At 46.6% G+C, this 72,089-nt stretch overlaps 1 protein-coding gene across 1 annotated transcript; it reads left to right on the top strand.

Moving 5' to 3' along the window:
* The first annotated feature begins 18,171 nt into the window (after nucleotides 1-18,171).
* CCDC71L (coiled-coil domain containing 71 like) lies at nucleotides 18,172-20,914 on the top strand. Its single transcript, XM_084625692.1, has one exon. It carries the CDS (start codon nucleotides 18,385-18,387, stop codon nucleotides 19,081-19,083), a length of 699 nt encoding a protein of 232 aa, XP_084481818.1. The 5' UTR covers nucleotides 18,172-18,384; the 3' UTR covers nucleotides 19,084-20,914.
* The last annotated feature ends 51,175 nt before the right edge of the window (nucleotides 20,915-72,089 follow it).

Genomic DNA, 72,089 nt, shown 5'->3' on the forward strand with positions numbered 1-72,089 from the left:
CTTATACACCCCAAAATGCCATTGGCCTTCTTGGCAACAAGGGTACACTGTTGACTCATATCCAGCTTCTCATCCACTGTCACCCCTAGGTCCTTCTCTGCAGAACTGCTGCCTAGCCATTCGGTCCCTAATCTGAAGCGGTGCATTGGATTCTTCTGTCCTAAGTGGAGGACTCTGCACTTGTCTTTGTTGAACCTCATCAGATTTCTTTTGGCCCAATCCTCCAATTTGTCTAGGTCCCTCTGTATCCTATCCCTACCCTCCAGCATATCTACCTCTCCTCCCAGTTTAGTGTCATCCGCAAACTTGCTGGGGGTGCAATCCACACCATCCTCCAGATCATTAATGAAGATATTGAACAAAACCGGCCCCAGGACCGACCCTTGGGGCACTCCGCTAGATACCGGCTGCCAACTAGACATGGAGCCATTGATCACTACCCTTTGAGCCCAACAATCTAGCCAAGTTTCTACCCACCTTGTAGTGCATCCATCCAGTCCATACTTCTTTAACTTGGTGACGTTAATTAATATTTTATTAATAAATTAATAGGCTGCAGATTTAAAACAAACAAAAGGAAGTATTTTTCACACAACGCACAGTCAATCTGTGGAACTCCTTGCCAGAGGATGTTGTGAAGGCCAAGACTAGAACAGGGTTCTAAAAAGAACTAGATAAGTTCATGTAGGATAGGTCCATCAATGGCTATTAACCAGGATTGACAGGGATGGTGTCCGTAGGCTCTGTTTGGCAGAAGCTGGGAATGGGCGAAAAGGGATAGATCACTTGATGATTACCTGTTCTGTTCATTCCCTCTGGGGCATCTGGCATTGGCCACTGTTTTGGAGACAGGATACTGGGCTAAATGGACCTTTGGTCTGACCCAGTATGGCCGTTCTTATGTTCATTAATTCATAAAGTGAATATAAATGATAAGAGTCACATGATGTGGACTTGAAACACATTTAATTTCATACACTGTGTGCAGTGTTTCAGAATATACAGGACTCCTGATGGTCGAAATGACAGACTGGACTTCTACATAGGGTGCTTCCGCAGACATGCACAGGCTGAAATTGTGAACAAACAGCATCACTTGCTCCATAGCTTCAGCTGTACAGAATGCAATGCCATCCACAGCCTCAGAAACAACTCTGACATTATAATCAGAGGAGCTGACAAAGGAGGTGATGTAGTCCTCATGAACAGGTTGGATTATGAACAGGAGGTTGCCAGGCAACTCTCCAACACCACATTCTACAGGCCACTATCCTCTGATCTCACTGAGGAGTACTAAAAGAAACTACACCAGCTGCTCAAGAAACTCCCTGCTACAGCACGGGAACAAATCCACATGGACACACCCCCAGAGCCCCGATCAGGGGTATTCTATCTGCTACCCAAGATCCATAAACCTGGGAACCCTGGAAGCCCCATTATCTCAGGCATCGGCACTTTTACAGCAGGATTATCTGTTTATTTGGACTCTCTCCTCAGACCCTACACTACCAGCACTCCTAGCTATCTTCGAGACACCACCAACTTCCAGAGGAAACTACAATGTATTGGTGATCTTCCTGAAAACAACATCCTGGCCACCATGGATGTAGAAGCTCTTTACACCAATATTCCACATGAGGATGGACTACAAGCTGTCAGGAACAGTATCCCTGATGAGGCCATGGCACACCTGGTGGCTGAGCTTTGTGACTTTGTCGTCACCCACAACCATTTCAGATTTGGGGACAACTTATACCTTCAAGTCAGTGGCACTGCTATGGCCCCACAGTATACCAACATTTTTATGGCTGACTTAGAACAATGCATCCTCAGCTCTCGTCCCTTAGCGCCCCTCCTCTACTTGTGCTACATTGATGACATCTTCATCATATGGACCCACGGGAAGGAGGCCCTTGAAGAATTCCACCTGGATTTCAACAATTTCCATCCCACTATCAACCTCAGCCTGGACCAGTCCACACAAGAAATCCACTTCCTGGACATTACAGTGCAAATAAGTGCTGGTCACATAAACACCACCCTATACCGGAAACCAACTGACCGCTATACTTACCTACATGCCTCCAGCTTCCATCCAGGACACATCACATGATCCATTGTCTACAGCCAAGCCCTAAGATGCAACCGAGTTTGCTCCAATCCCTCAGAGAGAGACAAAGACCTACAAGATCTCTATCAAGCGTTCTTACAACTACAATACCCACCTGGGGAAGTGAGGAAACAGACTGACTGAGTGAGATGGGTACCCAGAAATCACCTACTACAGGACAGGCCCAACAAGGAAAATAACAGAACACCACTGGCCATCATGTACAGCCCCCAGCTAAAACCTCTTCAGCACGTTATCAGCACGATTTACAACCTATCCTGGAAAATGATCCCTCACTCTCACAGACCTTGGGAGGCAGGCCAGTCCTTGCTTACAGAGAGCCCCCCAACCTGAAGCAAATACTGACCAGCTACTACACACCACACCACAGAAACGCTAACCCAGGAACCAATCCCTGTAGCAAACCTCGTTGCCTGCTCTGTCCCCATATCTACTCTAGTGACACCATCAGAGGACCCAACCACATCAGCCACACCATCATATGCCATCATGTGCCAGCAATGCCCCTCTGCCGTGTGCATTGGCCAAACCGGACAGTCCCTACGTAAAAGAATAAATGGACACAAATCAGACATCAGGAATAGTAACATAGAAAAGCCAGGAGGAGAACGCTTCAATCTTTCTGGACATTCTATAACAGATTTAAAAGTAGCTATACTTGAACAAAAAAACTTCAGAAACAGACTTCAAAGAGAAACAGCAGAACTAAAAATTCATTTGCAAATTTAACACCGTTAATTTGGGCCTGAATAGGGACTGGGAGTGGCTGGCTCATTACAAAAGCAGCTTTGCCTCTCCTGGAATTGACATCTCCTTATCTATTATTGAGCGTGGACTACATCCACACTGATTGAACTGGCCCTGTCAACACTGGTTCTCCACTTGTGAGGTAACTCCCTTCTCTTCATGTGTCAGTATAATAATGCCTGCATCTATAATTTTCACTCCATGCAAATGATGAAGTGGGTTCTAGCCCACAAAAGCTTATGCCCAAATAAATCTGTTAGTCTTTAAGGTGCCACTGGACTCCTTGTAGTATATAAATGTAAACTCAAACACCGATGGATAGAAAATTGTGTCACAGTTCAGGGCAATTGCACAGGTATTTCCCCTCAGTGGTCCAACAAGGGCACCCACACCCACTTTCAGGTTATCAGCTCCCCAGCTATTGCCTTTCTTGGGTGGACACCTGGGTCTCACTCCCTTCTAACTGACATATTTCCAGGCTGCACAGTTTGCTCTCTTCACTGTGTTATTCCCAGCAGAGATAGGCTGCCCAGCACACCTGCTTGCTTTCTCTTCAAAGACTGATAACAGAGTAATTTCCAACTGTTATAACTTACCAGACAGTTGTATTTTATTCCTAAGGTAAAGCACTACAGAAAAAACATTAAAGACAGTAAAAGAACATATACACATGCTAATAAGGCCAGGTCTACGCTGTAAACGTACATCAGTATAACTACGTCGCTCAGGGGTGTGAGAAATCCACACTCCTGAACGACGCAAGTTATACTGACCTAACCACCAGTGCAGCTGTGCCGCTGCAGTGTTTTAAGTGTAGACCTGCCTAAGCTTACCAGGCATCACCCCAACTCTAACATGGGCTCTGGCAGGATCAGTCCTTTGACGCTTCACCCAGGAGATTTCCTTTGTGGTCACAAGTTCATCACAGCTTCAAATCAGAACAAGCATACTCAGATCATATTTAGTCCACCCTTTATACAGTTCAGGGGTCTTTGATCAGAAGTTTCCAAAAGCAAGGAATTAGTATACAATGGGTCTCTTGCTTCAGGGCATAGCTTAAAAATATTGACTTCAGAGAAGAATTCACATTCTCCTCACCCCCACATACTTCCTAGGAAATCCACTTCACAGGTATTGTTCCAAAAAGCCCTTTGAAGTTCCTAATACCTTCCAGAGATTACATTAATCTTGTCTACCTGCTAAAGAAGTTCCATACAACCACACAGAAGTACATAAACCTTTGCATTTTTAATACAAAGATGCTTAATGTAACAACTCCAAAGAAGTTAAACTTAATTAAATAAAGTTTAACTTAATTCAATGAGGTTTGTCCAGGATGTCACAAATATCACAACTAAAAATTGTGCAGTATGAAGTCTGAGAAAGACCTAGGAAGAGTGTTAGTAGACAAGTAACCCCCCAAATCATGCACTGTGTAGTACTCTGGTGGACTGCTGCGCCCATGTAGAGCCGCATTGAAGTTGATACAGCTTCATGGCAGCACAAGTCTTTCCACATAGGTCACAATGCAGGCTCAAGACCAAATACACCTTCATACTTGAATAAAGAGGTCATGATTATCTACTGCAGATTTTCATAAACAGACTAAATCAGGAGAGAGTGGAAACAATCTAATGCCTGATTATGCAGTAGAAAAGGGCCAAGTTCTACAGTCCTTATTCAGACTTGACTCACTCAAATCTCCCGTAGACTTCAACATTTAAGTGAGTAAGGACTCAAGCTATACAGGCACATAAAGAGCAGTCCTGCAAAATTCAGGTTGTTAGACTGGTTGACCTAAATAAAAGGGTTTTTGAACCATTCTCAACAACCTCTGTTCTATACTATCTTTAGAAGTGGAGGTTTCCACAGAGAATGAAATGTGTGGAAAATGTTGACTAAATCTGCTGGGATTTCCTTCCCAAATCTTTAGTATTTTGTTCTGTGTTTATGGAATTCAAGGTGATAATTAGTAGTCTATTTGGTCTTACATTTATATTTTAGTATCATTTGTCATTGCAGGCTATAGTAATTTAGGAATATTTATTAGCTTATTAAAATGAATAGCTTTTTCTGCCCTAGGACTACAGGTTATAGTAAATCCCAAAATGAGAACATAGAAAACTCATAAAAGCTGTACCACATGAACACAATCCTTTTTAGTTTAACGTTGCTTTTTACCCTAATTATCTGAATAACGGAAGGAATATTTCATAGATATTTGCACCTTCAAAACTTGCATCTGTGTTCTTACAAAATGTACTGTCAAGTGAAAGAACACTACATTGGCACATTCATCAGCAATGGAGATCGAGAACATAACAATGATGCTAAGTGTGATGGTTCTCGGGGTACCTAGGACTGTGAATCTCCTTCTTACCACCTGCTTCCACCAGGGAGTCTTGTCGGCAGTGGCTGGGTGTTAGCTCCATAATGACACCAGCCTTTCAGCCACTCAAGCATTCTCCTCTGGGTTATACCAGTTCTGTCTTTGCATTGCAGGTTAACAATAGGTCCACCCCAGTCCTGGAGTCCCTTTGAAGCATTCCCCTGTGATACCCAGTCCCCTTTCCTTCCCCCCCCCCCGACTACTCTCAGAAATCCCAGGTCCTCTGCCACCAAAGGAGCAGTGTAACCCAGTTTCACCTTGAACCACTTCTCCTGTATAACACAGTTTGTAATGAAACAAAAGAAGGTTTATTTAAGAAAGAATAGAGATTCCACTAGAAACAAGAGAGAGTGATGGAAACAAATGGTTACACTACAAATTGTGAACTGGGGCTTGCACTTCTTCATAGTTACTTTTCTTATTAAACAAGTAGGTGTCCCCGCAAAGTGCAGTCTGCTGCAGAGTGGGCTGGCTTCCCAGGAACCAGGGGCAATGGATTCTTCCTAAAAGTGGGGGGTGGGGGGGCATGAGGCCCCACCGTCTCTGTGGCCCCGCCCCATCTCGCCTTTTTCCTCCTAGGTCCCGCCCCCCTGGCCAAGACAGAAGCCAGAGCCTGGCTGTGGGGCCCAGGTCCATCCACCTGCTTGGAGTGCGGGGGCCTGAGAGCAGCCCCCGGCCTGTGTTCCCATCCTGCAAGCCTCCGCCCAGGGCAGGTGGAGGGTCTGCAGCCCTCCACAGCTGCCTGTGCAGCTCTTACCCTGACCTGGCTCCAGCTTCCAGCCTGGCCTGGGGGTGGGGCTACAGAAGCCAAAAAGCCGCAGACGGGCAGCTGTGGGGAACCATGAACCCTCCATCTATCCTGGGTAGGATGCCCGGGGAGTGGGGACATGGGCCTGGGGCTGCTCTAGTCCCCCACGCCCACCCCGACAGCTGGAGGGTCTGTGGCTCCCCACAGCTGCCCGGGCTCCCTGGACTGCTCTTATCTGGGCTGACCTCCAGCATCCTGCCTGGACAGGGGATGGGGCTTTGCAGGGGAGAAGATAGGCAGGGGCTGGGCCCGTGGCAAAAAGTGGGAGGCCATGGCCCCTTGGCTCTCTTTGTTCCGGTGCCCCTCCCAGGAACCATGATCCAAACTTACATGAAAAATACCCTTGCTCAGCAAAATGTTGGAGTCATTGTGGATAGTTCTCTGAAAACATCCACTCCATAGGCACCAACTCCATGGGTACTCTGGGGCTGGAGCACACACAGAAAAAAAAAATAGTGGGTGCTCAGCACTGATCAGCTAATCTGGGGCGCTGCCAAACAGCTGATAGGTGGCTCTGCTGCCGAACAGCTGTTTGGTGGCTCGGGGAAGGAGTTGGGGGAGGGCGGAGAGCAGCGAGTGGCAGACAGACGGGGCCCTTGGGGAGGGGATGGAGTGAGGGTGTAGCTTCAGGGAGGTGGCATAGTGGGGTTGGGGGCTCAGGGCCGAGTAAAAAAGAAAAGTAAAAGTCGGAGCCTGACTCTGTCACAACACACTTATTCCAGAATACGAGTGCCTTTTGCCGGTTTAGTTTAATCCACTTCCAAAGTCTATACCTACACTAAACTTTTTCTGTGAGGTTTCCCACCATAACTACCAGTGAGGCAATTCCAACAGTGAAGACAATTGGGGAACAGTAGTGTAGACTGGCTCCTGGTGTCTTAACCACCATGTCATCTATCACTGTACAGACCTGGTCTAGATGAAATAGTGGTTAAAGTACTGGCACCTTGTCTGTTCTAGAGCTCCTACCAGTGGAACCATCCCAGCGCTAGCAATGGTGGGAAATGCAGGGACAGTCTAGTGTAGGCAAAGCCAAGATAAGTGGTTTAGCAGAAAGTTTAGATGGAGTGAAGGGAGAAAGAGGAGGAACAAGGAAAAATAAAACCAGACTTAGTAAAGAGAAAATTGATTTACAGCCAACATGAGATATTTTTAAATGTGTATCCAATGTGTAAAATGTGTATCCAATACTTTGTCAAGAGATTTTTTTTCCCCCCTTACCAAGAATTCTGTAGCGAAAAGAATGTTCTAATAACTTATTCAAATGATTGAGAGCCAGGAATTCCTGATTTCTAATCCCAGTTCCAATACAGACAATCACTGTAGTTTTAGAATCAAAACAGAAATTAAAAAGACTTACAGAATTAGATCACCAAACCCATCCTTTTTAGGCAAGTCATTAAAATCCAGTGCTTCACTTTACTTCTCTGTAAAATAGTAATATTTACTTACCTAACTCAAAGATGCTGTGAATGATAATTTAATTGAAGTTTGTAAGCAAGTTGGAAGATGAAAAGGAAGAGCTATGTACTTGCTAAGGATTATTACTGTTATGGTACTGAGCTATTGTAAACTACTGAAAGATACTTGGAGTAACATGTATTTCCTTGAGATGGCTATTTTTTTTTTCAGAGGAGATTGGTATGTTGTATGATACTTGCACTAAAGATGCAAAAATTAAGTCTGCATTATGTGCTTTTGTCTACTCTGGAAGCAAAGAAGTAGAGGTACTTAATAAATGTGGATTAACATAAAAGGAGCATAATAATATGTTTTAACCTATACTTATAAAAACTCACTCTACTGCTTTTGCTGAAAATTCCACAGTATTCTACACCAGTAATTTTCTAGGTCATTTGCCAGGTGCATTCCTATTTCAGGTTATGTTTATAGAACCATGGTATAGACAGAATTGACTTATTTCCATTGGCAGTAAGGGGTAATTTCTTACCTGTAACTCTGTGTGACAAAGTCAGGCCAGATGGCTGCAAGAGGGTCTTCATATTGGGTTTTGGGAGGTGAAAGGACTCTCCACCAGCCTATCGGGAAGATCTACTGAGCCTGGGACTCAAATAATTACAGTGGGCAACTGAAAAAACAAGGACGGGCGTGTGGGTCAAAGGGTCAGAAGTAGGGAACCTGAAGGGGACACTGAGCAGAGAACCCCGGACAGCGCCCACTGCTCCTCTAAGGTGTCAAGGGAGCCAGCGGATGCTGCCCAGAGGAACTCTGCCCGGATACATGAGCGGAGAGAGGAACTGAAGTAGGGCCCACAGTCACAAAGAATCCCCTCAGCCAACATCCTCTTCCTGGTGTTACAGATGGCCACTTTGGCCATCGCTAAGAGGAAGTTGACGAAGAGGTCCCGCAACTTTGTGGGGCCACAGACGGGGTGTGCATATATAAGAAGGCGTGGGGAGAAGTGCAGCCAAAAATGTAAAAGGAGGTCCAGGAGGAGCCGGAACAGGGGCTTCAGCCTGGCGCACTCAAGAGAGGTGTGCACCAGGGTCTCCCTCATGCCACAAAAGGGACAGGTATCAGGAACGGAGGTGAACTGTGCCAGGTACACACCCGTGCTCACGGCTCCATGAAAGAGCCGCCAACCGATATCCCCGGCGGGCCATGGAGCCAAGGTGGAGTATAGGCTGGCCCACCAGGATTCCTCACCCTCAACAAATGACATTAGGTCCTGCCATTTAGTGTCAGGGCAGGACAAAAGGGTGAGGAAATGGAGAGTATAGAGCATGAGCATGTACAGATGTGCCCGTGGCACAGTTCTAAAGTGAACCTGCTGCAGGTCATGCAGCCAGCTCGAGGTATATGGATGGGGCAGCCAGGGAGGTTCATGGGACAGGGATCCAGGTCCTCCAGGGCTCAAGGGGGGCATACATGCCCTCCACCACCAGGCCCTTCTCCACTGCCTTCTGGGCGGCAGCCTCCCAAGCCAGGAAGAAAACCACCTTCCCGTACATCTTGGAGGCCACCACCATGGCTGTGGGCCCCACCCACCCTCGTCAATGCCCGCATTAGGTGTCTACATGGGGCGAGGTGGGCACCAGGAGGCAATGGACGCCGTGCTTCCTGTTCAGGGTGGGAAAGGGTCCCCAGCCACCAGGGATGAAACCGGAGGCCGTGGCCAGGATGGATGACGAGGTGGTGGGTGGAGGGACTGCGGCCACCTGGATGTATGCGCTGGGGGTTGAGGGAGGGATGCCTCCAGAGCTGGTGGAAGGGATGGTAAAGGAAGGGGCAGGGGAAGCCATGGCCGATGGCAGGGCTGCATTTCCTGGCCCTTTCTACCAGCTGCGGGGGCTCCCCCAGAATTGGAGGAGACAGAAGGCATGGCAGCAACAGGGTCTGCACTTGTGCCCGCTGCCACCGGTGCCCCAGCAGGGGTGATGGTAGGCGGTTCAGTAGTGGCGGTCGAGAGAGTAGCGGCAGGGATGGATGGGGGAGCAGGCGGGGGTGGAGGGTGGGCAGCAGGGTCAACCCACCCACCATTTCCCCCACCATGCTCAGAGGGGATGGGGATGAGCACCGAAGGGGGGAGAGGAAGGCCAACCACCTCTCCCCGCTAGGCTGCAGGCAGGGGAGGATGATGCCTAGAGAGAGGGTGGTACAGGAGCACCAATCAAGGCAGGGAAGGGATGGCGCAATCACCGACGCGAGATGGGAATGCCGGCTCCTCTGGTTGCACTGGGGAGGGGAAGGACTACAATATATGAGGGGGTGCAGTGAACAGTGTGGCTCAACATAGGAGGGGAAGGGGCACCAGTACGTTGGGAGGGGACATGGGTGCACAGAGCAAGGGGGTTGCTGGATGAGGGTGGGGCTACGGAAGGCAAAGGGGAAAAGGAACGACTGGGAGGAGATGGGCAGGACAGGAAAAACACAGAGGATAACTGCAAGGGCTTGGGTGGGGCAGGCAAACAAAATCTACTAGGGGACCAGGGCAGAACAGGTGCCAAAAAAAGGGGCAGCAAGGAGTGGGAGGGGCAGGGAGCACAGGAAAAGGCGGCAAACTGCTGCAGTGAGGCTGCTGGGCAAAGCAGATGGTGGGAAAGTCCACCAGCCAAAAGCAGCAGAGGAGGGGAGGGGAAAGGCACGGGCACTTGCGCAAAGCTGTTTTTGCTTGCTGCTGCTGCTGCAATCCCAAATGGTGGAGAAAAGGGGTGAGGCAAGTGGCTGAGTCTCGGGGTGAGGAGCAAGTTCAGATGGTAAGTGGGGCTGGTGGAGCGATAGTGGGGGGGATGGACAGACAGGGGAGTGCTCCACACCTCTCCCCCTTCTCCCCACAACAGAAGCAGCTACCACCACCACAGGAGCAAGGATGAAAAAAAGTCTCAGTCCAGCCACAAATCCCCACCACAATGTCCTGCAGAGTTCCTGTGTGCTTCGCCAGCAGCAAAAGTCCTCCTCTTCCTTAAGGCAGCAGAAACAGCAGCAACCAACAGTCAGTCAGGCAGCCAAGAGGCACCCCACAGGTGGTAGCAAAGGCAGGGTCTCTCACTCCCCCTCTGGGGAGCAAGCCAGCAGGACCCCAAGGAGCAGCAGCAACCAGGAAAACCACCAGCCAGCAAGGTAGCAGACAGGGTCTGGCCCAGACAAAAATTGAGACAAGTGCTCTGGGCCTAGCAGCAGCAGCTCCACACCAGCATAAGGGTCTAGGAAGGCTGATATAGTAGCCCTAGAACGTTAAAGGCCCTTTTCCCCGACAAGCTGAGAAGGGGTTACCTCAGGTCAGTTAGGGACACCTGAGACACCTGATCCTAATTAAGGGTTGCCTGAGGCCTTTTTTATGAGACTGTTTCCTTTTTGTTTGGTGGAGGATCATCCTGTAGGCTGATCCTCAGGCCTACCCTGAAAGTATGACCAAGGGAATACAGAAGGGGAAGGCAAACCCTGCCCTGTGTGGGGCTGATTACCTCAGGCCTGCCATCACCAGAGAGGGAAGCGCTAAGTCTAGTGAGATGAAGGAGGTGCCTTTCCACATCTGCTTCTAGTAACATATCATTTGATTGTATTTCTACCTATGGGTTAGACAGGTTAGAACTCCTCTAGCTCAAAGATTTTTTTAGCTTTTGAGGCACAGGCAGATCAAACTGGTTGTTATGTCAATTTGCGTCAGTGCCCTCCAGCACATTCCATTTCACATCTTTTGATGAGCGGGAAGCAAAAAATCCCCAAATTCTTAGTGTAGTCAATGCCCAAAGATTATTTATGAGAGAATGGGACCATCAAAAAAAAGTAGGGCTGTTGATTAATCACAGTTAACTCACGTGATTAACTCAAAAAAATTAATTGTGATTAAAAAATTAATTGCAATTTATTGTACTGTTAAACAATAGAATACCAATTGAAATTTATTAAATTTTTTGGATAATTTTCTACATTTTCAAATATATTGATTTCAATTAGATCACAGAATACAAAGTGTACAGTGCTCACTGTATATTATTGTTCCTGATTACAAGTATTTGCACTGTAAAAATGATAAACAAAAGATGTAGTATTTTTCAATTCACCTCATACAAGTATTGTAGTGCAATCTCTTTATCGTGAAAGTGTAACTTACAAATGTAGATTTATTTATTTTTTTGTTACATAACTACACTCAAAAACAAAACAATGTAAAACTTTAGAGCCTACAAGTCCACTCAGTCCTACTCCTTGTTCAGCCAATCGGTAAGACAAACAAGTTGTTTACATTTACGGGAGATACTGCTGCCTGGTTCTTATTTACACCTGAAATTGAGAACAGGCATTTGCATGGCACTTTTGTAGCCAAAAAGAAAAGGAGTGCTAGTGGCACCTTAGAGACTAACAAATTTATTTGAGCATAAGCTTTCGTGAGGTACAGCTCACTTCATCGGATGCATTCAGTGGAAAATACTTTTGTAGCCGGTATTGCAAGGTATTTATGTGCCAGATATACTAAACATTCATACACCCCTTCATGTTTCGGTGACTATTACAGAGGACATGCTTCCATGCTGATGATGCTCGTTTAAAAAGAAAACACATTAATTAAATTTGTGACTGAACTCCTTGGGGGAGAATTATATGTCTCCTCTTCTGTTTTACTGCATTCTGCCATATATTTCATGTTATAACAGTCTCGGATGATGATCCAGCACATGTTCGTTTTAAGAACACTTTCATAGAGGTTTTGACAAAACGCAAAGAAAGTACCAATGTGAGATTTCTAAAGATAGCTACAGCACTTAACCCAAGGTTTAAGAATCTGAAATGCCGTCCAAAATCTGAGAGGGACGAGGTGTGGAGCATGCTTTCAAAAGTCGTAAAAGAGCAACACTCAGATGCGGAAACTACAGAACCCGAACCACGAAAAAAAATCAACCTTCTGCTGGTGGCATCTGACTCAGAGGATGAAAATGAACATGCATTGTCGGTCCGTTCTGCTTTGGATTGTTATCGAGCAGAACCCATCATCAGCATGGACGCATGTTCTCTGGAATGGTTGTTGAAGTATAAAGAGACATATGAATCTTTACCGCATCTGGCATCTGGCGACACCAGCTACAACAGTGCCACAAGAACACCTGTTCTCCCTTTCAGGTGACCTTGTAAACAAGAAGCCGGCAGCATTATCTCCTGCAAATGTAAATAAATTTGTTTGTCTTAGCAATTGGCTGAACAAGAAGTAGGACTGAGTGGACTTGTAGGCGCTAAAGTTATACATTGTTTTATTTTTGAATGCAGGTTTTTTTGTACATAATTCTACATTTGTAAATTCAACTTTCATGGTAAAGAGATTACAGTAGCTGTATTAGGTGAATTGAAAAGTACTATTTCTTTTGTTTTTTTGACATTATATTTATTTTTATTACAAATATTTGCAAAGTGAGCACTGTACACTTTGTATTCTGTGTTTGTAATTGAAATCAATATATTTGAAAATATAGAAAATATCCCAAAATATTTAAATTAATGGTATGCTATTATTGTTTAACAGCGCAATTAATTGTGATTAATTTTTTTAATCACTTGAGAGCCCTAGAAAAAAGTCATTGAAAATTTTATCTCCTTAATGAATGGTGGAAGGAGGCGGAGAGTAGGAATACACGCAAATACAATGGGCACAACTTGCAGCTTCGAGGAAGGGTTAACCACCTTTGTGCCCATGACAGATAATCCAGCAAGGTTTATCCAGAATATTGTCATAAATATTGTCATAAACCTTATTAAACTAAGTCTAATACTTTTAGGGTCCATTGTATTAAAATGCAATAGTTTGTGTTATTGTAAGATTGTATGTAACTGCTTTTAGGAGGCGGGTGTATGCTAATGTAATTCCTCCTGTTATCAGTTCTTTGAAGCTTCCCTGCGGGGAAGGGACTCATTGTCTGTCTGATTACCTATTCATGCTGTCTTCAAAGGTTCTAATTGGATTCTCTAGAGACCAGCAGACAAAGAAAGGACACTCCATAAATAACCTGGTGGTGAACTGACTCAGGGCTTTGGTTCAGTTCCAACAAAGGAACAGGACCTCCTGTCCATGGAAGGCCCCAATCCTTAGGGAAGGGTTGGAAGAACTACACTAACCAGAGCCCTGGTGGAGATGGCAAGGGAGGGTAAGCTTCTTAGTATGCACGTAGGTTCTTTATTGTTTTTAATATGTTTTCTCTGTAGTGCTTAAGAATAAAATATGCTTGCTTATAAAGAACTGTGTGATAACTTATAAATAAATAATTACATTATTATCAGTCTCTGAAGACGAAACAAGTTGGCCTGTTTAGGCTGACCGTTGTTTGCTGGGGATAACACAGTGAAGACAGGGAAATACTCTGGTCAGGAAGGAGAGAGATAATGGGTCTCCACCCAAGAAAGGCAATGGCTAGGAAGTCAGAAGCCTGAGGATCAGTACCCTTGCTGAACCATTAAGGGAAAATAAGGTTCAATTGCCCTGATCTGTGACAGCACCCTCCTGATACTGGGCTGTTGTGGTTACTGGAGAGATCTCTGTTCTAATTTAGACAACCATGGGGCCTGTCAAATTTCAGGCAGGCTGCCCTATGGGTTGCAGCATTCCCTGAAATTTCGGCAGTGCTATGGTCCCATCCCCAGTACACCCCTTGCATCCTCAGCTTTGGCCATATGCCAGGGCTTGCAAAGGGGTCCTCAGGAGACTGGTTTACAGCAGTCTCTGCAGTTCCTGAGCTGAGGGGACTCATGGTAGATTATGAGGTTTTTAGGGCCCCTTTACAGTGCTCCAGCCCTTTCATGCAATGTAAAAGGAAGAGTATAGTAGGCAAGGATCTCATCCGATATCTTCAGAGAAGCAAATAAAGAGGTAGAACCGTCAAAGATATTCCAAATCTCACTTAGCTGTAGGGAGACTTGTTCATTTTCGGATTAGTTTTTAAGGTAGTTTTTCCAAGGTCAGGTCTACACTTAAAACTTTTAACAGTATAGTAACATCAGTTAGGGGTGTAACTTTTTTTTTAAAAAACATTTATGTCAGCAAAAGCCCTAGTGTAGACACAGTTATATCTGCAAAAATGTGCTTTCTGGTATAGCTTATTTTGTTTGGGGAACTAGTGTAAAATATGCTGCCAAAACACTTTTACACCAGTAAAAAGTTCAGCTACACAAGGAGACTATAGCTAAACTGGCACACAATTTCTAGTGTGTGGACTAAGCCAAAATGTCTCCTTATGAAGAATTTTTTCCTTGTGTATTTCAGTGAGTCATTTAAGCCTCAGATTTTTAAAAAATCTCAAAAATGTAAATAGTCCCCACACAGATTAAGGATTCCTGGAGACATTGGACACAGAGGGGGACTCCTTGCTTTTATTCAAAGACTCTTCAGTTTATATCTAGTCTATTTTATTAGGATCGATCTCTAAGTTATTGAAAGTCACAGGCTGAGAAAGACGTAATTTGTTGATATCTGAGAAAATTGTATTGCAGTGCTGGAAAGCATTATGAGTACCACACAGTGAGGAATGGTGCTGTGAACCAGGTTAAAATGGTGGCTCACAAAAAAAATCAACAAACTGGAGGACACGGTCATTATTTTTGGACTTCATAACCAATGTGCTATCCTAGGATACAAAATTAATTATGTAAATATTGTGAATACATCAATATCTTCCAACACATCAGTGAACTAAATAAATGATTTACAGCATTGCAATAACTTTTTCTTGGTAATCAAAAAGCCTATAGGATCTAGGGATTTCAGTAGATAGTATTATATAAACACGAGCATAATTTTAATCTAGTATTATGTGAATTTTGTCCACTTCTTTGTTCTTTTCACCTGGGTTCTCCTTTTGAGTCTTTTGTTCTTTCTCTGGGGATCCTGTCCCCCTTATAGTTGCTACACAAATCCTTCTTTTTAAATACACAGAAGAAAATTTATTTTGCTGCATCTTGAAAACCCTGTAAAGGGACTCTGAATGCAACCTGAAAAGTGAGGGAAGCATGAACATTTGACATACAGGTTGGAAATTCTGATTATGTTATTATTTTGGAGTGAGCTGAAGCCAGGTGGTATTGTGAGGCGTTCAGTGAAGGAAGTATCTTGTGAGATAGGAGTTGCAAATGGGGGGTGCAGTTACTTTTTAGGGCTTTGGCTGAGGGGTGGGGTGGGATGGAAGGGCTACCGTGATAACCAGGTAATTTTTTGTTGTTGGTCGTGCTAGATGATTATTGGGTGAGACCTTTCCTTCTGCCTCTATAACACCAAATGTAATTGGGAAGAATTGCTGTGAACCAGGAAAAGCCCCATCGCTGCCCTTTTGCTCCCTCTAGCTCATCTTCCAAGTAGAAATCCAGAAGAGTGCATGGTGCAAACTGCAAATTACAAAATCAAAATAAAAACTTGGGCCATTTTGACAGAATGCTGGGAAGCAACACCTATTGAAGTCCTGGGAAATGGGTGCTGGGAACCAACAACTGAGCCAGCACTCTGGTCACTTAAATACCTTTAATTCCCACAAAGTGGAAATGTTGGGGCCAAATTAATAGATTAGAATGGGCTTGGGGAAGGGGGTACTAATGAGCAAACTGGCCCAGTAACACAGGAGGTATAAGAAGACACAGGAAGGAGGTGCAGGAGAGAGGGGGAAACTGGCAGAGCCAGAACCAGGATGGATCTCTGGGTAGAGAGATCTCTTCCCTCTCTTTTGCACAGAACTGAGGAGAAAATGAAACTGTAACTAAATACAGTCTACGCATTAGTAAGGTGGTGGGAAGAGAGAGTGTAAAGAAAACTGCACTGTGGTGTTTAACAACGGAAAGTCTCTGAGTCTAAGTGTGTAGACAGAGCAGAAGATGGTAGTGGGATGTCCCGCTGTCACAGAAGTGCTATAGTGTGAACATAAGACTGGCCATACTGGGTCAGACCAAAGGTCCATCTAGCCCAATATCCTGTCTTCCCACAGTGACCAATGGCAGGTGCCCCAGAGGGAATGAATAGAACAGGTATCATCAAGTGATCCATTCCCTGTCACCCATTCCAAGCTTCTGGCAAACAGAGGCTAGGGACACCACCCCTGCCCATCCTGGCTAATAGCCATTGATGGGCTTATCCTCCATGAATTTATCTAGTTAGTTTTTGAACCCTATTGTAGTCTTGGCCTTCACAACATCTTCTGGCAAGGAGTTCCACAGGTTGACTGTGAGTTGTGTGAAGAAATACTTCCTTTTGGTTTGTGTTAAATCTGCTGCCTATTAATGAGATGTGATTGCTGAAGTTACAAGCAATTATTATTTCCAATAATTATTTGCCATTAAAAATATCAAGAGCACAGTGACATCCAGCTGTATAATGTTAACAAGGTAAATGATGAAGTACTAAGAATAATAAAAATATTTTAAAATAAATAATTAAAAGGAGTGAAACTATATTTATAGGGGTTTACAAGCAAGGGAGTCCAATTTAGGAAATCAGAATAGCACATAAGACAAATCTGTGAATTACTGTATGAGGCTTTATGCAGACATATAAACAGATAAGGGATTCTTTTAAACACTAAAAATGTATGAATATATATATATATTAGGAGTTATGTGAATAAAATATTTAACTGAATCCTGTCTCCTTTAGCAGTTCAACCATCATTTCCGATAGGGAAAAGCAGCTTTGGCTAGGTACTGTGTGTAAGGTTCCCACTAACTGTTCCTAGAATACTGGACATTCTGGCACTTCCCAAAACAGCATAGGCCTGACCCTGCTTGTGTGACTCCACCCCTGTCTGCATGACCCTGCCCCTGCCATCATGACGAAGTTATGCTGCAAAGGAGACACTATTTTCAAGAGTGAGCTTCTTTTGCCCCCACTGGTGTGATCTCACATGTATGGTGTGTGCCAGTCACGCTGCACAGGGGACACCATTTTCAACAGCAAGTTGCCCCTCCCTCACTGGCATGCACAATGTGTGCGAGGTCATATCACCAGGGTCACCATTTTCAAGAGCCAGCTGCCCTGACCCCACGGACATGAGCTCACATATGTGGTGTGTGCAAAGTCATGCCGCTGAGGGACAACATTTTCAAAAGGGCCCTGCCCTGCCCAGGCATGCAGCGTGTGAGGTTGTGCAGGCGGGAGCAGAGCAGCGTGTGCTTCAAAATGGTGTCCCCTGTTTGATACCACACAGAACTGGATGTGGTTTTGTCCCAGTACAGGACAGGGGACAAACCAGCCAAAAAGCCAGACCCTCCAGTACAAAACTGGATGAGTGGCCTCCCTGAGTGTGCCTGTAGGCCGGGTGTGGAGATTTCCTTTCTGTGCAGAAGGAGCAGGGAGCCCCTCTGTCCCCCACCTTTCCAAACAGCTGCTCACCTCTGCTGTGCTAACATTTACCCCTTCCAAATCTCGGCTCCCACCCTCTCTTTCCCATGCCTCCAGTGCACTCAGTTTGCCCCTGCACACATTCTGCCCACCCCTCCCCCCTCGGCTTTCACAGCCGGCACACTCTCTCGCCTCCTCCCCAAGTAAGGGCAGAGTGAGGGCAGCGAACGGCTTCAGTGGCTGTTACTGAGCACGCGCAGCTTATCCGCGCACGCTCAGTAATAGCCACGCTGGCCCTTGTGCCTGAGGGGAGCGAATGGGGAGGGGCACTCCAGCCGGGCGGTAGGATATTGATCGCTGCTCTCCGCCCTGGGAGGAGGAGAGACAGGCAAAGGAGCGCGTACGGCTGTGGCTGGCTCAGCAGCGGCGGCAGGAGACAGGCGAGCGAGCGGCGTGGTGGGGCCGGCGCTGAGGCCAGCAGCCCTCACTCTGCGGCCGTTGCGCCCTGCAGTCGGAGGCAGGCGGCGCTGGAGCGAGGAGCCGGGAGGATGAAGCAGGAGGGAGCCGGCCGGGGAGCTGCTGCCGGGCTTGGCGCGGCGGCGTGGGGCGAGGAGGGCGAGGCGGAGAAAGTTGTCTACTCCCGGTCGCAGGTGTCCTTCGCCGGCACCAAGGCGCTGGGCGACGCCTTCAAGCTCTTCATGCCCCGCTCCACCGAGTTCATGAGCTCGGACTCGGAGCTGTGGAACTTCCTCTGCAGCCTCAAGCACCAGTTCTCCCCGGTCATCCTGCGCAGCAAGGACGTGTACGGCTACGCCTCCTGCCGGGCCGTGGTGCCCGACCGGCTCCCGGCGCCGGGACGCCGGACCCGCCGCGGAGCGGCCAGGAGGCGCCCCCTGGCCGCCGGCGCCAAGCGCGGAGCGCCGGGCCGCGCAAAGAAGGGGAGGAAACGCGCCCCAGCGCTCGCCGGTCCCCCCGGCAGGGAAGCGCAGCGGCCGCGGGAGGAGGACGAGGAGGAGCAGGTCGGCTCGGCCGAGGTGCCCTCGTGTGCTCCCTTTGCGGGCCGGTCCTTAGAGGAGATCTGGAAAGCGGCCACCCCCAGTCTCACCACCTTCCCCACCATCAAGGTGCGGGGCAGCGTCTGGAAGCCGCGGAGCCTGGAGGCGGCGCGGCGCCAGGCGCAGCGGATCCTCCAAGTGGACCTGGCGCCCGTGGTGAGGATCCGCCGCTTCCCCGTAGCCAGATCGTGAGCTGCTGCCCCGCCTGGGAACGGGGACATCTGGGGCGGGGGGGAGGCTTTTCCCCTGGAAGAAGCGAACAGAGACAAGTGTCAGTCACCTGTTTACATTGCATTTGTCTGGACCGTGTTCTTCTACTGCACTTTATGGCTCAGACTGATGGGAACATTTCCTCCACAGAGCCAGGTTCCTGCCCACCCAAACCCAGATTGAGAACCTGCCTGGCCCCTGTCACCAGCTGCGACTACCACCCTCACCTGGACTGAGAGGCTGTTTCGCTATGTTCCCTAGTAGGGGCCACGGTCCTCACCCATCGTATTTATGCTCCAAACTGAGAAACTATTTGGCAGGCATCTCAAGTAGGGACTAAGGTCTCCTCCCTTCCATTCTCTCCCATGGGACTACCTCACTGATCTGGAAGTCCACCCAAGAAGTTATTTTCCAAAGGAACTTGCTGTCATGCTTGTATAATAAAGCACCATCTGACTCTTGGTTCATTTTTTTTTCTGATTCATTGGATTATGTTATGTTTTTTGTGATGTTGCACTAGTATGTGCTCAGGGTATCTTGAATCCCAAGTGTTCCCAATTTCAACTGACTGAAGCTTTGACCAAGGATGCAAAAAAAAAAACAAAAACAGGTTCAGAACTTATGGCTGTCTCAATGGTGCAAAAGTTTCCTTAGTGATCTATAAACGGATGTTCTGTGTACTGTACTTTTTGTATCTAAAGTCATTTCTAAAGTTTTATAGCTGAATTAAGTACTTGGTTTTTATGGAGCACCGGAAGCCATTGAATCACTCTTATTTTATATACTCTCTACTTTAGTGATACTTATTTGGTCAATGTAAGTGAACTTAATAAAAGTGAAAGAGCAACTAATGCTGTTTCAGTACATTGAAACTAACTGCAAAGGGATGGATAGTTGTTGGATAGTTACATACACCTTTTGTGTAATTCGGTGGAACAAGCAAATAGTTTGATATATTTACTGCTCTAGTAAACAAACCCAAAGTTATTTAAAGTGAAGAATATTTATTTAAAATCTAGTGTAAAAGAGAAATAACTGTGTATCATGATTACAGTCTCATCATTAATGCTAGCAAGTGATTAGTTCAAGTGGCCAAATATCAGAATTCCAGATTATTTAAGTGCCTTTTTTAATAGAGGTAGCAATGCTCTATTGTGGTAGCTAGTGCCTTCTTAGTTAAAATAGCACAGGTTGTCACTTCAGTGTCTAGAGTCCAGTAGTGGATGTTCATATTAACATGTTTCTTCTTCAGGTATTGTTTTTAAAAATCTGTTGCAGCTAAAATATGGTATGCAAGGACTCATTAGAGAGTGTTACAGTTTTATGGCTAAAGGCTTATTTTGACTGAGGCTTTGTATTTTGGCTGGCTTGTCTTGTACAGATGCCCATTTTTAAGGCAAACTACAAAGCCTTTGCTAGATATTTAAAACTGTTTAACATTTTACTCCTCCTTCTGTCAATCTTTTTTGGTGCTTTCACAATACTAAAAACTGAAATAGTCCCAGTGGGGAAGGTAAAGTTGATAACGGTAGGGAGAGGGAAGAAGATCTTTGAAATTCCAAAAGAGGAACAAGTAACTTGCTTTAACTGATCATTTATATCCCTATAGGTCCTGAGAAATAGGACCTGCTTCCTGATTTCCCTGTTCAATTTAATGGTTCTTCAAATTCCTATTCTAACTTCCTTTCCTCAGAAGGCTTATGCTATTGTTCGTTCTTAGCAGAAATGCCAAGAAGCAAATTAGATTTGATTATAGTGACATTTGTCAAATTTTGTTATAATACAGTGCTAATTTTAATTAAAAAGTAGTTCTCTCCCTTTCTTTTAATCTTAATATTTTGGGTTATTTATACCATTGTAGTTCCATTAAATCTAAATGGCAATATCCATATCTTTCTAAAACCAAAATCTTCATCAATCTTGTAGGTGCTGTGCTTTTAAAAATACATAAAATGTGATGACAAGCTGATTGCTGTACCCTACTACCATTTCAGATTTCAAATCTCTAGGAAATCATGAAAGATCAAGGTATATTTATACAAATGCTATCTCAAGCCTACATTTTTCTGAGACATACCTTGGTGTAATTAATATGTTGAAAAACCTTATTGTATGATGAATTGGTAATAAGAATAAATATGCAAATGTACAGAGTATTAAGGGCCAAATTTGGCCTTGACTTAGTTATGACACTGACTTCCCCAAGTTGGACTGTGGATTGATATACCAATAAATAAGAAAATGGGTGAAATACTGGCCCTATTGAAATCAATTATAAACATTCCACTGACTTCAATAGGATCAGAATTTTATCTATTACTATTTTGTGTGTTCAACATAACATCACATATTTAGACTCTCTGGAATGTTTTAAAACACTAGACATAGGTGGAGTTTGAACTGTGACTTTGTGTTTGGCTTTTTAAAATTATTTCTTAGAAATACGCAACACTGATCACTGTAGTTTATGGGGGCGGTTTGCACAGAGTGTGTGTGTCAAATCAGCCTCTGGTTCAAATCCCAGCCTTGTTAATTCAGTTCCTCATTCTGATAAGGTAGCTAGTGGTTTGCAAGTCACCATTCTTACTGTAGTATTTATAATACTACACCGTGCATGAGAAAGAACACAATGTATAAATATAGTTGAGTGCAGGGATGCTGTGGTGTGGCTTGGGATTCTTTTAGGGAAGAGGAAAGGGGTAGAGATTACTGAGTGCTGCAGGTAGGAAGCAAGGGTGTGGGAACATGAGTGCTTAAGTTACCAATCTCAAAACTCTTGTTTCTTCTTCTCCCAAAACTTTTGTTTCATTGAGGCTGTGCCTCATTAGAGTAGGGCAAAGGACTCATTCCTGTCTTTTTCATAGCCATAGTGGAATATCAGCCTCCGGAGATGGCAGTTGCAGCTATTCTAGAAGCCCTTTCTTGTTTTTACAGCTCCATAACAGTCCAGAAAATAGGGAACCCAGCTGCTGCTAGCTCAGTGGTTCTCACACTTTTTTTTACTGGTGACCCCTTTCACATAGCAAGATTCTGAGTGTGATACCCCACCCCCAAATTAAAAACATACAATAGCCTTGTGACCCCTTGAGGGATCCCAACCCCCAGTTTGAGAACCCCTGTTCTAGCTGTAGCTGCATCTCAAGAGAGCAGTGTGAATTTGTCAAGTTGCTCTAACTAGCCCTGGCTCAGTATTGCTATAGGTAACATGGGGGTCTTTGAAAGTATATAAAGAATCATAGAATATCAGGGTTGGAAGGGACCCCTGAAGGTCATCTAGTCCAACCCCCTGCTCGAAGCAGGACCAATTCCCAGTTAAATCATCCCAGCCAGGGCTTTGTCAAGCCTGACCTTAAAAACCTCTAAGGAAGGAGATTCTACCACCTCCCTAGGTAACGCATTCCAGTGTTTCACCACCCTCTTAGTGAAAAAGTTTTTCCTAATATCCAATCTAAACCTCCCCCACTGCAACTTGAGAACATTACTCCTCATTCTGTCATCTGCTACCATTGAGAACAGTCTAGAGCCATCCTCTTTGGAACCCCCTTTCAGGTAGTTGAAAGCAGCTATCAAATCCCCCCTCATTCTTCTCTTCTGCAGGCTAAACAATCCCAGCTCCCTCAGCCTCTCCTCATAAGTCATGTGTTCTAGACCCCTAATCATTTTTGTTGCCCTTCGCTGGACTCTCTCCAATTTATCCACATCCTTCTTGTAGTGTGGGGCCCAAAACTGGACACAGTACTCCAGATGAGGCCTCACCAATGTCGAATAGAGGGGAACGATCACGTCCCTCGATCTGCTCGCTATGCCCCTACTTATACATCCCAAAATGCCATTGGCCTTCTTGGCAACAAGGGCACACTGCTGACTCATATCCAGCTTCTCGTCCACTGTTACCCCTAGGTCCTTTTCCGCAGAACTGCTGCCTAGCCATTCGGTCCCTAGTCTGTAGCGGTGCATTGGATTCTTCCATCCTAAGTGCAGGACTCTGCACTTATCCTTATTGAACCTCATCAGATTTCTTTTGGCCCAATCCTCCAATTTGTCTAGGTCCTTCTGTATCCTATCCCTCCCCTCCAGCATATCTACCACTCCTCCCAGTTTAGTATCATCCGCAAATTTGCTGAGAGTGCAATCCACACCATCCTCCAGATCATTTATGAAGATATTGAACAAAACCGGCCCCAGGACCGACCCTTGGGGCACTCCACTTGATACCGGCTGCCAACTAGACATGGAACCATTGATCACTACCCGTTGAGCCCGACAATCTAGCCAGCTTTCTACCCACCTTATAGTGCATTCATCCAGCCCATACTTCCTTAACTTGCTGACAAGAATACTGAGGGATGATCTAGAAATTGTTGGGGATAAACGAAGACAATGCTAAATTGTTAGGGATAGATCAGGTTTGGTTTGGTCCCCTCTGCCTACTGGCAGAGTTAAGGTTGTGTGGGACTATTAGGTGCGAGATGTTAACTTTAACTTTCCTGACTTCCAGAGGTTTGTTTGTCTACCCCTGCCTTGTGTCTTTCCAGAACACAGAAGAGAGACAATCTTAACTGTATGTTAAAGTTTGTCCATGAATTTCCTTTGTTTTCTGAGGAAGGGAGGGGGCCATGATTGAGAAGGGTTCTCAAGTATACTTTGCCACCATTCAGTTACTGCATCTGCCTTCCGCGAGGGTTAGAGAGGAAAGTGAAAGCTAATGGCCTGTGAAGAGCGTACGAAGGCATTCTGCGGTGTGGGAGGTTACAGAGGTGGGAAGTGGCTTTTTCATCCTTCAGTTGAATGTGAACATGCCATGCTGATGAATATAGGCTGAAACACTAGCCCTGAGGGGCCTGAACTACCCCATTCAACTCAATGAAGATTACACCCAAGTCCATCTCCCCCAGATCTCAGGACTGGCCTAAACTAGAAAATTTGGTTCATAGAATCACAGACTATCAGGGTTGGAAGGGACCTCAGGAGGTCATCTAGTCCAACCCCCTGCTCAAAGCAGGACCAATCACCAACTCAATCATCCTAGTCAGGTCTTTGTCAAGCCTGAACTTAAAAACCTCAAAGGAAGGAGATTCCACCCCACCCCAGGTAACACATTCCAGTGCTTCACTACCCTCCTAGTGAAAAAGTTTTTCCTAATATCCAACCTAGACCTCCCCCACTGCAACTTGAGACCATTACTCCTTGTTCTGTCGTCTGCTACCACTGAGAACAGTCTAGATCCATTCTCTTTGGAACCCCCTTTCAGGTAGTTGAAAGCAGCTATCAAATCCCCCCACATTCTTTTCTTCTGCAGACTAAACAATCCCAGTTCCCTCGGCCTTTCCTCATAAGTCATGTGTTCCAGTCCCCTAATCATCTTTGTTGCCCTCTGCTGGGCACTTTCCAATTTTTTCACATCCTTCTTGTAGTGTGGGGCCCAAAACTGGACACAGTACTCCAGATGAGGCCTCACCAATGTCAAATAGAGGGGAATGATCACATCCCTCGATCTGCTGGCAATGCCCCTACTTATACATCCCAAAATGCCATTGGCCTTCTTGGCAACAAGGGCACACTGTTGACTCATATCCAGCTTCTCGTCCGCTGTAACCCCTAGGTCCTTTTCTGCAGAACTGCTGCCTAGCCACTCGGTCCCTAGTCTTTAGCAGTGCATGGGATTCTTCTGTCCTAAGTGCAGGACTCTGCACTTGTCCTTGTTGAACCTCATCAGATTTCTTTTGGCCCAAACCTCTAATTTGTCTAGGTCCCTCTGTATCCTATCCCTACCCTCCAGCATATCTACCTCTCCTCCCAGTTTAGTGTCATCTGCAAACTTGCTGAGGGTGCAATCCACGCCATCCTCCAGATCATTAATGAAGATATTGAACAAAACTGGCCCCAAGACCTACCCTTGGGGCACTCTGCTTGATACTGACTGCCAACTAGACATGGAGCCATTGATCACTACCTGTTGAGCCTAACAATCTAGCCAGCTTTCTATCCACCTTATAGTCCATTCATCCATCCCATACTTCTTTAACTTGCTGGCAAGAATACTGTTGGAGACCATGTCAAAAGCTTTGCTAAAGTCAAGGAATAACACGTCCACTGCTTTCCCCTCATCCACAGAGCCAGTTATCTCGTCATAGAAGGCAATTAGATTAGTCAGGCATGACTTGCCCTTGATGAATCCATGCTGACTGTTCCTGATCACTTTCCTCTCCTCTAAGTGCTTCAGAATTGATTCTTTGAGGACCTGCTCCGTGATTTTTCCAGGGGCTGAGGGGAGGTTGACTGGCCGGTAGTTCCCCGGATCCTCCTTCTTCCCTTTTTAAAAGATGGGCACTATATTAGCCTTTTTCCAGTCGTCCAGGACCTCCCCTGATTGCCATGAGTTTTCAAAGATAATGGCCTATGGCTCTGCAATCACATCCACCAACTCCTTTAGCACTCTGATGCAGTGCATCTGGCCCCATGGACTTGTGGTTGTCCAGCTTTTCCAAATAGTCTCAAACCACTTCTTTCTCCACAGAGGGCTGGTCACCTCCTCCCCATGCTGTGCTGCCCAGTGCAGTAGTCTGGGAGCTGACCTTGTTTGTGAAGACAGAGGCAAAAAAAGCATTGAGTACATTAGCTTTTTCCACATCCTCTGTCACTAGGTTGCCTCCCTCATTCAGTAAGGGGTCCACACTTTCCTTGACTTTGTTCTTGTTGCTAACATACCTGAAGAAACCCTTCTTGTTACTCTTAACATCTCTTGCTAGCTGCAACTCCAGGTGGGATTTGGCCTTCCTGATTTAACTCCTGCATGCCTGAGCAATATTTTTATACTCCTCCCTGGTCATTTGTCAAACTTTCCACTTCTTGTAAGCTTCTTTTTTGTGTTTAAGAGCAGCAAGGATTTCACTGTTAAGCCAAGCTCGTCGCCTGCCATATTTACTATTCTTTTTACACATCGGGATGGTTTGTTCCTGTAACCTCAGTAAGGATTCTTTAAAATATAGCCAGCTCTTCTGGACTCCTTTCTCTCTCATGTTATTCTCCCAGAGGATCCTGCCTATCAGTTCCTGGTGGGAGTCAAAGTCTGCTTTTCTGAAGTCCAGGGTCTGTATTCTGCTGCTCTCCTTTCTTCCTTGTGTCAGGATCCTGAACTCGACCATCTCATGGTCACTGCCTCCCAGGTTCCCATCCACTTTTGCTTCCCCTACTAATTCTTCCCGGTTTGTGAGCAGCAGGTCAAGAAGAGCTCTGCCCCTAGTTGGTTCCTCTAGCACTTGCACCAGAAAATTGCCGCCTACACTTTCCAAAAACTTCTTGGATTGTCTGTGCACCGTTATATTGCTCTCCCAGCAGATATCAGGGTGATTGCAGGCCCTCGTTCTCATGGGAGATTTCAATCTACCAACTTCTGTTAGTTGCCCGAAGTTTTAACTACGTCAATCAGGGGTGTGAGAAAACCACACCCATGAGCAGTGTTTGGTTAAACTGACCTAAGTCCCAGTGTAGACAATGGTTGCTGGAAGAATTCTTCCAAGGACCAAACTACTGCTGCTTGGGGAGGTGGATTACCTCTGCCAGGGGGAGAATCCCTCTCGTTGGCATAGCTAACATCTACACTGAAGTGCTCCAGGGGCATAGCTGTGCTCCTGTAGCATTTTAAATGTAGACAAGCCCTCGCCTCTTTGTATGTGTGGCAGGATTGAACATCACTCTTTTTCAGCTCTCTACCCTGGTTTCAGCACGGTGAGCGTACATGGTGCAGGCATGTTCCCAACCCCGATCCAGTTCACGGTGCTTCCTGCCAGGAGTTCACTGAGCCTCTCCTGGCACAGAAGTGATTCATCCTGGCTAGGACTCTTGTGCCATCCTCTCTGGCGTCATTTTCAGTGTAGTATAGTAACTCTTCACTTTAAGTTGTAGTTATGTTCCTGAAAAAGGTGACTTTAAGCAAAACGATGTTAAGTGAATCCAATTTCCCCATAAGAATTAATGAAAATGGGTGGGTAGGTTCCAGGGAAAATTTTTTTTTGCCAGAATGAAAAATAAATAAATAAATATATATATACACACACACACAGTGTAAGTTTTAAACAAACAATACTGTACACAGCGATGATGATTGTGAAGCTTGGTTGAGGTGGTGGAGTCAGAGGGTGGGATATTTCTAAATGATGAACTAGCAATTGGCTGAGCCCTCAAGGGTTAACTCGTTGTTAATGTAGCCTCACACTCTGCAAGGCAGCAGGAATGGAGGAAGGGGAGACAGCATGGCAGACAGAGACAGAGACACACACCCTATGTATGAGAGAGAGAGAGAGATGCGCATTTTCCCTTTAAGTAGGCTGACACCACTCTTAAATACACTACCTTGTTAAGTTAATCAGCAAGCTGAGACCACAGCAGCCGCTGCCAGGAAGCTCCCTCCAGCTTGAGCCCTGTCCTGTGTCCCCCTGCTCTATGGAGATGGGTAAGCGGGGTGCAGGAGCAGGGGGGAGGGGAACACCCTGACATTAGCCCCTCTCTTTCTCCCCCTTCAACCCCAGCAAGCAGGAGGCTCTGGAGAGCAGCTCCAAGCCAGAGGGCAGGAGCAGCACATGGCAGTGGGGAAGGGACAGCTGAACTGCTGGCAATTGATACCCTGCTGGGCTGCTGCTCCACAGCGAACTTAGGGGAGTGGGGAACTGATAAGGGGGCTGCCGGTCCACCCTGGTTCCAAGCCCCCACCAGCTAGCTGCAATGGGATGCTCTTCCTGCAAGCAGTGGACAAAGCAGGCGGCTGCCAAACGACGTTATACGGGAACATTGCACAACTTTAAATGAGCATGTTCCCTAATTGATCAGCAACATAGCAACGTTAACCGGGACGACTTTAAGTGAGGAGTTACTGTAGCTAGTTCCTCCTCTCTGAGCCCTGCCCAACACCATCATGTTAGGTCTCATGTCCTGGACACATTCCTGCCCCCATAACTGTCCTAGGAGAGGAGTTGTGCATACAGCATTGGGGTACACCTGTGGGATACTGAATTTCAAAATTTTCACGATATTCCCACTTTCAAAAGAAGTCCTATTGTAGCCCCAGACACCAACCAAAACGCAGGTTGAGAACAATAATGTGCACGGTCCCCAAATCTCCTGCATAGAGGGTTTGCATGCATGTTCTTGGTTTCAAGAGGCAGTGCTTAGTTCCCTTGAACCATCATGTGATTCCATTACTCAGCAAGTGTAGTTCACAAAGGATTTCCTGAGGAAGCAATAGCGTGCAGAGGATGCTGTTGGTCAGCAGAGGTACTAAAGCTACTCCTGAGGGCATTCTGTGCCAAAAAATTAGAAATTCTGCGCATAATATTTTTAAATTCTGCAATATTCTGCAACCTTTATTTGTCAAGAAATAAATGCAGAGGCTCCAGCATGGCAGTGGGGAGCACAGGCCATTGGTTGTACAAAGGTGGGAGGTCACCCTCAAGCTTCCCTGCCCACAGGTGCTGACTTCCCCTCTTTTCCCTGGGTGCTTGACTTCCCGGGGCCCTGCCCCCAGTCCACCCCTTCCATGAAGCCCCACCCCCATTCCATCCCCTTCCCCAAAGTCCCTGCCCCAACTCCGCCCCCTTCCTGCCCCTATTCCAACTCCTTCCCCAAATCCCCAACCTGGCCCCGCCTCTTCCCTGCTTCCTTCCCTGAGCGCCCCATGTTCCCACTCTCCTCCCCCGCCCCACATCTGGAGCATGCAAACAGTTTGGCAGCAGCGGGGCAGGAAGCACTGAGAGGTAGGTGGAGGAGTGGGGACATAGCTTGCTCAGGAGGAGGAGGTGGGCCAGAGGGGGAGGGGAGCTTGGCTGCCGGTGGGTGCAGAGCAGCACCCACTAAGTTTTTCCCCGTGGGTGCTCCAGGACTGGAGCACCCACGGAGTCGGCGCCTATGTCCCCACCCCTGGGACACAGACTCAGTGTTGGGGCTGCACCTGACTGTGACATGGCACAAGGCCTATTACCCCAGAAACACACTGGGGCCCTGCCCCTCTGCTCCAGGTACACCAGGTGTGGAGCAGGCAGGCTCAACCAGACAGGATCTAAGTGTGGAGGGGCTCAGTGTGGGGTCAGAGGGTTCTGTGTGGGACAATCTGGGTGCAGGCAGCTCAGTGGGGGGGCTAAAGTGGGGGGATCTGGATGCACAGAGGCTCATTGGGGGGGTTCTAGGTGCAGGGGCAATGGGACTCTGCAAGGGCTTCCAGATGAAAGTGGTTGAGGCTCAGCGGAGGGGTCAGTGTGGGGGGGTCTTAGCAGGTGGGTGCTGGAAGAGTAGGGCTTGCTGAGGTGGGGGTGGGGGTGCAGCTAGTTGGGGGTCAGTGTGGTGTGGGGGGTAGGGCTCGTCAGGGTGGGGGTTTGAATGCAGGGAGCTTGGGGGGAGGGTGCTCTAGATGCAGGGGTTGAAGTTCAGTGGGGTGGGGTTTGGGTATAGAGGGCTGGGGGGTTCTGGGTGTATGGGGTGAGGCTTGGTGGGGGTGTCTGGGTATGGGAGGTACAGATGCATGGGGTTGGGTGGATGGGGGAGCAGTTCCCCATAGAGTGACCCCTCCCCCTGCAGCTGAGGAGCAATGAGGGCAAGAAGCAGGGGAGGATGCTGAGCTTCCTGCAGCTGGGAGAGGTTTCTAGGGGTGGGTCTGACACGGCCCCAGCCACACCTTGCAGGGGAAGAGGAAATCCCATCTTCCCCTGCCTCCAGCCCAGCCAGGACTACCAGCTGATCCCTGTTCAAGGTAGACGCTACTGGCCGGCTGCTCTGGGTGCCTGAAACAATATACCTGCGCAGCTAGGGAGTGGTACGTAACTGCTCTTGCAGCTTCCCTTTGCTTCCCTGTCAGAAAGTCATTTTTTTGTGGGGAAACAAAGAAATCTGTAGGGGACATGAATTCTGCGCTCGCACAGTGGCCCAGAATTCTCCCAGGAGTATAAAGCTTTTGTAGTGCAATAAGTTTTGGAATATTTCTAAACAGGTCCTTGTAGTGTTGAGTAGCTGATCTTAGGGGCACTTCAGTGATATAAGTTTCCTGAGATCAGAGCCTTAGTTCTCCCCATTCCCGCCCCCAGGTCTACACCAAAAAAGTTATAAGAATCTGAAAATATTAAAAGCAGCTTTTGTGAGGGTGTGGGGAATATTTCCTCAATGCCCTGGGCCAAGTAACCCAAAATCTGTCCCACAAATTCTGCTCTAGCCACTGTTGCAGAATACGAGTTTTCAGGACAATCTTCCAATGCACATAGATTGTAGAGCATTTTGAAAATTATAAGCAGTTTGTATCGTGGGGGTTACATCTTGGGAGCTTCCTGACCAAATGACCCCAGTTTTACACCACAAACTACCTATTATTGCACACAAGTTTTCATGACAAGTCTCCATGTGCATGTGGGATTTAGAGCAATTTGAATATTAAAATCAATTATTTCCTGTGAGGGTTGTACCTGAGGAAACCCTTGATTAAATGATCCCAAACTTGCTCCACTCTCTCTCTACCCTGATGGAGCATAGAAATTTTCAAAACAATTTGTATGCATTTGGCCTTTAGAGCACGAGTTGCTGGCTTTTAAACAAAAAGCTCAATTTTTAGGCCCAAACTTCCAAAAGGGCCTCAAGGAAAATGCTGGCACAGAATAATCTCAGATATTTGCCACAGGTAGGATTTAAACTCACAGTGTTTGTGTTTTGCTTTGGTTCAATAGCATCAGCATGTTGCCGTGAGCTAGCCAGTGACTCTGTTTCCACAAACTTGCACACCACAGAGCAGTAGTCCCACAGTATGTGTGCAAGTCACTGCAGCTTGCAGCCAGGTTCGAGCCAGTTTGTAGAGTTAACTTTAACTCCTAAAAACTTTTTAAATATTTCTTCCCAGATAGGGCAGAGAGTGCTAGAGCAAATCCAATTGGGTATTGTCATTTTGGGGTTTATCAGTGCTATAGTTTGAGCCCTAGTGTACATAAAAAGAAGTAAGAACTGGGAAATTTTACTGACTGGTCCTTTCTAGGAGATCATCATATCTTAGGACCCTCTCAACCAATTGCTCCAGATTTGCTGAGGCACACCAATTTACAGGACAAAGGGAGTATGAGGATTTTAGAGTTCATCTCATCCTTAACTCTGACAGAGCTAGTGCTCCATAATGCATGAACAATATATGTTCTTAAATCTGTCTGAATCTTTATAGGCTTGTAAAAAAAGTTTGTGATTTGTTTGTTTGGGGGATTTTTTGCTGCTGTTTTCTTATACTGTAAGGAGACCTGAAAGTGTTTTCAGAAGTTTTTGATATCAAGAATTTCAAGTTATATCTACCCGTTTTTTGCTGAGGAACTTTATGAACAATTGCAGAACCAGAAGCATTTAATGACATCACAGGAGTTTGAGGGGAATGGAATGTTAGTCATGGTTTACATTTACTTGTTTAACATCTAATAGATATTCTTGAGGAAAAAGCTGTCTTTGTTAAAGATTCAAATATTTCCTGACATAGTCTCCTGGAGTTTGAGAAAGCTCCCATTCCAGTTTATTGTATTCCAAAACATTCAAGCAAAATTATGGAGGATGAGACTTGATATTCTGAAGGTTAAAAAAGAAACAAACACAGCAAAAACCCCCAAACCTTTATTTGAAAATAATAAACATCCCCTTGTTTAAAACTCTGCAGCTCCAGAAATGCAAACTGTCCTCTCCTGCTGTTTTTGCAGTGGGTGGACTGGGGAGGGTGCTACTCAGTCAGTGATCTATAGCAAATGTCAGGTGCCTGGCTTGTACAATAACTTTTTAAGTTGCTATATTTTAGTTTATTGGGTACCGTTGGCTTTCTCTCCTCCCCAGGAAGACTTTTACTTTTATCTTCAACCTTCTCTGAATCCATCTTCCACATGCTCCAGCAGTCCACTTTGTTGGTGTATGAAGTCCACACCAAATGTTGCTGCTACAGCAATATGTGAGAAGTCAAAGAGGTCATAGTTATATGTACACCCATTGCATATTGATAGTAAGTATTAAAAATGTGCATTGTCCTAATCTCAGGTTTGTAGGGTGAATGAAGGCCTCAAGTCAGTATACAAATGACTTTCCTGGATGAAAAGTCAAAACCCTTAAGTGTTTCTCCTACAAGGATTTTTAGAAGTTAGTGCTTGGGTGGGAAGCAGGGGAGATTTCTTCCACTATCCTCCTTACACAGCCCACACATTCATACTCTTGAATTCTACAGTGGGAATACTGCATTGTTAAAGTATTTTTTCCAGTTCAGTAATTCCAAAAATAATCACCCACTTCTTTCATTTCAGGATTGTTACAATAATTTATAATTGAGATTGTCTCCTGCTTTTGTTACACAAGAGATAACTAGTGAGCACTGAGCGTATATTTCTGGAGGGAGGGTGAGCTCTCAGAAATGAGTGTACTTAACAAACTCTAAATTCATAGTACAATAGAAAATTGTTTAGGTAACCTTGACAGAATAGTAACATTTTTCTCCCCTAAGAATCTCCATCTGTGCAGAATACTCACTCCTGAGACTTAGCTCTTAAGAATGAAATTGATAATGGAATTCTTCCAGCTCTTAAGGTTTTTTGATGCTTCAGGACAGAAGTAGTGGGCTAGAGCACAAGCCAAGCTCCTCAGGGCCATTATTCATCCATTCCATTCATGGAGCAGGTCCTCAAAGAATCAATCCTGAAGCACTTACATGAGAGGAAAGTGATCAGGAACAGTCAGCATGGATTCACCAAGGGAAGGTCATGCCTGACTAATCTAATCGCCTTCTATGATGAGATTACTGGTTCTGTGGATGAAGGGAAAGCAGTGGATGTATTGTATCTTGACTTTAGCAAAGCTTTTGACACGGTCTCCCACAGTATTCTTGTCAGCAAGTTAAGGAAGTATGGGCTGGATGAATGCACTATAAGGTGGGTACAAAGTTGGCTAGATTGTCGGGCTCAACAGGTAGTGATCAATGGTTCCATGTCTAGTTGGCAGCCGGTGTCAAGTGGAGTGCCCCGGGGTTGGTCCTGGGGCCGGTTTTGTTCAGTATATTCATAAATGATCTGGAGGATGGTGTGGATTGCACTCTCAGCAAATTTGCGGATGATACTAAACTGGGAGGAGTGGTAGATACACTGGAGGGCAGGGATAGGATACAGAGGGACCTAGACAAATTGGAGGATTGGGCCAAAAGAAATCTGATGAGGTTCAATAAGGATAAGTGCAGGGTCCTGCACTTAGGACGGAAGAACCCAATGCACAGCTACAGACTAGGGGCCGAATGTCTAGGCAGCAGTTCTGCGGAAAAGGACCTAGGGGTGACAGTGGACGAGAAGCTGGATATGAGCCAGCAGTGTGCCCTTGTTGCCAAGGTCAATGGCATTTTGGGATGTATAAGTAGGGGCACAGCGAGCAGATCGAGGGACGTGATCGTCCCCCTCTATTCGACATTGGTGAGGCCTCATCTGGAGTACTGTGTCCAGTTTTGGGCCCCACACTACAAGAAGGATGTGGATAAATTGGAGAGAGTCCAGCGAAGGGCAACAAAAATTATTAGGGAACTGGAACACATGAGTTATGAGGAGAGGCTGAGGGAACTGGGATTGTTTAGTCTGCAGAAGAGAAGAATGAGGGGGGATTTGATAGCTGCTTTCAACTACCTGAGAGGTAGTTCCAGAGAGGATGGTTCTAGACTATTCTCAGTGGTGGAAGAGGACAGGACAAGGAGTAATGGTCTCAAGTTGCAGTGGGGGAGGTTTAGGCTGGATATTAGGAAAAACTTTTTCACTAGGAGGGTGGTGAAACACTGGAATGCATTGCCTAGGGAGGTGGTGGAATCTCCTTCCTGAGAAGTTGTTAAGGTCAGGCTTGACAAAGCCCTGGCTGGGATGATTTAATTGGGGATTGGTCCTGCTTTGAGCAGGGGGTTGTACTAGATGACCTCCTGAGGTCCCTTCCAACCCTGATATTCTATGATTCTATGATGTGTGGTTCACACGAGTTTTGCAGGGGGTCTGGGAGCAAGGAGTCAAGTTCCCATCATGCAACTTTCTCCATCCTATAATGCCATCTCTATTCCATAATCTTCACACTTTTTTGAAAAATCCCACAAACCTGTGCACCACTTTTTGCTGTCCATCTCTGACAGAGGCATGGAGCTCACACAGCTCTGCGCTTATTGTTGTGAATGTTGCATACGTAGCACAAATGATCCTCTGGTATTTGCAGAGCCACAGGAAGTACCGCAATAATGGGGGACATGATTATTTCTTTGAGGACAAATTGCTAGGTGTCATAGTGAAAAACAATTCAAGGTTGTTGATGGCCTTCACAGAGCTGTTGCAGTTGGTGGAGCGCTGCTTCTGGCCCCAAGAAATGAGCACTGATTGGTGGGATTGCATCATCATGCAGGTTTGGGATGGTGAGCAGTGCCCAGAACTCTCAGATGCAGAAGGCCACGTTCCTGCATTTGTGTGCCGAGCTCACCCCAGCCCTCCAGTATATGGACACCAGAAGGACAGCTACACTGACTGTTGAGAAGCAAGGGGCAATCACACTGTGGAAACTTGCAATGCCCGGATTGTTACCGGTCAGTGGGAAATCATTTTGGAGTTGAAAAATCCACAGTGGGGGTTGTTTTCATGAAAATGTGTAGGACTATTAATTGACTACTGTGATGCAGGACTGTGTACGTAAGCAATGTGCAGGACATTGTGGTTGGATTTGAAGCTATGGAGCTCCTAAACTACAGTGGGGCGATAGACAGCGTGCACATCCCTATTTTGGCTTCAGCCCACCTTATCACAGAGTATATCAACAAAACGAGCTACTTTTCTAGGGTTATATAAGCAGTGGTGGATCATGAGGGATGCTTCACTGATATCAATGTGAGATGATCAGGGAAAGTGCATGATGCTCACATCTTTAAGAACACAGGATTGTTCAGGAAGCTGCAAGCAGGGACATTTTTTCCCAGGGGCAGATTACCATTGGTGATGTTGAAATGCCAGTAGTGATTTTTGGGGACTCTGCCTTGTTCCCTTGGCTCATGAAGTCATACACTCGCCATCTTGACCGCTCCAGGGAAAGATTCAACTACTGGCTTAGCAGGTGCAGAATGACTGTTTAATGTGCTTTTGGCAGGTTAAAGGTTTGCTGGTGGTATTTAGTCGCTAGATTAGATCAGAAAGAGAAAAATATCCCAAGGGTTATAAGTGGCTGTTGTGTCCTGCACAATATCTTTGAGGCAAAAGGGAAAAAGTTGCTGCCAGATGGAGGGCGGAAGTGGAGTGGCTGTTTGTTAAGTCTGAACAGCCAGACACAAAGGCCATTAGAAGAGCTCAGTGCAGAGCTATGCAGCTGAGGGAGGCCTTGGAAGAGCACTTTAACAGGCAGTGACGGTAATGTGCTGTGCTGGATGGTGCTCTGCCAGGCCCTGAAGTTTTGGGGGTTGTTAGGAATTGTGTAGAGTTGGGTGTACATTTGTGAATATCACAGTCTTTTAATGAACCTCTGAATTATGCTGTGCTTAACTATGAGTTCTCCAGTCCTGTTCTGTTACACAACGTGCTTTGAGTAGTGGTAGGCTTTCTGCAGTATAAGTTATGAAGTAATAAAGATGATTTAAAAAACAACTATTTTATACCAAAAAGTGCAAAACACTAATGTGCAATTAAAAACCAGTACAGTGCAAACTTGTGAAATCAACTAACAGAACTTTAAAAGTAGAACAGTACTGTCCATTTAAATCCATTTCTGCCAAACATACAACAGCCATTGGCTTTCACAGGTCAATGTATGTGAAGTTGTGGTTTTCCCTACTGTCCTGCAGTGTGGAGCGGTAGGGGTAAGGATGTGGTCCATGATGCCATGTGGAATTTTGGGGGGTGTAGGGCGCTGCTGAAATGGAGCTCTCCACTGACTGCAGAGGGAGGGAAGCCTGTGATTGTTGTAACTGTAGGTCAGCAAGAATGAAGCATTTGCGTTTGCTGCCGGAGATGGCCCCTTTATGTCCTGGTACATCTTCCTCTCCTTTTCCTGCTGAGACTCCTGGGCCTTTCTCTTCTCCGCTTTCTCTTTCTAAGTCTATCTGCTATATTCACCCTCCAGGCCTTCTGTTCATGGTCCAATGCACCACTGACGTGCAGCATCTTGGTGTGAACATGTCCTCCCTAGTCCGCTTCTTTCTCCTCCTTCTCCGGGCCAGGAATTTCATGAGTGTGGAGGGGGCACTCCTCAAGATCACAATGACAACAACTACAGATGAAACAGTCAGTCACAATGGAAAGAGAAAGTTAAGTTTCAGAACTCCCTTCCCTTATTCCCATGAGTTTTAAGTAAGACATGCTAACTGACACTTCATGCTTATTGACAGCTTTGGAGCACCTCTGTGCAGCACGAGTCTCCAGCTGCAGCCCTGATGAATATGGCCTGCGGAGGGGATGGGGGAATCAGGTGCGAATTGTTCAGTTTCTTAAAACAATAAAATGTCAGCCTCTGTTTCCATGGGTGTGAGTATGGGGCAATGGCACTGGGAACTGGCATTATTTTCCACAGGCAATGACGATTTTAGCTGACATCTCACTCCTGAAGGTAACAAAGGCAAAGAGAGTACAGCTGCTGCTGGCATCTCGAAGCCACCCAGGCCCATTTGCCACTCGCCTCTTTAGTGCAATGGTGCCTGCTGAAGTTGTGGGAAAGTGTCCTATCGTGGAGGAAGAAATAAGGCTGCTGTCCCTGGAAACATTGGGGAGAGGATTGCAGGGTACCTCCATGAAAGTTTCATTGAGATCTCTCAGGAGGATACAAGGGATATCCCTGTGTATATAAACAAACTGCTTATCCCCTCACCCCCAACCCTACAGGGGAATGAATAGCAGGTAACTCTATCTCTGTTTGGTTGTACCTCTACCTCTTCTCATACAAGTAAAACAATGAAAAGTAGGTACCTGTGTCCTGCTAACCTGGAGTTGGGTCAGGCTCCATCTTCACTTCTAAATATTGTAAGGGAGAATGGATACCCACACTTCCCCAAGGTTCTTTTCCCTGGATCAGGCTCATCCATGCTCAGCTGGTGAGACTAGGTGGACTGCAGTGGAGTCTTGAAAAGATCCTGGCTCGCAGCTTACCTGGACGCTCTCCTCTTTTTTTAATATCTTCCTTCTCCTTCTCACTGTTCATGGCAGGGGTCTCTCTGTCGTGCTCCTCGGAGGTAAGCAGGGTGGTCTGTGGGGCGCTGCTGGGGCCTCCATCAAATATGGCATGCAGCTCATTGTAACAGTGGCAGGTCAGTGGCTCAGCACCAGATTGTCAGTTGGCTTCCCTGGCCTTGTGGTAAGTCTGCTGCAGTTTATTTGCTTTCATGTGACACTGCTTCTGGTCGCTGCCTTACCCCTTTGCCTACATTCCCTGTGCATTCTTTTTGTAGATGTCTGTGGTTCTCTGACTGGTCAATAGTTCTGCCTGCACAGCCTCTTCTCTCCACAGGACCACAAGACTCAATACTTCCTGTCTGCTCCAGGCAGGGGCTTGTCTAGAGCATGTAGCCTGCATCATCGATTGGGCAGTTGCACGCAGCAAAGGAGAGCTGCTAGGTGTGCTTGCCAACTAGGGCAATCAGGAAAGGGCATTTCAAAAATAAACAGGGGTTTAAAGGGTGGGGTCTCTGTGGCCCGTGGGCAGTGGAGTTCACAATTGTGACTAGAGCTGTCATTGTTGGGCATTGTGGGACAGCTGCTGGAGGACTGTCAGGGTCGACATAGGTAATGCAGTGTCTACACTTGTACTACGTCAACCACAGTATGTCTACCACTGTGTTATACCAATAAAATAAAACCCAGCAGGATCTTATTAAAGGGAAAAAGGCAAAATACCACATTTATTGTGAATACAGAAAGAATCATAGTAAGCAGTTAGTTATAGCTATAACATTCCATTCAATCTCATATTTATTCACACATTCATTCATACACACACACACAGGTTCTGCAAGGTTGTTATCATAGTAACCAGCCTTAGAGTTGCTCATGCCAAGCCACTGGCCAGGTGGCCTGGAAATGAGGAGGGAGCAGGGCCTTGTCAGATGCTCATCTGATGCTCCTGGAAGTTGGTTTGCAAAATCAGACCCCAAAGTTCTCACTTTCTAGAGTCCATTTTTATAGGAGTTTTTTCTTATGCCAGTCTATGGGAATTGCTTCATCATGCTGTTGCTGAATCAATCAGCAGATAACATATGGCAGCACGGAGCCGTCAGGAATGTGCTATCTTGTTCTTTAGTTCTCCCATTCTTGAGGCTGTTGGGTGGATTCCAGTCTGCCCTCCGGGGGTCCTCTGGTTATTTCCACTTGATGCCTTCTTCAGCCGATGGACACTGGATTCTTAGGCTGGCACCTCCCTGATCATTCAGTTATTATCCACACCAAGCATCCATCCACATACATCCTCTATCTCTATTTTAATCACAATTGTTAATACAACAAAAGGGCGGGGAGTCTCTGGGTGCTGTTTCTGTTGTTACAGAGTATTCCTTTGAGTCTCTCTCTGTGTGAATTGCTTTGAGGACAAAGACATTCTGTCTTAGAATGTACTAACGCAATTAGCAGCTTGCAAGTTTCACACATAGAGGGAGAGAAACAGTACCAAAAACCAAGAGACCTCTTAATTAGTAATACTCTGGAATTTAAACTATGGAGAATCAAACTCATTTGTGATTTTAATACAGAACTTCTTTAATATGGTCCAACAACTGGATTCCAACAACACTTTGTTAGGTGTTTGGTATCTAAAAGATTCCCACCCATCCACAACAGAGGATCACCAGAATTCTGCAGAAGAGGATCTTGCACTTCTCCAGTTCTTATAGAAATTGTTTAAGACGGCTGAAGCCACTCCAGGAATTGACAAGAGGCCACAAGAGAGAAGTAGCTGGGCCAGGAAACATTGTGTAATAGGCTTTCTGTGTCCTTCTACTCTATTTTGAATCAGCTGGTGCAGAAATTGGGGCAAACTCCTCATTTAGGGTATGTCTATGCTACGGAATAAGGTCGAATTTATAGAAGTCGGTTTTTTAGAAATCGGTTTTATATATTCGAGTGTGTGTGTCCCCACAGAAAATGCTCTAAGTGCATTAAGTGCATTAACTCGGCTTCCACAGTACTTCCACAGTACCGAGGCTAGAGTCGACTTCCGGAGCGTTGCACTGTGGATAGCTATCCCACAGTTCCCGCAGTCTCCGCTGCCCATTGGAATTCTGGGTTGAGATCCCAATGCCTGATGGGGCTAAAACATTGTCGTGGGTGGTTCTGGGTACATATCATCAGGCCCCCGTTCCCTCCCTCCCTCCGTGAAAGCAAGGGCAGACAATCGTTTCGTGCCTTTTTTCCTGAGTTACCTGTGCAGACGCCATACCACAGCAAGCATGGAGCCCGCTCAGGTAACCGTCACCCTATGTCTCCTGGGTGCTGGCAGACGCAGTACGGAATTGCTACACAGTAGCAGCAACTCCTTGTGGCAGCAGACGGTACAGTACGACTGGTAGCCTTCATCGTCATGTCCGAGGTGCTCCTGGCCACGTCGGCTGGGAGCGCCTGGACAGACATGGGCGCAGGGACTAAATTTGGAGTGACTTGACCAGGTCATTCTCTTTAGTCCTGCAGTCAGTCCAATTGAACCATCTTATGGTGAGCAGGCAGGCGATACGGATTGCTAGCAGTCGTACTGTACCATCTTCTGCCGGGCAGGCAAGAGATGAGGATGGCTAGCAGTCGTACTGTACCATCTTCTGCCGAGCAGCTATGAGATGTGGATGGCATGCAGTCCTTCTGCACCGTCTGCTCCAGCCAAAGATGTAAAAGATAGATGGAGTGGATCAAAACAAGAAATAGACCAGATTTGTTCTGTATTCATTTGCTTCCCCCCGCCCCCGTCTAGGGGACTCATTCTTCTAGGTCACACTGCAGTCACTCTCAGAGAAGGTGCAGCGAGGTAAATCTAGCCATGTATCAATCAGAGGCCAGGCTAACCTTTTTGTTCCAATAAGAACAATAACTTAGGTGCACCATTTCTTATTGGAACCCTCCGTGAAGTCCTGCCTGAAATACTCCTTGATGTAAAGACACCCCCTTTGTTGATTTTAGCTCCCTGAAGCCAACCCTGTAAGCCGTGTCCTCAGTCGCCCCTCCCTGCGTCAGAGCAACGGCAAACAATCGTACATCTGAGAGTGCTGTCCAGAGCAGTCACGATGGAGCACTCTGATGGGGCTAAAACACTGTCACGGGTGGTTCTGGGTACGTATTGTCAGGCCCCCGTTCCCTCCCTCCTTCCGTGAAAGCAAGGGCAGACAATCATTTCACGCCTTTTTTCCTGAGTTATCTGTGCAGACGCCATACAACGGCAAGCATGGAGCCCGCTCAGGTAACCGTCACCGTATGTCTCCTGGGTGCTGGCAGACACGGTACGGCTTTGCTACACAGTAGCAGCAACCCATTGCCTTCTGGCAGCAGACGGTGCAGTATGACTGGTAGTCGTTCTCGTCGTGTCCGAGGTGCTCCTGGCCATGTCGGCTGGGAGCGCCTGGGCAGACATGGGCGCAGGGACTAAATTTGGAGTGACTTGACCAGGTCATTCTCTTTAGTCCTGCAGTCAGTCCTATTGAACCGTCTTATGGTGAGCAGGCAGGCGATACGGATTGCTAGCAGTCGTACTGTACCATCATCTGCCGGGCAGGCAAGAGATGAGGATTGCTAGCAGTCGTATTGTACCATCTTCTGCCAGGCAGGCAAGAGATGAGGATGGCTAGCAGTCGTACTGTACCATCTTCTGCCGAGCAGCCATGAGATGTGGATGGCATGCAGTCCTTCTGCACTGTCTGCTGCCAGCCAAAGATGTAAAAGATAGATGGAGTGGATCAAAACAAGAAATAGACCAGATTTGTTTTGTACTCATTTGCCTCCTCCCCTGTCTAGGGGACTCATTCCTCTCTGTGAGTGACTGCAGTGTGACCTAGAAGGTGCAGCGAGGTAAATCTAGCCATGTATCAATCAGAGGCCAGGCTAACCTCCTTGTTCCAATAAGAACAATAACTTGGTGCACCATTTCTTATTGGAACCCTCCGTGAAGTCCTGCCTGAAATACTCCTTGATGTAAAGACACCCCCTTTGTTGATTTTAGCTCCCTGAAGCCAACCCTGTAAGCCGTGTTGTCAGAAGCCCTTCCCTCCGTCAGAGCAACGGCAGACAATCATTCTGCGCCTTTTTTCTGTGCGGACGCCATACCAAGGCAAGCATGGAGGCTGCTCAGCTCACTTTGGCAATTAGGAGCACATTAAACACCACACGCATTATCCAGCAGTACATGCAGCACCAGAACCTGGCAAAGCGATACCGGGCGAGGAGGCGACGTCAGCGCGGTCACGTGAGTGATCAGGACATGGACACAGATTTCTCTGAAAGCATGGGCCCTGCCAATGCATGCATCATGGTGCTAATGGGGCAGGTTCATGCTGTGGAACACCGATTCTGGGCTCGGGAAACAAGCACAGACTGGTGGGACCGCATAGTGTTGCAGGTCTGGGACGAGTCCCAGTGGCTGCGAAACTTTCGCATGCGTAAGGGCACTTTCATGGAACTTTGTGACTTGCTTTCCCCTGCCCTGAGGCGCATGAATACCAAGATGAGAGCAGCCCTCACAGCTGAGAAGCCTGTGGCAATAGCCCTGTGGAAGCTTGCAACGCCAGACAGCTACTGGTCAGTTGGGAATCAATTTGGAGTGGGCAAATCTACTGTGGGGGCTGCTGTGATGCAAGTAGCCCATGCAATCAAAGATCTTTTGATATCAAGGGTAGTGACCCTGGGAAATGTGCAGGTCATAGTGGATGGCTTTGCTGCAATGGGATTCCCTAACTGTGGTGGGGCAATAGACGGAACGCATATCCTTATCTTGGCACCGGAGCACCAAGCCGCCGAGTACATAAACCGCAAGGGGTACTTTTCGATAGTGCTGCAAGCTCTGGTGAATCACAAGGGACGTTTCACCAACATCAATGTGGGATGGCCGGGAAAGGTGCATGACGCTCGCATCTTCAGGAACTCTGGTCTGTTTCAAAAGCTGCAGGAAGGGACTTTATTCCCAGACCAGAAAATAACTGTTGGGGATGTTGAAATGCCTATATGTATCCTTGGGGACCCAGCCTACCCCTTAATGCCATGGCTCATGAAGCCGTACACAGGCAGCCTGGACAGTAGTCAGGAGCTGTTCAACTACAGGCTGAGCAAGTGCAGAATGGTGGTAGAATGTGCATTTGGACGTTTAAAGGCGCGCTGGCGCAGTTTACTGACTCGCTTAGACCTCAGCGAAACCAATATTCCCACTGTTTTTACTGCTTGCTGTGTGCTCCACAATATCTGTGAGAGTAAGGGGGAGACGTTTATGGCGGGGTGGGACGTTGAGGCAAATCGCCTGGCTGCTGGTTACGCGCAGCCAGACACCAGGGCGGTTAGAAGAGCACAGGAGGGCGCGGTACGCATCAGAGAAGCTTTGAAAACCAGTTTCATGACTGGCCAGGCTACCGTGTGAAAGTTCTGTTTGTTTCTCCTTGATGAAACCCCCCGCCCCTTGGTTCACTCTACTTCCCTGTAAGCTAACCACCCGCCCCTCCTCCCTTCAATCACTGCTTGCAGAGGCAATAAAGTCATTGTTGCTTTACATTCATGCATTCTTTATTCATTCATCACACAAATAGGGGGATGACTACTAAGGTAGCCCAGGAGGGGTGGTGGAGGAGGGAAGGAAAATGCCACACAGCACTTTAAGCACAGCACTTTAAAAGTTTAGAACTTTAAAATTTATTGAATGACAGCCTTCTTTTTTTGGGGCAATCCTCTGTGGTGGAGTGGCTGGTTGGCCGGAGGCCCCCCCACTGCGTTCTTGGGCGTCTGGGTGTGGAGGCTATGGAACTTGGAGAGGAGGGCGGTTGGTTACACAGGGGCTGTAGCGGCAGTCTGTGCTCCAGCTGCCTTTGCTGCAGCTCAACCATGCACTGGAGCATACTGGTTTGGTCCTCCAGCAGCCTCAGCATTGAATCCTGCCTCCTCTCATCACGCTGCCGCCACATTTGAGCTTCAGCCTTCTCTTCAGCCCGCCACCTCTCCTCCCGGTCATTTTGTGCTTTTCTGCACTCTGACATTATTTGCCTCCACGCATTCGTCTATGCTCTGTCAGTGTGGGAGGACAGCATGAGCTCGGAGAACATTTCATCGCGAGTGCGTTTTTTTTTCTTTCTAAGCTTCACTAGCCTCTGGGAAGGAGAAGATCCTGTGATCATTGAAACACATGCAGCTGATGGAGGAAAAAAAAAGGGACAGCGGTATTAAAAAAAACACATTTTATAAAACAGTGGCTACACTCTTTCAGGGTAAACCTTGCTGTTAACATTACATACATAGCACATGTGCTTTCGTTACAACGTCGCATTTTGCCTCCCCCCCACCACGTGGCTACCCCCTCAACCTTCCCCCTGTGGCTAACAGCGGGGAACATTTCTGTTTAGCCACAGGCAAACAGCCCAACAGAAATGGGTTCCTCTGAGTGTCCCCTGAAGAAAAGCACTCTATTTCAACCAGGTGACCATGAATTATATCTCACTCTCCTGAGGATAACACAGAGAGATAAAGAACGGATGTTGATTGAATGCCAGCAAACATACACTGCAATGCTTTGTTCTACAATGATTCCCGAGTATGTGTTACTGGCCTGGAGTGGTAAAGTGTCCTACCATGAAGGACGCAATAAGGCTGCCCTCCCCAGAAACCTTTTGCAAAGGCTTTAGGAGTACATCTAGGAGAAACGCGAATGCCAGAGCAAAGTAATCCTTTCACATGCTTGCTTTTAAACCATGTATAGTATTTTAAAAGGTACACTCACCAGAGATCCCTTCTCCGCCTGCTGGGTCCAGGAGGCAGCCTTGGGTGGGTTCGGGGGGTACTGGCTCCAGGTCCAGGGTGAGAAACAGTTCCTGGCTGTCGGGAAAACCGGTTTCTCCGCTTGCTTGCTGTGAGCTATCTACAACCTCCTCATCATCATCTTCGTCCCCAAAACCTGCTTCCGTATTGCCTCCATCTCCATTGAAGGAGTCAAACAACACGGCTGGGGTAGTGGTGGCTGAACCCCCTAAAATGGTATGCAGCTCATCATAGAAGCGGTATGTTTGGGGCTCTGACCCGGAGCGGCCGTTCGCCTCTCTGGTTTTCTGATAGGCTTGCCTCAGCTCCTTCAGTTTCATGCGGCACTGCTTCGGGTCCCTGTTATGGCCTCTGTCCTTCATGCCCTGGGAGATTTTGACAAAGGTTTTGGCATTTCGAAAACTGGAACGGAGTTCTGATAGCACGGATTCCTCTCCCCAAACAGCGATCAGATCCCGTACCTCCCGTTCGGTCCATGCTGGAGCTCTTTTGCGATTCTGGGACTCCATCATGGTCACCTGTGCTGATGAGCTCTGCATGGTCACCTGCAGCTTGCCACGCTGGCCAAACAGGAAATGAGATTCAAAAGTTCGCGGTTCTTTTCCTGTCTACCTGGCCAGTGCATCTGAGTTGAGAGTGCTGTCCAGAGCGGTCACAATGGAGCACTCTGGGATAGCTCCCGGAGGCCAATACCATCGAATTGTGTCCACAGTACCCCAAATTCGAGCCGGCAAGGCTGATTTAAGCGCTAATCCACTTGTCGGGGGTGGAGTAAGGAAATCGATTTTAAGAGCCCTTTAAGTCGAAATAAAGGGCTTCATCGTGTGGACGGGTGCAGGTTTACATCAATTTAATGCTGCTAAATTCGACCTAAAGTCCTAGTGTAGACCAGGGCTCAGCTTCTTCAGTCTTGGAAGGCAGTGGAAAAAAGGATGACATCTTCTCTCTCTCTTACCCTTCTCATGAGAGCTTGATGGTGGAGCAGTCATGAATAGAGGGAGGGCTGAGGCAGCTCATGTGGAGTATGTCTACACCACAATCGGGAGGCTAAACTTTGCATTAACATAAGTTGGTTATCTGCGTTGGAGGATTATAAGTGAATTAATAAAACTGTTTCTGATGTCTGGTATTAGTTCCCAGCCTCTAGCTCTGTGCATTATAATATATAGGACTTGAGAGGTCTGTTTGATTTATACCCACACCCTCTAAATTAATCTGCATTGTAGAACGTTTTTGATGGTGAACAGGTGAGCACCAGAAAGCCAAGCAATCCTTGCCTATCATATGAACAAAATGACACTCAATCTAATGTCTATTCCAAATGGGGTAATCTGATAATTATTTTCTCCTACTATCTGTGTATGTAACTAAAGAGGCAGCAGATGTGTCAGGTATCCTATCAGCTTTGAGGCTGTCACAAAATAGCTGTTCTGTCCAAGACAGTAAAATAAAATATAGTAATATGAGCAGACTGAAACTAAAGCAGCTAACATTAAACATTTAAATTAGTCATGATGTTAGCAATGATGCTGGATTCTTGACACATGTAATTCCCTCCCCCCCCAGGGTTTTCCTCAGATGAAGGAAATTAGGTGTAAAGTTTTAATGGTGAGAGTAATTAACCATTGGAAAAATTTACCAAGGGTCGTGGTGAATTATCTGTTACTGACCATTTTAAAATCAAGATTGGACGTTTCTCTAAAAGATAGGCTCTAGGAATTATTTTGGTGAAGTTCTGTCTGTGGCCTGTGTTACACAAGAAGTCAGGCTTGATGATCAAGGTAGTGGTCCAAGACTGGGGTTTTCTTTTCAGTTTAAAGTTGTTTTTATATTTCCCCATTTACTCTAATGGCCCATCATTGTTTTTTCCTGGCTGGGCAATGGATGGATACTTGAAGTTAGCTTTGTGTAAACAACCAGCTTGAGAGGAGCCTCTCCATGCTGTGAAGTGTATTTGAAATTGTAATACAAATCATGAACATGTTAGTCTATATACATAAACATATAGATTCATAAGTACAGACTGTGTACTTAACTCATAAGGATGATCAAGTTCAGAACATTAGAAGCTTTCATAAAAGACCTTACTTGGTACTCTTTTTAGCATAATACCATTGTATACAACCAGTTGATCTGGAAGTGGAAGGGATGGAAGGCAGCAGTGAGGGCAGGGGGCTGACTCTGGAAGGGTGTGGGGTTGGAAAAAGGGTGGGAAGTGGGAGTACAGGGAGAAGTAACTGGAGATAGATGAGAACGTACATTGTTTGTTTCCCTAATAATGCCAAAGAGACATGTCTTAATTGAGACTCCTTTTGAAAGGCATGAGGTTGCACCTTCGGCCCTCATAATAGAGATTCAGCTGCCAGGGTCAAAGGACTTTTTTACTCCTGGGGGCATTCTGTGCCAAAAAATTAAAAATTCTGCACACAATATTTTAAATTTCTGCATATTTTATTTGTCAAAATAACACTACATAATCATGCCAATTTCAATTATTTTGCTAATTTATTTCAAAATACCTGTCAGCAAGTATGTCTAACAATACAGACACACACAAAAATTCCCCTAGGAATAGAGAGTTAAAGAAACCCCTATGACAACCCAGTTTCTGTTTCTCTGCCCCCTATCCTGCCCTCAGAGCGCAGCCACACGCCTCCCCACCCCAAGGCCAGATACCCGGAGCCCTCCTCCCCAGAGCCCAGCCATGGGTGACCCCTTGCCCAGATACCCACACCCCTTCTCCCCCAGAGCCGAGCCACAGGGCCCCCTCTTGCCCAGGGATGTGCTGGCTGCCGCTTCCCACAACTCCCATTGGCTGGGAACAGCGAACCGCGGCCACTGGGAGCTGCAGCCAGCCATGCCTGTGTCCGGTTAATGTAAACAAACTGTCTTGCGGCCCGCCAGCGGATTACCCTGACGGGCCGCACGTTGTCCACCACTGCTCTAGCTCCCTCTCCCTCCCCCCAGCAGTGTCTTCTATGTGTGAGTTGGGCTCTGCTGGGTCCAGTGGCCCTTAGTGGCAGCTAGCAGCACTGCCGCCCATTCCTGTGGGGGAAAGGAAATTCTGCATGCACAACATACATTTCTGCAAAATTCTGCAGTGTGCAGTGGTGCAGAATTTCCCTAGGAGTAACTTTTGCTTCAGGAATAAGGGGTGGAGAGCTTCTGGGGGCACTATGGGAGGGTTTGAGGTAAAGGGGAGTGGCAGTATGCATTGGCCATCTCTCTAACTGCCCTGGGCATAAAGAAGTAACAGTTATGTTTAGGAGCAACATGGTTCCCTATGAACTGATTCAGGAATGGTTCAGGTGGAAAACAGTGATTCTAGCCAAGGGAGAGAAGCTCTGTAGTTGGCTGGGGCAGGGGAACACATTTTACTGGTCAAGCTGAGGAGAGGGTTAGAGGATAATAAATGGGTGTATTTGCCCAGTTTGGTGGAGTTAGCAGGGGAAAGGGGCATCTCAGCTATGTGGAGATGCTGATGGACTGTCTGTGGGCTCAATAGGTGCAGGAAGAGCTGGTGTGGTGTCAGCTTAAGAGCCCCTCCATGCCCATTGGCAAAGGGTCCACTGCTATATAACTCCCATCAGGCCTGACAAACTCACTTCGCCTAGCACACTGCTGTCATGATATTTATTTATAAAGCCGGGTTTCTCAACCTGTGGGTCAGGACCCAAATTCGGTTGCCAGAATTTTTCAAAGGGTTGCGTGGCAGTTGCTGTCCCACAGGGCTGGTGGGGCTTGCCTCCCTGCTCTAAGCACTGCAACCTATGTGGTCCAGGCACCTGTCAGGTTTGGCCCAGCTGTCATAATGATGGGAATCTGGGTAGACCAAATTTGAGTGAGTGGCACTGCAACCCCGTGAGCCACGTCACAACTCCACTTACGTATATTTAATCTAGTCAGGGGGGCGGGGCAACCCCAGAGGTTGCAAGCCCGGAGCAGAGAGCCAAGCCCAACCAGCCCTACAGCACAGAAGCTACAGAAGCCGCTAGTGTAGGATGAGGGCTGGGCAGGACCCAGCCCCTGCCGAAGGACTGGATCCGACTGAAATCACCCCAGGACCTCTACCCCCAGACTATTTACTGGGTCATGAGAGGACATAAACAGTTACAAATGGGTTCTGAGTCCAAAACGGTTGAGAATCACTGCTGTAAAGAATATTGTGTAAGATATCAAATGAACACCTATGTCACATTAGTCATCATAGGCATTGTATGTTAATCAAAAAGCTGTATGTGTATACTGAAAATATGTTTAGAACTATGCAGCCAAGCAGGATTGATAAGTCTTCCTCAGACAAAGGAATGTAGATTTACCAGCCTGTCTGGGTATCTGTTGTGAATCAAGTATTGTGAAATCAACACAATGGACACTTCATTTGCATCAGAGGTAAACAGGAGGAACAAATTAATGTCATGATCTGAAATCAGTACAAGAGGACCCCAAAAGTCTGAATGCCAGGGTTCATCCTGACTCTTGAGACAAAGACAATGAAATTTGGGGAATGTCAGGAGAAGAAAAAGGGCATCTGGTTATCAGTAATTAAGGAAACAGAGAGGTCAGCGGTCTTTGCAATCCATGAATGGTGGATCCCCAACTATGTGAGTTTGGTGACGCTGAGAGAAGTGGCTGAAAATAAGAAAACTGCCTTAGACAAGGGTTGTAACCTGTTGAATTAAGTTTTAGTGACTAGGATGTGTGATTATGTTTTTGTTTCATCTGTAATCATTTTCTGTTCCTGATATCTCTGCTTAGTATCACTTATATCTCTGTTCTTTATTAATAAACTTATTCTTGCTGTTATAAATTCATCTCAGTGCTGTTATACTATAGTGAGGTGTGAGTCCTCAGCTGAGCCAACAAGCTGGTGTGTATATTTTCTCTTTGGAGACAGCAGATTTGGTAATTTCTGTCAGTGTCCAGTTTCAAGGGCTGGGTATTGCAGTGGAACACTCTTCCCAGAGGCCTTGGTGGCACCAAGAGTTACTTTAAGCCAAGGAAAGGACTGCCAGCGTCCTGGGGGGTTGCTGGACTGACTAACAGAGTGGAGTGTCATAGAGGTAATCCACAATTTAGCAGCAGCAAATCTCTCTCTCACTGAGAAAGAGGGGTAATAAGGTGTCTCACAGTTCTGGACACCCCAAGAAAGCGTCACATGATGGTATTGAATGTACCTGTCCTTCTAGGACAAGAGAGGGCTTGGGAGGGATACAGGGTTTTCTCAGATCCAATGGACCTCTCTCATCAGCATGGTTTTATGCTCATTTCTCTAGAAGGTGAGATATGAGGTGTTGATCTGAAAGAGCCCCATGACCTGGGCTTCCCCAGAGGAGTTAGTACAGACAAGCTGGACAGAACTGAGGGCTAAGGCTTGCGCTGCCTAGAAAGGGACAGGCAATGGCGGAGCCACATCTGAGTTTAATATGGGTTGGGTTTGTGTCCAATCCCTCTTATTTTGGGTGGGGACAGAGACCAGTCTAGAGGCCCAGAGACCTCTTGGAATAGGTTCAGAGGGAATGGGTGAAGGCGTAAGCGGATGCTGGAGAGCGTGTAGCTTGCGACATGGTGGGAACTGGAATGAGATTATGGTATTAGGTAGGGGGAATGATGTTGCACCAAAGGTGTGGTTCACTGCTCTTACCCTAGATGTCACAGAGACTGGCATGCCACGGGCATGGGGTGTATTGGTGAGGGGATTCAACTTTGTCATGGCTGGGGAGGATGCTTCTATTATGGTTGGCTCTGATTATTTTTCTTTGTCTTTCTGTTTTTCTTGGGGGGACTTGTTTATGTGTATTAAGGAGCTGAGTTTGTGCCCGAATTTTGGCAGGACTCCAAAAGCAGAAACTTGCCTGAGTGGTGTAAAAGGTCTTTACTATAAAGGACAATTGGTTCCCTTGTCTGTATTTTCTTATACAGTATGAATATTTCTTGCAATTCACTCTTGATCCTTCAGATAATCTAAAAAGTATTGATTAGTTGGAATTAAGCTGTAAACAACATTGAGTTGACAGATAAAATAGTCCAACAGAAAGATGCTTAGTATGAAACATTATACATTTCTGGCTGGGAAGGGCCAATAGAAAGATAGAGAGAAGAGGGGGGAAAGTACGAATTGAGGGAGAAGAAGTCAGCATGAAGAGGAGTGGGAACACAAACATCATGGGGACAGAGCCAAAGTGAGACTACTGTGACAAAAGAAGCAGGAACCATCTGAGGACCAGGAGGGTTCTGCTTTTTCGTGTTCTAGAAACTGTAAATTGCGACCCTGGTCCTGTTTGGAGCTTGGTTTTTATGTCCTTGACTCAGATTGTGCAGATGCTCCCTGATACGTGTTTCCAGAAAATTGGCAGGAGGAGGTTAAAAACCCTTGGGCAATTTCCCGTTTTCAAAATTTTCCATGCACCACAGCCATTTTTACTCAGTCTCAATTCTCAGCTTTCCTTTTGTTATAAAATAGCCTTATTCAATTTGATAAAATTCTCCAATGTGGAGAGCTTTGCCACAGAGAACAGATCCCTTTCCTATTTTTCCTTTTAAGCACAATAGGCATTTTGATGCTGATCAACTTCATTTTAGCCACTCATTTATAATCAATAAGTAGTGATCCTTTGTGTAATGACTATATGCTAATTAATTTTATCTGCATGTACAAATCTACTTCCTTGCTTAGCAGTTAACTCCACTAGTGCAATCTCATCCCACATACCACAGAACCAGGTGCCTTAAGTGACTTCCCAGAGCTCCATGTAGCTCAAAAACTTCTCTCTTTCACCAACAGAAATTGGTCTAATAAAAGATACTATCTCACCCACCATGTTTCTTTTAATGACTTTAATGCTCTGAACCAGCTTAGCAGCAAAAAAGAAATGTTAACTACCTGCCCCTCACCTTCAAGCCTCCTGCAAAATAAGAAAATTACCAATTCCTTCCTATGTAACCTTCTTTTTTTTTAAAACTGACTCTTACTCTCTGATCAAATCCCATCCCAGATAATGTGAATGCACCTCACCCTCTGATAGGATTTTTTTTTCAAAGATGTTATTAAAAATGGACTTTTTTTAAAAGGAAGAATTTTGCAAAAAGCCGCTATTTTTGTGTGCACTATTTTGTTTTTACATTTTTATCTAAACTTAAAACTGTTAACATTTTTGTTTTCCAATAAATTCGTTATTTTGGAATACTAAATGTTTTGATAAGTTCATTTTTTTAAAAAATGGTGAAAATATTTTGAAAAGTCAGTCAGTTTTGAACCCTGTGGAATGGAAACCACTTAGAAATTTCTCATATTTCAGTTTTCAATTTTGAACCAGCTTCTATTCTTATAAATACAGTACTGATGTGTCACTAAAAACTGGAATCTCCCTGTTTTCAATGCTTGTCCCCATACTAAAACCAGTGTTGTAAAGGCTTTTGTAAACTCCAGTAGACTACCTATTTAAAAGAGTCATTAGCCAACAGTGCTGGTGAAATTGACGGTGGCTGGGTGAGAGCATGTATGTCAGGGACAAGCCCAGGAACTATTGTGGTGGTGTAACATTGTTGTATGTCCTCTAAGAGGGCTTTCAGTGAACACTCCCTCAAACCACACCTCCCCTGCCTGGAGTTAGGCCTGGTCTCCATTACAAACTTAGGTCAATGCAAGGCAGCTAATGTCAACCGAGGTGTCTATACTTAAATTTGTCTCCCACTGAGGTAAGTGTTCTGTTACACTGACTTGCTCTTCCCGATTTGATCAGCTGGCAAAAGCAAGCGGGACAAATGCCCACTTTTGTCAAAAAAGTGGGGTGTGGAGAAACATGTGAGAAGGGAAACAGTGATGCCTGCCCTACCCAGGGAAGGAGGGGCAGGGCTCAGGTGAGAGGCTTGGGCCAGCCCTGCACGGTGGGAGGGGAGAGAGGAGTCTTGGGACACTGCCCGAGCCCTCCCCATTTTCCCTTTGGGAAATATGGTCACCCTAAATACAGCACAAGCAGACAGCTATAACCATTGGGATATTTTTCTCACTTAGGTCCAATTTTGTGAGTTAACAATGCCAGTGTCCTTTCAAATTATCAAAGGCACATTCAACGCTCATGCTGCACATAGGCACCGACTCAATGGGTGCTCCAAGGCTGGAGCACCCACAGAAAAAAATTAGTGGATGCTTAGCACCCACTGGCAGCCAGCCTCCCCTAACCCCCAGCGCCTCCCGCCTGGTGGTGGACCTGCCGATCAACTCCATCACCTTCCTCCCAGCACCGTCTGCCCACATTGTGATCAGCTGTTTTGCAGCATGAAGGAGGCGCTGTTGGGGGAGAAGGAGGAGCAGGGACAGGGCGTGCTCGGAGGAGGGGGTGGAACTGGGCGGGAAGAGGTGGGATGGGGGTGGGGGCTTGGGAGAAGGGGTGGGGTGGGAGTGAAGGTGGGGCTGGGGCAGAGTTGGAGGTTGAAATCCTGCAGGGCCCAGAGGAAGATGGTGCCTGTGATGCTGCACCTGCTGAGCTGGTCGTTGAATCATTCCTTAGTGCTGTCAAGGAGGCTGGTGCACAGCTTCATGAGCCAGGGGAGCAAGGGGTAGGCTGGTTCCTCCAGCATCGCTATGGACATTTCAACAGTGCCAATGGTAATCCACTAGTTGGGAAAGAAAGTCCTTGTTTGCAGCTTTCTGAAAAGTCCTGTGTTCTTAAAGATGCACGTGTCATGCACCTTTCCTGACCAGCCCACGCTGATGTCTGTGAAGTGTGTCCCTGGTGATCCACCAGCACTTGCATAACCATAAAAAGTAGCCCTTTCTGTTCTCTGGCACAGTGGTCTGGTGCCAAAATAGGGATATGCGTTCCATCTATCACCCCACTACAATTCGGGAACTCCATTTCTGCAAATACATCCACTATGTCCTGCACATTGTCAAGATTCACAATCCTGCATAGCAGAAGGTGCTTAATGGTTCTGCACGCTTGCATGACAGTAGCCGCTGTGGTGGATTTCCTGACCCAAATTGATTCCCGACTGACTGCTAGCACTCTGGCATTGCAAGTTTCCACAATGTGATTGCCATTTGCTTCTCCACTGTTGGTGCAGCTCTCATTTTGGTGTCCCTGTGCTGGAGAGCTGGGGCAAGCGTGGCACACAAATCCAGGAACGTGGCCTTGTGCCTCCAAAAGTTCTGTAGCCATGGCTCATCTTCCCAAACCTGCATTACGATGTGATCCCAACAAACAGTGTTTGTTTCTTAGGTCCAAAAGTGGCACTCAATCATCTGTAGCTGCTCCATGAACACCACCAACAACCTTGAATTGATTCTTGCTATGTCCCACAGCATTCTGTCCTCCAAGAAATCATCATGTTCCCCACTCATTCAGTTCTTTGCGCTGCTTTGCAAATACTGCAGGATCATGTGCCCTGTGCTTGCAATGCTCATGACAGCTGTGCAGGCTCCATGCTTCTGTCAGAGACAGTGGACAGTGAGGAGGGTCATGCAGACTTTGTGGGACTTTGAAAAAAAGGCGAAAAAATTATGGGATACAGATAACATTATGGGATGAAGACAGTTGCAAACTGGGAAGTTGACCTCATGATCCCAGTCACCCCTGTGTGACTTCTTTAGGCGCTCTCATGAATTGCCAAAACTTCCCAAAAGATAGCGTGTTGGATGGTGTTGAGCTGCACAGTGGGATACTGTGACACTCTGTACCTCGGGGGAACACCCAGCACCCCCATGTTCATCCTTGTAAAATGATTGTGTGGTATCCAATGCAAAGATTATCATGTTGGGTGTCTTCAGAAGATTCATGGCACACTGAGCATTGTTGTTATAGTAATGTTACAGGTTATAATTTCATGAATATAGTTATGAGGCTGAAAATATGTCTTCATGGTTTAAAATAAGCCCAGGCAAAAACTCTCCAAGAGCAGAGAGGCAGTTCACACCTCATCAGGGCATGTATAGGACAAACCCAGCCCAGCCTTACAGGAACAAAGGACGCTGGCCTAGGCAGCAACAAAATAATCTCTTGGACTTTCCAGTGAGTCACCCCCCTTCCTTTGATCAGTTTGGAACTGTGATGAGTTAATGCTGACCTGACTCTGAAGGGAGTGGGGCAAAGCCAAAAGGGAAGAAAGGATATGATAAAAGGGAGAGATGTTTGCCATGCTCTCTCTCTCTCTTCCACCTACATCTACAGACACCACACCAAGCGACTGAAGCGCTGATCAAAGGGGAGAGCCTGGCTGAAGAGCAACCAGCCAGCCTGTGGTGAGGAGCATATAAATTTGTAAGGGCATTGAAAGTGTTAAGATAAGCTTAGAATGTGTTTTGCTTTTATTTTGTTTGACCAAATCTGACTTGTTATGCTTTGATTTATAATCACTTAAAATGTATCTTTATAGTTAATAAATTTGTTTGTTTATTCTACCTGCAGCAGTGCGTTTGGTTTGAGGTGTGTCAAAGACTCTCCTTGGGATAATAAGCTTGCTACATATCAATATCTTTGTTAAATTGATGAACTCATATAAGCTTGCAGTGTCCAGCGGGCATAACTGGACACTGCAAGACGGAGGTTCCTAGGGTTGTTTCTGGGACCGGAGATTTTGGCTAGTGTCATTTGGTTGCACAATCCAAGGAGCAGCTTACATGCCAGAGGCTGTGCGTGAACAGCCCAGGAGTGGGGATTCTCACTGCAGAGCATAGAATCATAGAATATCAGGGTTGGAAGGGACCTCAGGAGGTCATCTAGTCCAACCCCCTGCTCAAAGCAGGACTAATCCCCAATTTTTACCCCAGATCCCAAATGGCCCCCTCAAGGATTGGACTCACAACCCTGGGTTTAGCAGGCCAATGCTCAAACCACTGAGCTATCCCTCCCCCCAAAAGGGTAAAGGCTGGCTCCCAGAGTCAAGGATTGGAGTGACCTAGTACATCACTGGTCCAGATAACACCAGAGGGGAACGTCACAGATACCTATCCATGGTGCACCGCACTCTGCATCGACACACGCACTCCTGGTGAGTATGTGCACTGCTGACACAAGGAGCCAAGTATGCACGTGCACAAGCGAGGTACTAATTGCAGTGGCTGTATGCCGATATAGCTTGTGTAAACATAAGTCTGTTGTATAGACATGGCTTTAGATTAATGTGGAGTCTGAAGGCCTGGTTCTTTGCGTACTTGTCCATATATGCTTGGTGTATGTGTGTCCCTTGTGCTTGAGATTGGACCCTTTTGGCCAGCAGCGTTTGTTGGATCTACACATGTGCCCTGAAGTCTTCTCCAGGGGCATAAAGAGTGGTGTAGGACCAACAGCCACTTGGGTTTTGTACTGGCATTGCTGTGCAAGACGGGGTGTGTGAAAAAACCACCCCCCCTTAGCAACATAGGTATGTTGGCAAACACCTCTCCTCCTCCCTCTGTCAGCATAACCAACTTCAGTCGGGGAGGTGGTGTTTCTACATCAGCACAAAAACTCCTGACGGTGTCCTCTGTGTCTACACTGGTGGACTAGGCTGACATAGCTATGCTGGGAGAGGCTTGGTAGTGTGCGCATAGTCTTACGGAGTGTCTACCCTACTTCATCACAGCTACAGGACTGCAGCTATACTGTTGTAGTGCTGTAGTGTAGATGCTGCCTACATTGACGGAAGGGGTTTTTCCATTGATGTAGTTAATCCATCTATCTAGCCACACTCTACACTGCAGGTTGGGTCAACTTAACCATGGTGCTCTCAGGGTGAGACAGTTTTCAAAAACCTGAATGATGTAGTGTGAAGAGTGCTAGGCAAAAGAGACTGAGTCAGCACACTGTTCACAGCCGCTCCAATCAAGCAAGACAGAATGAAGCTGATTAAACAGAACGGTACCTAATTTGTGCGTGGGGCAGGGCAGAAAGGCTAATTAAGCCATTAGGCAGAGCCCACAAGGCACAGTAAGGAAGTGGAAAGGGGGGAAGCAGAGAGAGTGTGAGTGTTTGCTCGCTCGCTCTCCCCTGCTACTTACAGGAGCATATATATTATGAAGGTGGGAATCCATTTGTAAATAAACTGCACAAGGTGTTGGACCAGCACAAGGGTCTCTGAGTAGTTTGTTGACCGGGACAGAGGCAGAAGCCAGAAGGTCAATCTAATTTTTAAGTGTAGACCAGGCCAAGTTTCTTCTCACGACCCATGGCTTTGAGATGCCCTTCTCTCCCTTTAATAGAAACATTTTAGAATTGGTGTATATATTAGTACAGTCAGTTGCCCGTTGGCCCCTCCTTGTTGATGTTTCAGTTAGTTTTGAGGAATTATTTAAATACTCCCCCCCTGTACATTTTCTCAGTTGGGACCTTCCCAGTACCAGGCCTTTAGTGTGGTGTTTTGTCTCCTGGATTCAAATATTGCCCCTCTTGAGAGGTAACAATCCCTGTAGTTGATAGGCATGTGAGGAGTCTTTTGTTTGTGGGGAGTCCCACATCCCCAGTAAATGCATTGTGTGTAAGTCCTTTTCACAGAAAACTTTAAAAGCCAGAGAATGAGGCTTAAAAATATTTCTTCTTGACTGCTCCTTGCAGTTTGTCTCAGATTGGGGTCTCTCTGACCACCCCCCCCCCCCGCCCAGTACCTCAGCCTGTGAGCTTGGCTTCAGTTAGCTCCAAGGCTCCACTGAATAACCTTTAACTTCCAGGGATTCTGGCAGGAGAGTTCCTGTTAAAAGTTCTGAATGACAGAAGCATCATTCTGTCCATGCTTTTAGAAGAGGATCTCCTCTTAAGACTTCTGTAAAGAAGAAGTCAAATTTTTTTCTTCATGCCTGGTCTAAGGAGACACATCATGAGCTAATTTGGGTACTTCCAGGGAGTGTGGTACCGTTCGCTGAGGGTACATTCTCCATGTCAGTACTGAGACTTTACCTACTGAGGTGACTGTGGGTTCATGTGCACTGGCACTGGCTGCTACCTTTTCTTCAGCACCAATAACCAGGGGTGAAAGTAACATTAAACACTTACTGATACGGGGGCCCAGCTCCAGGCCCCCTGAAGGAGCGGGCTGAGGGTCAGCCTCTCCCAGCCAGCCCATCCGCGCTGCCTGGCATGCGCTGCCTGGGGCCCTGGCGGTGATTTAAAGGGCCCGGGGCTCTGACTGCTGCCATGGTAGCAGCAGCGGTGGCTAGGAGCCCTGGGCCCTTTTAAATTGCCGGCCCCGGGGCAGCTGCCCTTTTCGCACCATCTGTCAGTGGCCCGGGGGGGTCAAAAGGGGCAGCAACGTTACAGTGCTGCCGCTGCAATGCTTTAACGTTGCCTGCGTACGGGCCAGGACCGGCGCCCGCTTTTTACCGGTACGCCATACTGGCCCACTGTCACCCCTGCCGATAACAGTATTGTTACCAAGCGCATTGGTTCTGAGTGCGTTAACTCTAGGTACCTCTGGGGCTATACTTTAGTCCCAGGATTCACAGACCCATCCACTTTGGTACCAGTGCTGATATACATAGTACTGAAAGACCTCCAGGTTATGGAAGAACTAAATCCCCTTTCCTGTCTCTAGGACTTGATGTTCAATCAGTACATATGCCCATTGCTTCACCCTGAGGCTTTGTCTACATTGGAACTTCGCTGGCAAAACTTTTGTCTTTCAGGGGAGTGAAAAAACACACCCCAGAACGACAAATATATTTACCAACGAAAAGCGCCGGTGTGAACAGCGCTTTGTCGGCAGGAGTGCTTTCCTTCTGACAAAGCTGCTGCTGCTCGTTGGGGGTGGAAGTTTTTTGTTGGCAGGAGAACCAACCTTTTAGAAAAAAGAAAAGGAGTACTTGTGGCACCTTAGAGACTAACCAATTTATTTGAGCATGAGCTTTCGTGAGCTACAGTTCACTTCATCGGATGCATACCGTGGAAATTGCAGTAGACTTTATATACACACAGAGAATATGAAACAATACCTCCTCCCACCCCACTGTCCTGCTGGTAATAGCTTATCTAAAGTGATCATCAAGTTGGGCCATTTCCAGCACAAATCCAGGTTTTCTCACCCTCCACACCCCCCGCACACAAAGTGGATTTGTGCTGGATTTGTGCTGGAAATGGCCCAACTTGATGATCACTTTAGATAAGCTATTACTAGCAGGACAGTGGGGTGGGAGGAGGTATTGTTTCATATTCTCTGTGTGTATATAAAGTCTACTGCAATTTCCACGGTATGCATCCGATGAAGTGAGCTGTAGCTCACGAAAGCTCATGCTCAAATAAATTGGTTAGTCTCTAAGGTGCCACAAGTACTCCTTTTCTTTTTGCGAATACAGACTAACACGGCTGTTACTCTGCAACCTTTTAGAGGCACAGCTGTCGCAGCACAGCTGTGTCACTAAAAGATGGGTAGTGTAGACAAAGCCTGAGAGGTAGAATTTTCTTCTTCTCCTGACTTGCAGAGAAGTATTGAGCGCTCCTTATTCTGAGTTCTATGGTTTAGAGCAGGGGTTCTCATACTGGGGGTTGGGACCCCTCAGGGGGTCACGAGGTTCTTACATCAGGGGTCATGAGCTGTCAGCCTCCAGTCCAAACCACGCTTTGCTTCCAGCATTTATAATGGTGTTAAAGATATAAAAAAGTGTTTTTAATTTATAAGTGGGGGTCACACTCAGAGGCTTGCTATGTGAAAGGGGTCACTAGTACAAGTTTGAGAACCACTGGTTTAGAAAGAGAGTCTAGGGTTTCCTACAGATCTAGACTACATAAGAGCTATGATGGTAGCCAAATGCCATGGTACCCTTCCTTTGGGCTCCTATTCCTTTTCCCTATAATTTTCCTGCATAGCCATATAAACTCATAGGGTCTCTCATACGCCACTTCATAGAGATTGCTGCTCAGAGGCAGCAGACAAGGCAGTCTCAGGCATCTCTTTATGGCAAACAGCATCCAGAGAAAATCTCTAATTAGGAAGAACAACCCCATGATGAGGAAATTCAGGCATCAGTGGGCCTCTCCTCTTCATCTCCAGAAGAGGTGGCAATCTCTTCATCATTGTCTCGTCTGGATTCATATAAAGAGTGGAATACATATGGACAAGGCATCTCAAACTCCAATTGCTATACAGGTAAATAACTTTTTGTACTTCACTGCCTTGCACGTTGTATAGCATTTACCCCTGGGCAAAGAGTTATCAAAGCAGAATGATAGCTCTCCACCTTGCTCAGTTGGATAGAAAGCATCCAGCCTATAGGATGGCTCCATAATATCAAGAGTACAGGAAGAAGAAGTAATTTTCTGACATTAGCAGTTCTGCCAACTTCAGTTGTTCAGAAGTCATGTCAGCCACCAATACATAACAAAATCATGAGCGACTTAAAAACCATGATATTTTAAAAAAATAATAATTTGGGGGTTCTTTTATTTGCCTTCTCTTTTTTGTGTCTTTAGGCTTCACGTTTTCAGGTGTTTCTCTGCAACCAGGAAGCTAGATGCATACATACCTCATATTTTAAAATGACAGCTGAAATTCAGTGTATTCACTTCACTCCAGAAATGGGGACATTAAGAAAAACACCAATATTGTAAGCCCTGCAATACCACTGTGAGAGCTTGTGCCATTGGGTCACAGGGGACTTGGCTTGGGTGGGAGCCAGAGGATATGAGCAAGAGCAGCAGGCTGGAGACAGCTGTCTGGGCTCTGTCTGTGGAGAGTCTTGGCAGCAGGCATCCCAAGAGATGGGACTGAAAGCTGAGAGTCAGGCTGGGAAGCAGCCTACTGCTGGCAGAGGACCAGCCGTATCAGTAGCAGGAGGATAAAGGTAGCAGCTTGAGCAGTTCCACAGGGTGTGCTTACCCTGACACCCTGTACTGGAGTGCTCTCCAAAGATCTGGGTTAGGAACTGTTGTTTTGATCTTTTGTTGTGATTGTTAAGGAAATTGTACCTAAGGCATTTGCATCTTTTATTTTTGGCAGCCCTGGTAAAGCAACCCTTTGTTACTCTGTATGGATCCCTTTGTGCATCTGGGCCTTAGAGCCTACCAGTGCACCTGACAAGTGCCTCCTGTAGGCTGCCTCTGGGAGAAAGGGGAAACTCCATGCAGGAAACTGATTTTGTCCTGTCTTTCTGCATGACCTTAGCCAGAACACTTGTTTCTGTTTAGCTGAAGAACGGATTGACTCTCCTGCCTGAGGGTATGACTACACTAGAAACACAGCTGTGCCGCTGTAGTGTAGACTTGCTACAGTGATGGAAGAGGTTCTTCTGTTGTTGTAGTAAATCCGCCTCTCAGGCTATGTGTACATTTAAACTGCTACAGCAGCACAGCTGTGCCTTTGTAGCACCTCGTCACTTGCTAATTCAGTGATGTGATTCTGTCGCTGTAGTTAATCCAGCTCCCCAAGAAGCAGTAGCTAGGTCAATGGAAAAATTCTTCTGTCAACCTAATGCTGTCTACACTGGGGGTTAGGTCAGCTTAATTATGTCATGCAGGGGTGTGAAAAATTCACACACCCATGAGCAACATAGTTAGATCAACCCAAGTTTTGGGTGTAGACTAGGCCTGAGCTAACACAGCCACACATTCATCATCTAGCCACAAAAGGAGAGTTCGTTCCTCTTCCCCCGTTAATTCTACCTTCTCTTTTGCTCGGTTTCTTTTCTCCTGTTGTATTTAATGCAAATGAATGAACAGTTTACACATGACGATTTCCTGAACATCTGCAAAATGTTCTCAATTCCCATCTCTTACCCCAACCAAATTATATATGTTTAAAAATAAATAAACCAACATGAGATTATTTTAAGCCTTTCATTTATGTCTGTGGACATTGCTGCTGCTTTAGAAAAAGAATGTATTTTTGCTCTCAATAGGCTGATGTGCATACCATTTAATTCAATCATTAATTAACTTGATCTCTTGTTAATTTGATCAGTACCTCAATAACCAGATCATTTGTTTTAAAGTATAAAACGGCTTAATTTACAACAATTATTTTGTTTGCTTCAGGCACTTCTTGTTGAATAATGTGATCTCTAGCTAGAAAGAGTTCTCACTTCACTGATAAGGAAGGTCAACATGCTGAATGAGAGGTAAAAAGAACTCAAGGAAAATCCATGACAATAAAAGGCATTTTCCGCTAATGGTTGTGTTACTCAGGCATTGTTACTGCATTATAAGCATCCAGTGGCCATATGGATAACAAGATCACCCATTTAATCAAAATGATTGAAACAGACATTTTCAAACAAGGAGGAAGAAAGCCCTGTATTAGGAACAATCACACAGCAGCAGTCCCCAAACTGTGACTTGGGGTCATGCCATCAGCAGATGGGTTCGGGTCCAACTGGCCACACTCAGCCTGCGAGATGATGCCCTCTGCCCCCAAATGTGTCCAGACTGCTCCACAACCACCACACCAGGAGGCTGCCCCTAAATGGTGGCCTTCACATAGTGTGACCTTGCATGTACTGTCCATGTGAGCTCATGTGGCATGGAGGTTGCTGTTTTGTAAAATGACGGCCTCCTGGTGCAGCATTTGTTGAGCAGGTCTGGACATTTGGCGCGTGGAGGTCACTGTGTGGACGTCATTTTGCCATTTGCACCATCTGGCTGTGCAAGCAACCAGCTGAGAGACTTGAATCCAAAAGATCCTTATCTCTTAGCAGCAGCCTTATCAACAGGGCATCCTGTCTGCTTGAGCTGGTAGGAGCCTGTGCTAGCCTTTACTGAGATGGGAATCTGCTGTGGCTTGTAAGTGTCCTTAAGGCAGGGCCCAAAGCTTCTTTGGCACTTGATAAAGAATCATTGTAAGTCACTGTTTCTGTGCTGTCCTAGTATCACTGCACAGGACCTTCCTAAGTGCTGGCCTCATTTGCTTAACAGTGAATTCCTCTTCCTGATTTGTGATAAGAGGCACTATGGACTCATTTTTATGCAGAGCATCTGCTTCAACCTCCAGCAGTGAGTCTAGTGATGCAGTTATGAATGAAAAACGAGAGTGCAAGAAATGTGCTCACAAATATGACAAGGCTTTTGTGTCCATCAAGTCTTAGTATTGATCTACTATTGATGTCACATCAGAGATTAGATGTGCAATTTCTATCATGCCACCAGACTTGAGAATCTGTGTCGCAACTTGCAAATCCATGTGTCGCATTAGAGATCTTTAAATACTGTACTTAATGTGCAAATTCCATGGATTTCTTGGTCCCTACATTGTTTTGTTGCTGTCTGGGGTCAGAGGAAACAGCAAGTCTCAAAATGGGTTCATGCAAGCAAAAAGTTTGGGAACTGCTGTTGAGGAGGTTTTTTTCCCACTCTGTTTTCAAATGCAGACCTACTGCTTGTTTACACTTGAAACACTGTAGAGCTTCAGTGTAGACACTACCTAACCTTACAGAAGGGATTCTCCCATAATCATAGCTATCCACCTCCCTGAGAGGTGGTAGCTAGGTCAATAGAAGAATTCTTCCATCAACTTAGCACTGTATACACTGGTGGTTAGGTCAGCTGAACTATGCTGCTCATGGGTGTGGATTTTTCATATCCCTGAGTGATGTAGCTGGGTTGATGTAACTTTTTACTGTAGACCAGGACCCATTTGTATGGGATGGAAAACAGTTCAGGCCTGATCTACATGTAAAACTTAAGTCTACTTAGCTATGGCAGTCAGGGGTGTGAAAAATTGATGTCCCTGAGCACTGTAGCTACATCAACCTAACCCCCAGTGTAGCTACTTCTAGATTGACAGAAGAATGCTTCCTTCAACCTAGGTACCATTGCTTGAGGAGGCGTTGTTCCTACAGAGATGGAAAAACCCTTTCTGTTGTTGTAGACTGCATCTATACTAGGAGGTTATGCTGGCAGAGCTACTGTGCCATAGCTGGGCATACTTAGTCTTAAGAAAATACGGAGGGGGACTTGATACATCTTCAAATATGTTGAAAGCTGTTATTAAGAGGATGGTGATCAATTGTTCTCCAGGTCCACTGAAGGTAGGATAGGAAGTAATGGGCTTAATCTGGAGCAAGGGAGATTTAGGTTAGATATTAGGAAAAACTTTCTAACTATAAGGATAGTTAAGTACTGGAACAGATTACCAAGGGAAGTTGTGTTTCAGAGTAACAGCCGTGTTAGTCTGTATTCGCAAAAAGAAAAGGAGTACTTGTGGCACCTTAGAGACTAACCAATTTATTTGAGCATAAGCTTTCGTGAGCTACAACTCACTTCATCTGATGCATACTGTGGAAACTGCAGCGTCAGGGGTGGTCTAGATATACTTGGTCCTGCTTCACCAGCGGGGGCCAGACTAGATGGCCTCTCAAGGTCCCTTCCAGCTCTACGTTGCTGTGATTCTATGAGAAACTATTTTCTACCTCCCGTTTCCTATAGTTACCTGCCTCAGCCCCTCCTGGTATCCTATCATTAAATAATCTCTCCTTGGGCTTCTTTCCCTCCGCCTTCAAGCCTGCTGTTGCTTTTTCTGTCTTTAAGAAGACTTCACTCAATCCTACCCCCTTCTCTGCCCTTTACTAAAATCTCCCTCCTCCCTTCATGTCAAAGCTCCTTAAGCAAGCAGTGTACTCCCAGTGTCTTGACTTCCTCTTCTCTGGCTTGCTATGCTATTGAAATAGCCCTCAAAAAGAGGTCCTCAAGCCTAGTGAGGGCTGTGTTTTGGGGGCTTCCACAATGGGAGAAGGTAAAAAGGACTGGAGGGGGTGGGTCCTTTGAGATTTCCACACCCCACAGGATTTTCAGAGTAGGCTTGAGATCTTGTGGTATTTGGCACTTAATTTGGAGCTATAAGATCTCATGGGATCTGGCATGAGATTTGGAGCCTTTGTAAGAGCCATGTGCTTGGATCCAGGGGTGTGTGCAAGGGTGGCTAGGGTTGCCAGGCATCTGGTTTTCGACCAAAATGCCTGATCGAAAAGGGACCCCAGCGGCTCCGGTCGGCACCACCGACGGGGCCGCTAAAAGTCCAGTTGGCGGCGCAGCTTGGGACCCATGGGCTAAGGCAGGTTTCCTGCCTGCCCTATCTCCACGCAGATCCCAGAAGCAGCCGCCAGGTCCTTGTGGCCCCTAGGCACTCTGAAACCCTCGGCCCCAGTCTGGAGCCTTCTCCTGCGCCCTGAACCCCTAATTTATGGCCCCACCCAGAGCCCACACCCCAGCTCAGAGCCCTCTCCCGCCCCCTAAACCTCTCATCCCTGGCCCCACCCAAGAGCCTGCACCCCCAACTGGTGCCCTCACCCCGCTCCCACACCCCAACCCCCTGCCCGAGCCCGGTGAAAGTGAGTGAGGGTGTGGGAGAATGAGTGATGGAGGGAGAGGGATGCAGTGAGGGGGGTCAAGGCCTTGGAGAAGGGGTGGAGCAATGGGTAGGGCAGGGGTGTTCGGTTTTGTGCCATTTTAAAGTTGGCAACCTTAGGAGGGGCACGGGACCCCGAATCAGTTGGGGCACAGAATTCCTCTGGGGCCAGGGTGTGGAGAGCGAGCTCCTCAAACCCCAGGCCTGGACAGGAGATGACCGCTCCACTGGCCCTGGGGCCACGGCAGGGAGAACCAGGTTCTCCAGTGCTAGGGAGAGCCGCTCCTCCAGCCATGGGGGGCACAGAAAGTGTCCCTGCAAAAGCGGCCAACTTTTTATTCCTGTGCACACCCCTGCTTGGATCCATTTCCTATTTGCTGGTTTCCAGCAGTCAACCCACCCTCCCTCCTCTGTCCTTCTGGATAGGGTCAAACAGGGCAGCCTCCCTGGGCTCTGCCTCCTACTGCTTCTGCAGGTGGGCTAGGAGCTGCACGAGCCATTAGGATGGGGCCCGGCTGACTTCACCTTGGAGTGATTTACTTTCATGGTGCCCCATGCCAGGTCCTGGGCCAAGGTAAGGGCCGCCTCCCCTCCACAGTGGGCCCTGCAGGAGGTGGGGCGGTAGGGAGGTTGGAGTTAGGAATTCCTAGGATGCACAGGGCTGAGCCCCATGGCCTGGTGGGGAATCCTGGCTGCCTCAAGCAGTGGGCCAGGCCCATGAGGGGCTGTTTGCTGTCCTGCGGGACTTGAGTTGGTAGAAACAGCAGCTGTTGGATGTGCCCTTGGCTGGCTTGACCAGGGAGTAAATCCAGTCTGCCACCAGTCTGTGAGGTGGGATGCACAAGGTGACTCTGCCTTTCTGTGATAATCTAGTTCGTTCTTACCCTAGGCCCATCACTGCTCCAGCCAGGCCATGTGGTGGCTCGTTTGATTGCCTGGATGTGGGACTGGGTCTGACACTCCCTGGCTTGGCTCTTGCTCCAGGTACAAAGCCCCCTTTCTGTCTGAGCATTCCCCATACTTATGGTCTCCCCCCATAATCTGAGACACCAGCCATGCTTGCAGCCTAAACATATGCACAACATAGAAACTGGCACTCTTGGAAGTGCATATGGAAACCTCCAGTTGCTGGCAATAGCTAGTATGTTTGGTGTTGGTACTGCCTGTGACTTTGTCCCTCTGGGATGTGGTCAGCACGACTGAGAAAATCAAACACTATTAAATAGTGTCCATTTCCAATCTGAATATAGATTCAAGGTCCTTTTCTACAGTAGTGTAATGGGTTAAAGCACTGGTTCTCAACCAGGGGTACACATATGCCAGTGAGTACACAGAGATCTTCCGGGAGGTACATCAACTCTTCTAGATGTTTGCCTAGTTTTACAATAGGCTACATAAAAAGCCCTAGTGACGTCAGTACAAACTACAATTTCATACAGACAATGACTTGTTTATACTGCACTATATACCATACACTGAAATGTAAGTATAATATTTATATTCCAGTTGATTTATATGGTAAAATGAGAAAGTCAGCGATTTTTCAGTAACAGTGTACTGTGACACTTCTGTATTTTTATGTCTGATTTTGTAAGCAAGTAGTTTTTAAGTGTGGTGAAACTTTGGGTACACAAGACAAATCAAAAAGAAAAGGAGTACTTGTGGCACCTTAGAGACTAACCAATTTATTTGAGCATAAGCTTTCGTGAGCTACAGCTCACTTCATCGGATGCATACCGTGGAAAATACAGAAGATGTTTTTATACACACAAACCATGAAAAAATGGATGCTTATCACTACAAAAGGTTTTCTCTCCCCACACCCCACTCTCCTGCTGGTAATAGCTTATGTAAAGTGATCACTCTCCTTACAATGTGTATGATAATCAAGGTGGGCCATTTCCAGCACTAATCCAGGGTTTAATCAGACAAATCAGACTCCTGAAAGGGTACGGTAAAGTCTGGAAAAGTTGAGAGCCACTGGGTTAAAGCCCTGCTTCAGACTGATGCACTTTAGTTAGGGGTTTGCACACTGATGTAGTTACATTAGGGCAAACTTCCTCTATTCATAACTTTCCACTGAGTTCTGCAAAAAGAAAAGGAGGACTTGTGGCACCTTAGAGACTAACAAATTTGAGCATAAGCTTTTGTGATCTACAGCTCACTTCATCGGATGCATACAGTATTCTCACGAAAGCTTATCCTCAAATAAATTTGTTAGTCTCTAAAGTGCCACAAGTCCTCCTTTTCTTTTTGCGAATACAGACTAACACGGTTGCTACTCTGAAACCTGTCACTGAGTTCTGGTAACCTTGGCTGTCAGTGTCCATAAATCCCAACAACACTTACAGACTACAGAGTAGAGGTTATAAAAGCTGCTTCTCCCCACTCCACCCCAAACAAACAAACAGAAAAAGTAGTGGGCCTGTCTCCTCTTTATCTCTGCTCCTCCCCCAGGAGTGCAGGAGTCTTTGTCCATGAATGCAGCCTTTTCAAGTTTAATGTACAAGCCGAGGGAGGACAATCATCTGCGTTTGAAAGGCAAATGAAGACTCCCACACCTTGCTGAGCCACACCGCTCCCAATGGAAACCACGTTGATGGGGGTGATCATCTGCTGAAAGGTGCTAAAAAAGCCCTGTGAGCTGTGCCTTGAGCAAACGCTGGATGAGCTGCAGGGGGACTTGTATGTGAGGCTCTGCAGAACTGATCTGGTTGTTCACTTAAACTGGAGGCTGTAATGTCTCAACAGACATTCTCACGCTTTCCCTCTCCAGTGAGTCCTCACTTATAGAGCTAAAGCGACTGTTTGTCGAGTAAGAAGCCGCCTCTACAGAGGCGGATTTACCATGAAACAAACAGTTCGGCAGCGCATGGAGACTCGCTGCCTCCCTCCCCTCAAGGGGCACGCAGAGACGTGCCCGCAGCAGCACAGCAGGGCTAAGGCGACTCCCTGCCCATGCTGCCTCCTTCCCTCCATGCCACGCCGCTCCTGGAAGCGGCCGTCATGTCCCTGCAGCCCCTGGGGGACGCACGTATGTGTGTCTCCACGCGTTGCCCCTGCCCCGAACGCCGACTCCTCAGCTCCCATTGGCTGGGAACTGCGGCCAATGGAACTGTGGTGGCGGCACCTGCGGGCAGCGGCGCACAGAGACCCCCCGCCCCCCTTCCCACCTAGATGCCGATGCCAGAGGGGTGTGCTGGTCACTTTGGGAGCTGCGCCGCCCAAGGTAAACGCCACCCCCTGACTCCTCTTGCATCCCAATCCCCTGCCCCAGCCCGGAGCCCGTACCCCACACCCAAGCTTCCTCTCAGAGCCCTCACCCCCTCCCACACCACAATCCCCTGCCCCTGCCTAGAGTCCTCACCCTGCACTCAAACCTCCTCTCAGTGCCCTCACCCCCTCCCACACCACAACCCCCTGCCCCAGCCCAGAGCCTGCACCCAGCACCCAAACTCCCTCTCAGAGCCCGACCCCTGGACTCCCTCCTGCACCCCAATCCTCTGCTCCAATCAAGGTACCTCACTTTATTTTCATTTACTTCCTATTACTTATAATATAGGAGGAGGATGAAGAAAAAAGAATGAAAAAAAAGAAAAAAGTTAATTGTATCCAATTTGCAAATGAATTCCAATTCAACAGTTTCTCGCTAGAGTCTGGATTTGAAGTTTTTTTGTTGTAAAATAGCGACTTTCATGTCTGTAATCGCATGACCAGAGAGATTGAAGTGTTCTCCGACTAGTTTATGAATGTTATAATTCTTGACATCTGATTTGTGTCCATTTACTCTTTTACGTAGAGACTGTCCAGTTTGACCAATGTACATGGCAGAGGGGCATTGCTGGCACATGATGGCATATATCACATTGGTAGATGTGCAAGTGAACAAGCCTCTGATCGTGTGGCTGATGTTATTAGGCCCTGTGATGGTGTCCCCTGAATAGATATGTGGGCACAGTTGGCAACGGGCTTTGTTGCAAGGATAGGTTCCTGGGTTAGTGGTTCTGTTGAGTGGTATGTGGTTGCTGGTGAGTATTTGCTTCAGGTTGGGGGGCTGTCTGTAGGCAAGGACTGGCCTTTCTCCCAAGATTTGTGAGAGTGTTGGGTCGTCCTTCAGGATAGGTTGTAGATCCTTAATAATGCGTTGGAGGGGTTTTAGTTGGGGGCTGAAGGTGACGGCTAGTGGCGTTCTGTTATTTTCTTACAGCAGACTGGACTTCTACATAGAGTGCTTCCGCTGATGTGCACGGGCTGAAATTGTGGAAAAGCAGCAGCACTTACCCCATAACCTCAGCCGTGCAAAACTCTTTACACAGCAGGATAGTGAGTTTGTGTGTGTGGTTTTTGGGAGGGGGGTGAGGGGGTGAGAGAACCTGGATTTGTGCAGGAAATGGCCCAACTTGATTATCATGCACATTGTGTAAAGAGTTGTCACTTTGGATGGGCTATTACCAGCAAGAGAGTGAGTTTGTGTGTGGGGGGGCGGAGGGTGAGAAAACCTGGATTTGTGCTGGAAATGGCCCAACCTGATGATCACTTTAGATAAGCTATTACCAGCAGGACAGTGGGGTGGGACGAGGTGTTGTTTCATATTCTCTGTGTGTATATAAAGTCTGCTGCAGTTTCCACGGTATGCATCCGATGAAGTGAGCTGTAGCTCACGAAAGCTCATGCTCAAATAAATTGGTTAGTCTCTAAGGTGCCACAAGTACTCCTTTTCAAATTGGATACAATTAACTTAGGCTTGAATAGAGACTGGGAGTGGCTTAGTCATTATGCAAGGTAACCTATTTCCCCTTGTTTTTTCCTACCCCCCACCCCCAGACGTTCTTGTTAAACCCTGAATTTGTGCTGGAAATGGCCCACGTTGATTATCATACACAATGTAAGGAGAGTGATCACTTTAGATAAGCTATTACCAGCAGGAGAGTGAGTTTGTGTGGTGGGGGGGAGTGGGGGGGGGGTGGGATGGGGTGAGAAAACCTGGATTTGTGCTGGAAATGGCCCAACTTGATTATCATACACATTGTAAGGAGAGTGATCACTTTAGATAAGCTATTACCAGCAGGAGAGTGGGGTGGGAGGAGGTATTTTTTCATGCTTTTTGTGTGTATATAATAAGATCTTCTACATTTTCCACAGCATGCATCCGATGAAGTGAGCTGTAGCTCACGAAAGCTTATGCTCAAATAAATTGGTTAGTCTCTAAGGTGCCACAAGTACTCCTTTTCTTATTGTAAGGAGAGTGATCACTTTAGATAAACTATTACCAACAGGAGAGTGGATTTGTGTGTGTGGAGAGGGGAGAGAAAACCTGGATTTGTGCTGGAAATGGCCCAACTTCATTATCATACACATTGTAAGGAGAGTGATCACTTTAGATAAGCTATTACCAGCAGGAGAGTGGGGTGGGAGGAGGCATTTTTTCATGCTTTTTGTGTGTATATAATAAGATCTTTTACATTTTCCACAGCATGCATCCGATGAAGTGAGCTGTAGCTCACGAAAGCTTATGCTCAAATAAATTGGTTAGTCTCTAAGGTGCCACAAGTACTCCTTTTCTTATTGTAAGGAGAGTGATCACTTTAGATAAACTATTACCAACAGGAGAGTGGATTTGTGTGTGTGGAGAGGGGAGAGAAAACCTGGATTTGTGCTGGAAATGGCCCAACTTCATTATCATACACATTGTAAGGAGAGTGATCACTTTAGATAAGCTATTACCAGCAGGAGAGTGGGGTGGGGGAAGAGAAAACCTTTTGTAGTGGTAAACACCCATTTTTTCATGGTTTGTATGTATAAGAACATCTTCTGTATGTTCCACAGTATGCATCCAATGCAGTGAGCTGTAGCTCACAAAAGCTTATGCTCAAATAAATTGGTTAGTTTCTAAGGTGCCACAAGTACTCCTTTTCTTTTTGCGAATACAGACTAACACGGCTGTTACTCTGAAACTTGTTTGATTTTAAGTAGCCTCAGTGAAGCAGTTGGTCAGCTTCTTGAGAAAAGACTATTCTCAGTAAGTGCCCAGTCAAGAAACACTTAAGCTAACAATGAACTTTGGGAGATGCCAATCCGCGTCTGAGCTTTCCTGGGAATGTGGCATCGGCCTGTAAGGAACTGAGTCATGCATGGATATGTGACTTGCCCATGTGACTCCAAAACTCCATCTTGGAGCTGGATTCTGCATAGGAGAGGGGAAAGGGTTTCCACCCACAAAAGAGAGAGTATATAAGCCCCTGGGGAAACCCCTCCATTTTTTCTTCAGCTGGCTCAAGAGATACCTGAAAGAAACTGGAACAAAGGACAGTAACTATAGGGGTGTGAGTGATTGCTGGACCCAGACTAGAAGGAGGCTAGTCTGTCAAAGAAGTTTATTGGAACGTCTCTGAGGGTGAGATTTACCTGCATTTAGTTTCCTACTCTATTAGGCATAGACTTGCATGTTTCATTTTATTTTGTTTGGTAATTTACTTTGTTCTGTCTGTTACTACTTGGAACCACTTAAATCCTACTTTTTGTATTTAATAAAATCACTTGTTACTTATTAATCAATCCAGAGTAAGTATTAATAATTTGGTGGTGGTGGGGGGAGCAAACAGCTGTGCATATCTCTCTATCAGTGTTATAGAGGACAAACAATTTAGGAGTATAAACTTTATACAAGGTGTAAGCTTATACAGGGTACAACAGATTTATTTGGGGTTTGGACCCCATTGGGAGCTGAATATCTGAGTGCTGGAGACAGGAGCACTTCTTAAGCTGTTTTCAGTTAAACCTGCAGTTTGTGGGGGATGTGGTTCAGACCTGGATCTGTGTTTGCAGCAGGCAAGCGTGTCTGGCTCAAACAAGGCAAGGCACTGAAGTCCCAAGCTGGCAGGGAAAACAGGCTCAGAGGTAGTCTAGGCACATCAGGTGGCAGTCCCAAAGGGGGTTTCTATGATTCAACCTGTCACACAGGGCTTATTCTATCTATGTCTATTCTGTGTCTCACCCTCTGAGGTATGGAAGAAGGGAGATTTCCCTTCCAGGCAAAGGACACAGCAGCCCTTCACAGGCAGAGGAAGGAGTGACTCCACCTGAATGGAAACCTTAATGTGACTAAGGCTCTCAGAGCACTCTCTGCTGTCTTGAGATGTTTAATAATGAACACTACCAAACAGAAATATGCATACAATATTAATTTCACTGTCGAGCATGTGCCCAGGCTTTCTTGATTGCAGGTCAAAAGATTCAGAGCACAAGCACCGGTGGCCAAGGAAGTCCCAGAACAGATGCTGGCATCCCTATGGAATATTGGTTTCTAGAAGCGATATCCATGACCCAAGGAGCACTTGCACCATGCACCTTTTTAGCTTACAAAATGGCATTTGAGGAGTTTCAGGGGCTGAGGGTCTACCCAGGCCTGACTTATACCAGGACTCCAGATTCGGTGGTTCATGGTCTTGCTATGGCTAACCAGTTATCTGGGGTGGCCTTTTACTGCAGATCTGCGGGTCATCCGGACCTCTATCAGGGATCCATGATCTGAAGGATGCGGGAGGGTTGGGCCCGGGCTGCTGGGATGTGGAGCCATGCCAGCAAGCCAGTGACCTTGCAGGTCCTTAGACAATTAACTGAGGTTCTTCCTGGATCTAACATTCAGGGGATGAGGCTGTACTCTTCAAAACATCTGTGACGGCATACGCATACCCTGCACTGGGAAGAAAAGGGTTAACTCCACACTGTGGGCAGTGGAAGTCCCGCCCCTCAGACAGTCCCGCCCATCCCTACGTGGTGGCCCACTTCCCTGACTCTGGTCACTAGGCCATG

Source organism: Lepidochelys olivacea (assembly GCF_965140295.1).
Source record: "Lepidochelys olivacea isolate rLepOli2 genome assembly, chromosome: 1".
Classification (NCBI taxonomy): Eukaryota; Metazoa; Chordata; order Testudines; family Cheloniidae; genus Lepidochelys; species Lepidochelys olivacea.

Coding starts and splice junctions, on each gene's coding strand:
- CCDC71L (XM_084625692.1), top strand. CDS start 18,385: ATGAAGCAGGAGGGAGCCGGCCGGGGAGCTGCTGCCGGGCTTGGCGCG.